Source organism: Phaseolus vulgaris, chromosome 2, assembly GCF_051622355.1.
Source record: "Phaseolus vulgaris cultivar YP4 chromosome 2, ASM5162235v1, whole genome shotgun sequence".
Classification (NCBI taxonomy): Eukaryota; Viridiplantae; Streptophyta; class Magnoliopsida; order Fabales; family Fabaceae; genus Phaseolus; species Phaseolus vulgaris.
Window position 1 is genome coordinate 11,350,584 of NC_143499.1, and position 72,089 is coordinate 11,422,672.

The following is a 72,089-nucleotide window of genomic DNA, read 5'->3' on the forward strand; positions in this document are numbered from 1 at the left end:
CAAATAATAATGTGTTATTTTTATTAAATGCTTTAAGCCTTTACCATATATGAATGATTTTTTATGCTCTAAATTTTTTATTTTAATTCGGAAAAGTTGAACTCTTATTTTTGTTGGAAAAAGATCAAAGGTGAGAGACACAAAAATGCATCACAAAATAAAAAATAACGAAATATGTAGATTTACTTTATACTAAAAAAATTTACCAACGAATTTCCTTAATACAAAATTCCATGAGTAATGCATAAAAACCACGGTATTAACATTACCAAAGAATTTCCAATGGTACAAAACTTGTAGGTAATATAAATGTAACTACTTTCTAGACATATTTTTTGTTCCTAGGAAAATTGATTTGTGGGTAATTATTTATTGTTAGAAAATTGTGATAATTTTATCTATTGGTATGATTTTATGGGTAATGGATACCTTCTATATTAATAGTGTGGTGGAAGGATAAAAATTTATAGATGTGTTACATGTTGTAATAAAATCCATGAATAATAATTATTCTAATATGTGCGAAAAACTTATAATAGTTTTTCTAATGTGTGCGAAAAACTTGTAGCATCATGGACTACAAAAAATACACGCAGTATATTTAATCAATGTTGTATTTATATTTATATATAATATGTATTCAATGTAATCTCACAATATTCAATATAATCCAATGCAATATAATATACAATCATATATCATAATATTTAAATATAATCTACATCAATTTCAAACATAATCTAAAATTCAAATCTAATTCTAGTAAGATCTAACTTAACACCTTATTCAAAACTTAAAAGATAAATAATCCAAAATATTAAAATAAAATTTAAATATAATATTACAAGTTATCTTCTTTCAAATAAACACTACAATTTTATTTTTTTTATATTGTGGCGGTTATTTTCGTATAAATTGGCGTCTATAACCGCCACAATATACGCATGTGGCGGTTTTCCAAACTGTTATAGAACTGGCCGCCACAAAGTTTGATGTGGCAGTTTTACGCTACCTGTCGCAACACCCGCCACTTTAACACTATGTTTAAAGTGGCGGTTTTTATATGTTAGTGTCAGTTATAACTGTAGCAATTTAATTCATTGAAGAAGATTATGGCGCCATTATATAAAATATAATGTGGCGTTTTTAACTGACATAATTTTATTTATGAATAAATTAAATTTAACCACCATTTTTTTATAATTTGGTTTGTACAATTAACCTAAACATAATATATTTTCATAATAAAATAAAATAATGTATAAAGTTATAATCATCCATTCATTTCATTGAAAATCAAAGCACACATAATATTATTCAAAAGTTGATACGTAACTAAAAATTAAAACATATAAAAAGTTCATACATCCCTAATCAAGTTTAAAATTAAAACACATAATTGTTCAAAAGTTCATACATCCCTAATCAAGTTTAAAATTAAAACACACATCACTAATCAGTTTTGCTTCCAGCACTTGATCATATTATTTGATTAGGTGATGGAGCACCACTTCCATTACCTGATGCCTGAAATAAATAATTTGAAGTTAATGAATATGAATATTTATAATTATAAAATAAAAGACGTCAATAAATATATAAATATATTAATACATCATTGATGAATGCATGAACCAAATTAGCTGCCATTGCAACAAAATGTTCTATCAAATGGTTGAACTCTCAACTACAACTACCACATAAATTCCAAACAGCATGAGCATTTGCATGTAATTAGGATGCTTACTCAAGAGGAAGATTTGATGTATGTCGTGTTATGATCAAGATATGTATGCAAAAAGTCCAACATATCATCATGATCAATACATCATCATCAAAGCAGTCCAAACACTTACCCCAATTTCCAGCGCCTCATCATTCACATATGTGCCATTTTTCCTCTTATGTGTGATCTTCCACATTTCAGCTCGTCCAATATTCTCACCAGTCTCAATTTTCTATATATTCAACAATAATAATATAAGTATAATGTGGTGAAAATTATAATATATTAAAATAGAGAGTACAATATAAGTAAACAAATACCAAATTATTTCTTCTTCTTGATAAAGACATAACACCACCAGTGTGCGAAATACTTTGTCTCGTCCTTATATCTCTATTTCTATTACACATGTTCTACAAAGTGAAAATGAAATCAGTTTTGTGTATACTTAAAGTAAGCTTATTAACAATAAAAAAACAGAGTTTATCATACCACTATAGAAGGCCTTAAACAATAATCAACAAAAACAACTCATTGTTCCATGTTTAATCCAGCTGGAACATTTTTAATGAGGTCACTTTTGCTCATAAGTGAGTCATAAAATTCATTCCAAAGCTTGCATTTGTATTCCCTCCACAGTTTCCCAATTTTAAACATAACATTTCTTTTAGCCAAATCTTCATTTACTTTGAAACAAAATCGAGACATAAAAAAAAAGTTAGTCCAAATGTATTGAATAAATTAAAGTTATTTCAATGTAAGTTATATTACCTTTAGTGCACTCTCCCACACTATATCCTTGTAAGTATCTGGAAAAGTTGACCACTTTTCAAAACTAATAGGGAACAATACATGATTTGTTGCTAGTTGTCCACAAACTCCAACAAGTAGACCAGATGCTTTTCCAATTGGTTGAAAATTGTCATCATAGTTCACCACCACATGTAATCCGTTAGGTAAGCTATGAGCATCCCTAACCTTCACCTTTAGTTTTTGACTAAATCCTTCCCCAACTATAAAAACCAAATACATTATTTCATGTGCAGATTACATGTAAAGAAAAAAACAACAAAAGATTTTACCTATAACATCAACAAGCGGATAGTGGTTTGATTGTCTTGATTTTCTTGGCTGCACTTTTTCAAGTTTAAACTCAGAAGGTGGTTGTGCTAGTGCAGATTTAGAAGTTGCTGGAAGTATAGATTCAGATGATTCAAGATTTTCATATTCAGTTTTTGGTTATGGAACTTGTGATTGTGGAACTTGTGAAGTTTGTGGTTGTGTAGGTTGTGAGGTTTTTTGATGAATAGATTGAGAAGCTTGTGGTAGTGGAGATCCAAATGGACTTGTGGAAGTAGTTCTTGTCTGGTCCTGTGTAGCAGAAGGCGTAACATTAATGTTTACATAGTTGGCCACAAATTTGTCTGAACCAGCAACTGACTTAAGCAAGTTCTTGATCCTTTTAGGTTTAGGCATATTTGCACATGAAAATGAAGTAATCAACAACATCATTTTAATTTGAAGATATATTAAAAGTGAAGATATATTAAAAGCTTCATACATGTACATAGTAGATGAATGAACATATTAATAGTGCTGCTGAACCAAGGTTATTATTACTCTGACATTGAGTCATTTTCATGAAGTTCATCATCATTGTTGTCCTTATTTAGTAATTCATCATATTCATCCTCCCTAAATAATGCCAATTGGTCAGAGTTGTTGAAAAAATCATTTAAGTCTTGTTGTGGACACGGTTCTACTTCACAAACTTCACCATCTCCTTCTCCCATATCATACAAGTCTCGTGGTTTCAAATGGACAACAATTGACCATTCCTTATTCACCTCATCATCTATATAATATACCATTTCCGCTTGTGAAGTTTCAATGTATGGATCATGCTCATCACGATCTCTCATGTGAATTAACCTTGGAAAATTAATACAAGTGAAACCCCAAGGATCCTTCCTCAACCCCAGTCCCTTGTGGTGTCAGCCCATTTACATTTGAACAAGGTCACCTTAAAATGACTATAGTAATTAAGCTCAATTATATTTTCTAATTTGCCATAATATGCTTGTTTAATGTTTTGATCCACACCACTTGCAACACATGATGTTGAAGAAGTTGAGAACACTCCACATTTTTGGGTTTTTAAGTCATGTTCTTGACTTTCAGTTCTAAAATTTGAAACCATTTACATTAAAGGCATAAATTCTTCTAGCATGTGTTGTTGGACTTAGAGCTAGATACTTAAGATCATTTGCAACTGTACTCGAAATGTTTGGGTTATTAATCTACAAAAATAATGATTGTTGTCAATATATCTTTGAAATTGAAATTTCTAACTTGTAAAAACATATTGTACCTACCCTTTAAGGAAACCAATTCATGAAATCCTTATTGATAATCTTTTCTAGCTCCGTATTTGGAATTCTTCTCCCTCTAAACCTTCTTCGTAAATGTTGTCTAAATTCCCTAAGAAAAAAATTGAAACCAATATATTATTAATAATTTCATAAATGACAACTTTTAAATATAATTAGATTTATATTGAGTGTTAATACTCACTCACTGTAAGGTTGAACTTGAAGGCAATTAAATAATACATAGTGATGTGTTTGCGTTCTCTCAATAGTTGACATCTCAAAAGTTGAAGCAACACTTACAACTCTACCAATTTGTGGAAATAGAGTATTCAATTATGAAATATTTGTTAGAAGAGTCATCCACACGTGAAGGTCTATTAGTTCTTGTCTCCATCCTTTTCATATATTGAGAGCAAAAGGTCAGAATCTCTTCAGCTAGGTATCCTTCAGCAATAGAACCTTCAGGTTGTGCCTGTTAAATAAGATGCTTTGATGTCTCCAAATCCAAGAGGAAAGCTTGAAGACCTTGCTGCTGGGTGTGTGTGTGTTGTCTAGTTGTCTGAAACTTGTTAATTCACTCCTTAAGATGATCCAAGTTCATTTGAATCTTTAACCTTTTGAAAAGATGAGTTTCTAAAATGTTGTTAAAATTTCAACAGGTTGTTTCTTGAAACAACAGGTTGTTTTACCTTAGCAGTTTTTGAAAAGGTTTTGAAAAGCTTGACTTTGCTGTCAAGTCAATTCAACCGATTGTTTCGACAAAACAATCGATTGTTTTCCTGTAAACCTTAACAAAATTATGTTAAAGCGGTTTTAATATGTTTTAAATGATGCTAACTAACTTGACTCCTTTATTAAATGCTTTTGACCACTTTGTGGGTCTATATAAAGGTGATTTTACGCTTCTAATCTTGGAGTAAGAGAAAAAATTTATCAAAACAGTTTTTCCAATATTTGAAAGAGCTTTGGATCATTCTTAAGTGTGTGGAATAAGATTGGGTTGTAATTCTGTACTTTAAGCTTTGTAATACCCAGGTGTATTATATTCCCTTCTTCCTTGGTTATTGTATTTCTGTAGTTGTGTTGCCAAGGAGTGTTGTGTGTTCTTGAGGTGTTTAAGATCAACATTCTTGGTGTGGTTTGTCAAAGGTAGTGTGTTTCTTGAGGGGTTCAAGGTCACTACTTTGGTGTGTGATGTTTGTAATCTGGTTTTGATTACATAGTGGATTACCCAGTGGTTTTTGAGGACTGGATGTAGCTCTTGGTGTAAGAGTGAACCAGTATAAATTTGTTTGTGTGATTCTCTCTTTCCCTGATCTCACGTATATCTGTTTTAAGTTGTTTTTATTAACTACTGATAAAAACAACTGATTGTTTTGACAAAACAACCGATTATTTTTCTTATAACATCTTAAAACAGTTTTGGGTATTTGTTTCCTTGATTCTTTTCTTTGTAATTCGGCATTGAATTTCATTATACCTTCAAAGTTTGCGAAAATCTCTTATAAACAATTCAACCCCCCTCTTGTTTAAGGTCATATATTCTAACAGTGCCTTGTTTCAAACATACGATTTTAAGTGCTCCCAAATACCTATAAAATGCTTTCTCAATTAGAATAATCAAGCTTTAAACTTAAAAAAAGTACAAAGGTCCACAAGAAATTTACCTTTTTATGGGATATATCCAACGGTAATGTACTGGTCCTCCAAGCTTTGCCTCATCAGCTAGGTGACATGTTAAATGAACCATGATTGTAAAAAAGGTAGGAGGAAATAACATTTCCAAGTGGCAAAGAGTTTGAATCATGCGAGACTCAAGTTTATTAAGATCAAATTGACTTAAACTTTTCCCACATAATTGTCGAAAAAATGAACACATTTCTACTACCACTGTAGTCACATTGTTTGGTAGAACATTACGTACGACAATAGGTAGTAATTGTTCCATAATAATATTACAATCATGACTCTTGAGTCCAAAAATCTTTCCACCTTTCAAATCTACACACCTTGCAATATTACTTGAGTATCCATCTGACATTTTAGCATTTTTCAACGTCTGCAAAAACGTTTTTTTCTTTAATTTTGACAATGAAAATACACTTGGTCGAATTTTTCCTTTATCATCTGGCCAAAGCTCTTTCCTTATACCCATTTCTTTAAGAACCTTTTGGGCTTTGAGATTATCCTTGAACTTCTTAGGATCATTAAGTAATGTAGACAAAACATTGTCACAAACATTTTTCTCAATATGCATCACATCTAGACAATGATGTAACAAGTTGGTCCGTCAATAAGGAAGTTTAAAAAATATACTTCTCTTTCTCCATTGCTCTACTCCAACTTGAACAACATTCTTTCCACGAGCCCTCTTACTTGTATATATGGGGTTTAATGGTTTTCCAAATGTAACATTCACACCCTCAACTTGATTCCATATGTCTGACCCTGACAAAGGTTCTGGTGCATCCCTTAGATAATTTGTTCCATTAAAAAGATGACGATTCAATCTGAATTTGTGCTCTTTATTTAAAAATCTATGATGTCGCATAAAGCAGAATTTGCCCCTGTACAACTAAGAAGAGTCGGTTTCAAAGTTACAGGTAGGGCAAGCAAGACCAGTGTGCGTGTTCCATTCAGACAAATTACCTAGCCCAGGGAAGTCACTAATTGTCCACAACAAAGCCGCTCGCAATGTAAACATTTCTTTTTTTGAATAGTCAAATGTTTGCACTTCACCAAACCATAACTCCTTCAATTATCTTTTGAGTGGTTCTAAGTAAACATCAATGTCATTTCCTACCATTTGTTTTCCAGAAATTATCATGGAGAGGATAAAAGATGTTTGCTCCATACACTGCCAAGGGGGCAATTGTATGGGATGAGAACCATTGGCCATATATTATGGTTTGTACTCATGTTTCCATAAGGATTGAAGCCATCAACAACTAAGCCTAATCGTACATTTCGAGGATCATTTGCAAATTCTGGATGCAATAAATAAAATGATTTCCAAGCCTCAGAATCTCTAGGATGCCTCATCAACCCATCTTGATCATCCTTTGATGCATGTCTTGTCATAGACTCAATCGTCTTAGAACTCATAAACAATCTTTGCAAACGCAGTTTTAATGGAAAGTAACGCAAGATTTTTGTGTATTGCTTCTTATCTTTATTTTTCCACTTAGACGGTTTACACCATTTACATTCTTCTAAACCTTCATTGTACTTAACAAAGTGTCTAAACAGATTATCGAGATCTCAACACTAGAAACTTATACATAAATTCCTATTAATTTTTTTGACGCACTAATGAAATAGAAGAAAAGGTAAGTAAATAAAAAAAATCAAAAAAGAGAGATAAAAATATAATTAAAATAAATGTGATTAGTGGGACGAAAATGAAAGGTGAATTCAATAAATTAGTTACGTGATTTATTTTACTTAAATTAGCTTCTTTTGATTTATGTGAAGAAAATCTAAGAAGTGGTAGGTAAAATTAGTTATTAACATTTTATTTTTGTTTCCTTCGGTCATTTGAAAAACAAAAATAAGAGATTTGAGGATGATGATTACCCTATAATCTCAACACCTAAAAGTCGAGTAACACCTAAAAGTCGAGTAACTAACTAGTATGTACTATTGCTATATAAATGGAATTAAGTAACATTAAACAAATTTTGAAATATTATTAATCATATTATTAAGGAATATATCAGTTATCATATATATATATATGACTTAAATAGTTATTATTATATATCAATTATCATATGATATAGTTAGTTATTATATGACATAATTAGTTGATTGAATAAATATAATGAGGTTTTATATTCCTTTTCAGTATTACAATTTTGTATGTATATATATATATATATATGTATATATACTACACTCTTTCAATGAGAATTTATCTCATCTGAAACCAATCTATTTATTCTTGACATGGTATCAAAGCACGATCTTGGTGCTCTTGATTATCAAAATTTTCATACTTTCTAAAAACACCCATATCGCCATGGCAAATGATTCGAAGGGTTCTGAATCAGATATTAAAACCACTGATCCCTCACACTCGTTCTATATTCATCATTCAGATCAACCAAGCCATGTCTTGGTTCCTATCAACTATCAACCCACAACAAACATAAAAAAATCTCAGGAAGTATCAAATTCAACTTCTTCTAGTGCAGTACAAGGATTCATCGTGGAGCAGATTCAAAAATTGGCTCAAGCAATCAAATGCCACATGTTTGATTCCATCAACTCTTGTGTCTGTTAATTCTAGTAGCGCAAGTTCTTGGATTTTGGATACCGGCGCCATGGATCACATTATTTCCCACAAGTCTCTTTTAATTGAACCCAAATCTTCCAATATTACAAGTGTCAATTTACTGAATGGTGCTACGACACAAGTCAGACACACTAGCACCGTTATTTTTAATCCCAAACTCACACTTAAAAATGTTCCATGTGTCCCATCTTTTAACTTGAACTTGGTTTCAGCCAACAAACTCACAAAGGACCTAAATTGTTGTATTCTATTATTTTCTAAATTTTCTATTTTGCAGGATTTGGTTTCGGGGAAGATGATTGGCTTGTGTAGACAGTGTGGTGGTCTTTACTACATGCATCCATCAAAGAATAAATCGACTATTTTCCATGTCACTTAGCCATCCGACTTATGGCATTTACGTTTGGGTCATCCCTCTTTTTCTCATTTTAAAATAATGTCACATTCACTCCTTTATCATTCTAAATAACTAGGAAATAATTGTACAATTTGTCCAAAGGCTAAGCAGACACGCCTGCCTTTTCCCAGAAGCTCAATAACCACAAAGTTTCCTTTTTCACTTTTATATTGTGATGTCTGGGGTCCTCATAAAATTCATACGCACACTTGTTTGCGTTACTTTCTTACAATTGTTGACGATTTTTCTCGTTGCACATGGATTTTTCTCATGCATCATAAATCAGAGACACAATTTTTATTAACTAATTTCATACAATTAGTCAAAACTCAATTTCAAACAAATGTTCAAATGATAAGAGTGGATAACGACACACAATTTATTCCTCTTCCCAGTTTTTTTTCAAAATAAAGGAATCGAGCTCCAAAGTTCTTGCATTCACACTCAACAACAAAATGGAGTTGTTGAACGAAAACATCGACACATTTTGAATGTTGCTCGTTCTCTCATGTTTCAATCAAATGTCCCACTTGAATTCTTGGGGAAATGTGTCTTAACTGCAGTGTACCTTATAAATCGAATTCCAACACCTTTGTTATCAAACAAATCTCCATTTGAGGTCTTATATAACTGCCCTCCTTCTCTTGCATATTTACGGGTCTTTGGTTGTGAATGTTACGCGACCAATGTTCACCCAAAACAAAAATTTGACCCTCATCCATCTATTTGTGTCTTCATGGGGTATCCAAATGGCATAAATGGGTATAATTTTTTTTGATTTACAAACCAAAAAAATATCCATCAGTCGTGACGTATATTTTCAAGAAAATATTTTCCCTTTTCTTTCCAAATCTTTTCAGTTCCCTTAAAATTCATCACCATATTTTTCTCTACCTCCCAACAGTTCCTTCGATACACCGATTCAACCGATATCCTCTCCTGATTTTTCTCCCAATTCAATGTTTCCCTTACTTGATCAAAATTCGGAATCACCTACACCTTCCTCTGACGTCGCTATTCCAGAATCCTCATCCTCAAAAACAGCCATACCATCCTCATTTCATTCTCGATTGCCTACTCCGTCTTCTTCCTCACCTTCTGCGACGTCGGAACCCTCCAATCTGTCACCAATTTTGACCCTCGATGAACCTCCTCTCCGCTGTTCCACTCGTCATATTCAACCTCCTGCATGGAAAAAAGATTATGACATGTCTTCCCACATTAATCATTCTTCGATGCAATCAAGTTCTCGTAAAGGTACAAGGTATCCCCTTTCTTCTCATTTATCTATTTTTTGTTTTTCTCCTTATCACTGTGCCTTTTTAGCCCTCTTAACAGCATAAAAAGAACCATCTTCCTTCGAGCAAGCTAACCGTGATCTACTTTGGCGTCAAGCCATGTTTGCTAAACTTCAAGCTCTAGAACGCAACAACACCTGGCAGATGGTTCCTTTTCCACCGGGGCACAAACCAATCGGCTATCGTTGGGTATATAAAATCATGTATAATTCTGATGGGGCCACTGAACGGTATAAAGCTCGTTTGGTTGCCAAGGGCTTCACCCAGGTTGAAGGTATAAAGTATAAGAAAACTTTTTCTCCTATTACCAAGGTCACCACTCTTCGTTGTTTATTAAATGTTGCAACTTCCTACAATTGGTATACCCATCAATTTGATGTGCACGATGCATTTCTTCATGGGACATTACAAGAAGAGGTGTATATGACTCCACCTCCTGATCTTCATCGTCTGGGGGAGAATCTAGTATGTCGACTTCACAAATCTATTTATGGTTTAAAACAAACATCACGAAATTGGTTCTTAACTTTTGCAACTAATGTTAAATATGCTAATTACATACAATTAAATGCGGATTATTCACTTTTTACTAAATCTCAAGGTAAAAGTTTACTACGTTGACTGGTAATGATTTACATGAAATCAAGTTGCTCAAAAGTCATATGCTCAAACATTTTCTTATTTAAGATCTCGGTGAATTGAAATATTTTCTGGGGATAGAATTCTCTCGTTTCAAAAGAGGGATCTTTATGTCTCAAAGAAAATATTCATTGGATATTTTATAAGACATAAGATTATCAGGTGTGAAGCCAACAAAATTTCCAATGGAGCAAAACTTGAAACTGATAGATGAAGATGACAAAATACTTCATTATCCGAGCAAGTATGAGAGACTGGTTGGAAGATTAATATACTTGACAGTTACCAAACCTGACATAGTATATTTAATACGTACCCTTAGTCAATTCATGAACACACCCCGAAAGCCACATTGGGAAGCAACGTTGTGGGTTCTTAGATATACTAAAGGGACGCTAGGTCAAGGTCTTTTTCTACCATATGAAAATAATTTAACTCTTAATGCATATTGTGATTCAAATTGGGGAGAATGTCGTGCTACAAGGCGTTCTATTTCTGGTTACTGTGTTTTTCTCGGATCATCACTCATCTCTTGGAAATCGAAGAAACAAACGAATGTATCACGTTCGTCGGTAGAAGAAGAATACAAAGCAATGACAAATACTTGTCTGTAATTGGCTTGGTTGAGATATATAGTTTGGGATTTGAAGGTTGAATTGCACAAATCGACTTCATTATTTTGTGATAATCAAGCAACTTTACATATTGCAACTGATCTAGTTTTTCACGTACAAAACACATTGAGATTGATTGTCACATAGCTCGGGAAAAACTTCAAGCAGGTGAAATTCATCCATGTTATGTTTCTACAAAAATGCAGTTGCCAGACATTTTTACAAAAGCACTTGATAAAGATCAATTTGAATTTTCATGCAGCAAGTTGAGAGTTCTTGATTTGCACTCTCCAATTTGGGAGTATTAAGCAATACATCAGTTATCATATGATATTATTAGATATTATATGACTTTAGTTATCAAAGAAATTATATATCAATTATCATATGATATAATTAGTTATTATGTGACATAATTAGTTGATTGAATAAATATAATTAGGTTTTATATTGTAGTTATAATTTTGTTTATATATATATATATATACTACACTCTTTCAATGAGAATTTATTTCATTTGAAACCAATCTCTTTATTCTTGACACATATTAATAATATTTTATGGTATATCTTATATTATCAATAATTTTTAATAACATTTTTACATATTAATAATTTGTTTAAATAATGTTATTAAGAAAATTTAATAATATTTTTAATAGAAAGATAATATTCCAAATATGTTGTTAAAAATATTTAGTAATATTTAAAAAAAAAGAGTATAATATTATAAAAATATTATTATCACATAATTATCTTACACCTTAATATAAACGAATATGGTGAGAGAAAAAGTTAGAACAAAAGGACATGTATGAATAAAAAAGATTTCAAAGACATAGTAATTAATACATGTATTAAAAATTTGCTTTGAAAAGTTATACTGTTAATTTTTAAAACATAATAAAATTAAACACTAACTTAATTAGAAATTAATTTTAATTTATATAAGTAATTTTCTTAGTAGCCAATGTAAGAAGATCCATTTATATTTTAATTTAGAAACTAATTTAGTTACACCAATTTGTAAACCTTATTTTAAAAAAAATCATATCATATACATACTTATAAAAATTAAAAGAAATTTAAAGTAATATTATAAAAACTAAAATAAATTTAAAGTAATATTATAAAAACTAAAATAAATTTAAAGTAATATTATAAAAACTAAAATAATTTTGTTTAGTTAACAAGACTCATCATAAATTCAAATGCACCAATAGTTTTAAGGCAAATACTCCGTACACCCGATCACTTTTAACCTGTCCAACATATTGTTTTAATTTCAAAATTGCCCTTAATTCCGGAAATAAAAATCTGGAATTGAAAATAATATATTCTGGAGGTTATTAAGTTTCGGAAATAAAAATCTGAAAAAAAAATTAAAGTTCTATTTCGGACAAAAAAATTCCAAAATTGAAAATAATACATTTCGGAAAAAAATATGAAAAAGAGATTATTCTGTTTTGAAAATGAAAATCCAGAAACAAAAATGAAAAACCCATTCCAGATAAAAAATCCGTAATATAAATTTTCGTTATGGAAAAAAAAATCCAGAACACATTTTAGAATTTTTTTTAAGAACAATTTCGACTTTTCTACTTGAATCGGGGAGTGATATGGTGCAAGAAGCAATTGCCTAGTTTTAATTACATTGAGTTTTTCGGAGTGAGTTAGTTGATTCGGCAATGGCACAACAATTTCTACTTCCAACGCTGTCAAATTACTCTTTCTAAAATATTATTTTATAATGATAATTTGTTATAAAACATTTCAAAGTAGTTAAAATTCATTAAATTATGTATTTTAAATTTTTCATCTTAAAATAACTTTTTTTCAGAATATTTCTAAAATGTTCGATGGATGATTGATATTTTTAAAAGTATAAAGATTTAAAAATATATTTTATCATTTTACAGTGATAAAAAGAAAATGTATTTTTTTTTATGAAGGTGCATAAAACGATGGTCTCTCCACCTAACCATAAACCCTAGAAACTCACTGAACCCACTCACTCAACGAGAGCATACAGTTTTTGTTTTAATTTTTTATTTTCATTTCTCTAATAAAGAAAAACGAAAATTGGAAGCCAAAATCCACAGATAACACACTATGCTATGCTATACTCTCTAATCCGTTTGCGCCGTTACGCTTCTCCTCACTCTCCCCTTCTTCGTCTTCCTATAAACCGTTTCTCCTCCGCCGTTGCCGCCATGGTTGCTCACGCCAAGGACGACGCCTACCTTCAGGCGGCGATTCCTAAGCGCATCCAGCTGTTCCAGACTATCCAGGCGGAGCAGCAAACGCAGCGCCTCTCGCTTTCGCCGGATCCTATCAAAGTTAATCTCCCTGACGGCGGCGTGAGGGAGGCGAAGAAATGGCTCACGACTCCGCTCGACGTGGCGCGCGAAATCTCCAAAAATTTGGCCAACAACGCGCTCATCGCCAAAGTCAATGGCGTGCTCTGGGATATGACGCGCCCGCTCGAGGAGGATTGCCAGCTCCAGATCTTCAAGTTCGACGACGACGAAGGACGAGACACGTTCTGGCACTCTAGCGCGCACATTCTTGGCCAGGTCTAGCTCTGTTCAATTTTTTAAATATTTTTTATGTCAATTTGTATTATGATGAATAATGATATTGTTGTTGTTATTGTTTTTTGTTTTGTTTATTTTCAGTCTCTCGAGACGGAGTATGGATGCAAGCTCTGCATTGGGCCCTGCACTACAAGAGGGGAGGTTCGTGTGTGCTTTTTGTTGGTTGTAATGTGTTTCTGCAGTGTTGACTTTGTTGTGATGTTTTTGTGAGGTGTGCATTGAATGAGACAGTGAATGTTCTATGTTAGGGATTCTATTATGATGCGTTTTACGGTGACTTGGGTCTCAATGACGATCACTTTAAGCAAATTGAAGCTGGAGCATTGAAGGCTGTTGCGGTATTCTTCTTCTTTATTACCTTATTTATGTCCTTTTAACGTTTAGTGCTGCTTTAGATGCTACCGTGGCTCTTGGGATTATTTCCGGTTACCATGATGAACAATAGTAACGGTACTAAATGTTTTTCTGTTTACGTTCATTTCTCCTTGTAATCTTGTGTTTTGTAGACTTTCAGATAACATTTAAACTTTATAGTTGCACAGCTGTGGAGTGTAATATCAAAGATTGTTCCAAATTTCTGACCCCATATATTTCTATATCTGGATCTAATGTTCATCAACAGTATATTTGGAATGTTAAAATTGAATTTGGTTTATTTTGTTGACCAAATCTTGAGTTTGGAATGTTAAAAAAATAGTAAGTGATTTTATTTTTAAGGAAAATGCTATTCTAAAATGATATCTTCCCCAATATGAGTGCAAGGATGTACCCTTCCTTCAACTTTTGTTTAAGATCTCATTGCACTTTCAATTAAATAAGGTAGATGCATCACACCCTAACTCATTTTAGAGATAACCTCACTTTAGAGGAGCCAACCTTATTCAATTTTTCAATTCCATGGATTTCATTGCTTTTGTTATAGAAGTTGTCTCTAATCTGGTAAAAATTGATTTTGATTTTTAAGCTTTTTTGATTGGCCATATCGCCCTTAGTAAAAAGCTAATTTTAATAAAGAAAGATAGGAAGCCTCTCCCGTTTTTAATTAGCTCCAAACGTAAGTTTGATTTCTAAATAAATCCAAATCCCATTTTTATAATGCATGTTTGGAAGCAACACTTGACGCTGTTTTTATTGTAGAATGCATGTAGTGGTGGATGGGTGTCCACTCACTGATAAAGAGTTTCAAACATAGAATTTAATGTCTAAATCATAACATATCATTTCATACTTTCAAATGTTCCTAATACAGCGAAAGATGTTTCAGATTTTCCTTCTTAATCCAGATGTTTTGATCTGGTTGATTTTTTGCTTTCTTTTACCTCTCATTTCCAAGAATTTTCCTAGCATGTTTCTATGGTAATAAATGTTGGCTTTAAATGGAGAACAAGAGAAAAACGTTGCAGTAACAAAGACAAGTATGCTAAGATGGTTATGTGGCAGGATAAGAAAGGATGGGATACAAAATGATTGTAAATGAGGAGATTTTGATGTGACAGCTACTTAGAAAATGATGATGAAAAATCAGTTGGGATGAATTGGAAACATGTAAAGATGGCACTGGAGGCACCGATGAGGAGAGTAACTAATTATTTTAATGCCTTATAAAAAGGGGTGGAGGAAGATCAAGAACAACAGTGGAAGAAATTATAGAAAGGAAAGGTTCACAGTGAATAATATTTCTGAAAATTTAGTTTTTAATTAAACCTGTTAATCTGTGATATATTTAGCTGGCCCCATTTAGTGGAACAAGTTTATTGTTGTTGTTGTTGTATGTGCTGTTCATCATTGTGATAAACATTGCTTTTGTGTTAATTTTGGAGATTATATTTACAGGAAAAACAGCCCTTTGAGCGCATTGAAGTTACACGTGATCAGGCACTAGAGATGTTTTCAGATAATAAGTTTAAGGCAAGCGTAACATTAATTTTTGGAGAGGGTGGGCTGGGGTTAGCTTCTTGTTTTAATGATATTATCTATTACCTTCTTAATTACTCAATCATACTGATCTGAACTATATTTCCAGTTTCCTTTCGCCTATAATATTTTATATCTCAAATTCACAATTTAGCGCTTTGGCTTTGTGTTTATTGTGATCAGATTGAGATTATCAATGATTTGCCTGCCGACAAAACTATCACGGTATACAGATGTGGTCCGCTGGTTGATTTGTGTCGTGGACCCCATATACCTAATACATCATTTGTCAAAGCAATTGCATGTTTAAAGGTATGTGTAAGCTTCCTTTTCACGCAACCACTTCTTAGTTTTTGATTTATCCTTTAATTTGTATCAATGACAAGTGCTTTGGTTTAATTGGGTTGGAATTCCAGGCTTCATCAGCATATTGGAGGGGGAACAAAGAACGTGAAAGTTTACAAAGAGTTTATGGCATATCTTATCCTGATCAGAAGAGTTTAAAGGTGTATTGAATGATCAATTGCAGTTCCTTGTGGGATAAGTAAATAACTAGCTAGTAGTCGTAAATAGTGTCCTATAGCATTTATCAGTGCCCTAGCTCGTCTGTACTATGCTAGATGCACACTGTAGTGTTTTTGAATTAAGGCTTACTGTGTTATTATCATTTGTTAATTGATTCTTTTCCCCATCTTTTTGTTTTTGAATTTTTTAGGAATACTTACATCGGCTGGAGGAGGCTAAAAAGTATGACCACAGGATTTTGGGTGTGAAACAAGAGCTTATTCTTCATCATGAATGGAGGTATGTTGGGACCATTATTGTCTGAGATTGCAACATTTAGTAAGCTTCTCTGACTGATATGTCTTCATCTGTCTTTGTTTATGTCAGTCCAGGAAGCTGGTTTTTTCTTCCACATGGCACTCACGTTTACAACAAACTCATGGACTTCATTCGAAATCAGTATAGAGACAGGGGCTATCAGGAGGTTGAGTGTTAGGCTACATCTGGCTCATTGTGTTGAGTTTAAAAGTCACTCTGATGTTAAACTTATCAAACAATCTTTAAAAGCAATGTGGAACTTGTTTGTCTGTTTTAGCTTAAAAACTTCTTTTAAACTAGAAGCTCTATTTCGTCGTTCCACATTGAACTGTGTAGGATGATTGGGAGAGGGAGGCTACAGTATAATCTTTTATTTTTTTGAGAAAAGCTACTTCAGTTAATTATTTTAAAAGCTTTTTTTCCTTTTCTTTTATAAACTTTAAGCTCCTTCATTTTTTAAAGACTTTTTCTCCAAATATCTTTGACTTAGCTTCTCATTTTAAGGAGAAGAAAAGCAAAAAAAGATAGGCCCAATACTACCGTATTGTAGGAGTTTCTTAAAGTGACAAAGCAATCTTTTTCCATGTACTTAGTACTTATTTACAAATGGAATCAACAGGTCATATCTCCAAATGTATTTAACATGGATCTGTGGGTGCAATCTGGTCATGCTGCAAATTATAGAGAGGATATGTTTATCTTAGAGGTATGCTTTTCCCAATATCTATAAATACTAGTTTCTTTAAGAATGTGGGTTAGAGAGTTGGAGGAAAATTCTTTTTCTCACGGGAATCTAGATGAATCATATTTGTCTTGATGTATGTACTCATGTAATTATTACCTTTATGAATGATCTGTGTGCGAGGACCATGTATGAGGATGTAGGTAAAGAAACTAATAGAGTTGTTGGGATTTCTATAGGATATCTAGTCCATATTTTAAGTTGCACAACCTGAAAAGTATAAAACCCTTCCAAGAAGGTATTTTATTTAAAAGAAATCAAGTTATTGACCAAAGTGTATTTTTTTTTATGTGAACTAGATTGAGAAACAAGAGTTTGGGTTGAAACCAATGAATTGCCCAGGACACTGTCTGATGTTTAAACACAGGGTTCGATCATATAGAGGTAATTTTCAGTTAGATGGAGATTTATCTTTTCAAATGGTATCAATCTTTTATGTTTGTATGTTCAGTGGATGAGCTAGTCCAATCTGTCTGAATTCAGGAAATGCACATGTTTGAGCTCCTAGATAAGTGTATTACAGTTTGCCTATGTAGAAAAATAAGTATTCACTGTTGTTATTTTATGGCTTCAGTTTTTCCTCTTCCTATGATAAGACCGATTCCTTTTGTGTACAGGACGACCAGGGTGGGAAGTGTGACTGTGGTTCATCTAGAATTTGTAATTTTCCACATAACATATTGTTGTTTGGCATAAGCAAAAGTTTTTCAATCTGTCAACTTAATAAAATTGAACTTGACTATGAATTTATGCCTTTGTGGTGGTGATAGGTGGCCAGTCTGTATTTATTTTACAAGTGAGCTCAAATACCAAGGGCTTGTTTGAAACTGATTTTAATATTTTATTTAAAAGCTATTTTGTAAATAGTTTTGGAAAACTATTTTCGAGAACATAAAACTAGAACACAATATGTTTGATAACACAATCTTTCTCTGTTACTGCTCCACCATGCCACGGACCATCATCAATGCTGAACTTGTAGGCCCTTATCACCATCAATATCACACCTTTCTCTCCCTGTATTGTTGACTTGTCCTCTCACCACCATCCTAGATGTACCACCACACTCTTCCACTGCTGGAACGCCTTGCACTGTCAACCAGCTGCCATCACTACTTGCTGCCAGAATGGCTTAGCATTGTCAATGCAAACCCTTTCCTTAGGTTAGGGAAAAATGATGAAAATAAGAGAGGTTAAAGGGTTGACTATGGGTTTCTACAAGGCATCACTTTCTCTTTTCTTGAGAGACATTAATGAGAAAAAAAAAAAAACAGATTCAGAAAACATCTTGAACCTGTTCTGATTTTTTTGTTTTAAAAAACTAATTTTGAAAACATTTTCCCCAAAATTTAAATGAGAACTAATGACATCAAGCAAGTTTATTGTTTTTAAAATTAAAGAATTGTTTTTAAAAACAATATTGAAATAGAGGCTCATCTGTAGTTTGTTTTTAAGTTGATATGCTTCATGGGTTTGAGTGTATATATTGAAGAATGGAATTTGATTGAGCTGATATTTTATATGAAATATTGTCTCAACTTTTCAATGGTTCAGAACTTCCTCTCCGTTTTGCTGATTTTGGGGTTTTGCATCGGAATGAGGCTAGTGGTGCCCTGAGTGGATTAACACGCGTTAGGCGATTTCAGCAGGTAAATATTTCTTCTTTACCAGGATTAACATAATTTTTGGGGTCTACTTTTTATTGGGTTTATCTAATAAAATTAATTTGCTGCTTAGTATATTAAACCAGGAAATACATTCTTTTTCCTGTCAAGGTACAGAGGCAGGAAGGCATACATTTTTGTGCATTATTATGGCTATATTCTTTGATTTTCTTTTTGTAGGTATACATAGTGAATTGAATACTAAGCATAACAAAAATCCCATTGGGGTGTTTGAAATTTTTAATGCATGTTTTGGGTCTCGTTAATTATGAATACTGGAGTAGAAAATGCTATTTTTTCAAAAAAGTTGGGGATTACTGTTTGTGGGCTTAACAATTTTATAGACAGAAACAGTGGATTGGTCTGCTCATATTAAAATTATACCACCTGGGATTGTGTTTATATGCTGTTATAATAGTGTAGTTAAAATGTATTTTTTCCTGGTGATGTTTTTTTTTTCCATTTTTTAAAAATATGATGCGATTACAACTCAAAGAACTTCCCTTATCTTTACTTTCTATTTTCTGTACTGTTTCTGTTAATGACATTGAATTTAAATGTTGCTCAGGATGATGCACATATTTTCTGTAGGGAGTCCCAGGTGAGTTTATCTTTAAATTTATGCATCATAAATCTTTGTAAGTCTCTTTTGAGCTGCAGTTTGAGTTACTGATTTTATTTATTTTACAGATAAAGGATGAAGTGAGGAACGCATTGAGTTTCATCAATTATGTCTATAACATATTTGGTTTCTCATATGAGCTGAAGCTTTCAACGGTATGCTTTCAATCTTAATTGTTCTTAATGGCTTTCAACGGTATGCTTTCTAAATGTCTTTAAAATCAGAAAATCCAGAGTTTGAAAGCTTAGTCCCAACTTAAGGTGCTCTCAATAGTATCTTAATTGTTCTTGCCTGTGGACTGTTTTTAGATTTTATTATGAAATCCGATTTATCTGGCAGTTTCCTCCAGTAGATTAAATTATAATTATGGCTATACTAATTGCTTATTTAAATTTACAAAGAAATGTAGTATTTTTTTTATTGTGGGTTCTGTCATGTATTAGTGTTTAAAACTGGATGAAATTTTGCAAAATCAATGTATTCACCATATATTATTATTTATCTGGCATGGTAACTTTATGGGGGGACTTACATTATAATTCCGTTTCTTCCATGTAGCACTGAATCATTGATGCTCATTTTAACTTCACAGCAAATTTGTTGTCTTTCTATCCTGGTTCCCAGTTAAGGAGAAACACAGAGAAAGTTTTTGCACACCAATACTTGTTTTTATATAGAAAGTTTTTATTTTTTCTTTCTGTTAAAGATCACTGTTTGATAGCGTTTTGTTATTTGTTTTTTCATGTACATGATTAGAGACCAGAGAAATACCTAGGAGATATTGCAACTTGGGATAAAGCAGAAAGTGCTCTTAAAGAAGCTTTAGATGATTTTGGCAAGCCTTGGCAGGTAATTATGTCTTCCTCTATATATCTTATAGAATACTTCATGCCAATGACATATAGTTAGCGATCTTGTTTTGAACATATGGTTATAATTCTGCTTTGATTAGAACTAATTCAAAATGGATATCCAAAAGTGGAGTTTTCTCATCTCACCTTCAATTCAATTATAGGTTTACTTCATTTCATTATTATTTTCTGATAGAACACAGTGCAGTAGTATTATTGAAAGGGAAATATTAGCCTTGTCAGATAGTCCTCTGTAATAGTAAGAAAACACCAAGAACCTCTAAACAGACACTGAAGGGTGTCAAATACCAAGGGAATTCCCAGATTTCTCTCAATTCACTCAACAATTGCCTACACCTGTTTTCTCCCTTCCCTTCACATTTATCCCACCATTCTCTCATCATTTGGTGATAGTTGCACAGAATCACTCTTCTCTCCAATCTGCCTATGAAAGATGAACTTTCTGTTAACAACCTCAAAATCCCCTTGTCCTTTTCTCTACTACAGGCCCATTCCTCAAGTCCACCCTTGACTTCTCTATGCATCATATCACCCAATTTGCTTCTGTTGCCAATTTCGTTCTGTGGAGGACATCACCCATTTCTTCTCTTTCTCTTAATGTTGATATGGGCAAAGGGTTTTCCACTCGCACCTACGCACACTCTTCATTTTTTATTTTCTCAATTATTATTTTCTGTGGAAGGAATGTGACATTTGTTAGCTTTTTAATATCTTTGTGTTTATATTCTGTGTAAAACCTTGCAGTTGAATGAAGGGGATGGGGCATTCTATGGACCAAAGATAGACATCAGTGTATCTGATGCATTAAGTAGGAAATTCCAGTGTGCAACTTTGCAGGTTTGCCTTGTTCAGATGGATTTGTGTTCACATGATTTAGTTTTCGATAACTTTTCATCTGATAGCTGGACGGATGTGATTTCTTGCAGCTTGACTTCCAGCTTCCTGATCGTTTTAAGTTGGAATTCTCTGCCGAGGATGAAGCCAAAATTGAGAGACCTGTAATGATACACAGAGCAATTCTAGGGTCTGTTGAACGCATGTTTGCCATACTTTTAGAGCACTACAAGGGTAAATGGCCCTTCTGGCTCAGTCCTCGTCAAGCAATTGTATGTCCCGTGTCTGAAAAATCACAAGCTTACGCACTACAGGTACACAGCTCTGATTTTTATGCTTTATTCTTTAGTATATTTGCTTATAACTATTAAATGATACAAATGTTGTACTGCATATCTCGACACAGCACCTGTAATTTCATGTCTGTAAATTAACTGTCTATTACTCTCATAGGAGCTTATGTACTTTTCCTTGTGTATTCCTGAGCTTTTCTGTATCATGTTCATACAATTGAGTCAGTTTGGTTTCGTGTTATTAAATTATGTTCAGTCCATCACATGCACTTTGAAGTAAACTTCCAGCTGTAACCTGATCACAAAGCTCGAGCAATCTCCTTCAACAGTTCACCAGCTTAGAGTGTGTTTCATTAATAATCACTAAAGTTCCACCTTGTACAATTCTTTGAAATAGGAAACAAGGACGGACATGTATCATTTTTGTAATTATTAGCAAACGCAGGAAACATTTCTTAAATCAAACTGGCCATTGACTTTTCATTGTTTTATTTGTAATTTGTTTGGATACTTGTACTACTATATTTTGATATGTGAAAAGCAAGGGCTTGTTGTTCCTGTAACATTCTTGGAGTGCAATTTTCTAGGTGCGAGATCAGATCCACCAAGCAGGGTATCAGGTTGATGCTGATACAACTGATAGGAAGATTCAAAAGAAGGTAACGTAAACCTTTAGGCCCAAAAGTTTGATTTCATCACATATCATTCATTCAGAGGACAATAATGCCCACAATTTTTTCTATACTGCCAATGAAATATTGGTTATATGATTGGTATTATATTTGAAATATTTTTATGGTTCATATTATGCAAGTGTTTAGACAGAACACTGGTCTGTTGCCAAAGAGAATTTTATATTACTGGTTGTATCTTTTCTGCCCCAAGCTGTTGGCACTAGTCAGCTACTGATGAGTTAATGTGTTATGTTACTAGATTTTGTACCTTGCACGTTGCCAAAGTGTATGTATTCTTCTATTTTAATATTTTAAAATGTTACTTGTAATGAATTTGATTTTATTCAAGTTATATATTTGGAACCTTAATTAGAGTATTGTAATTTCATTTAATGCAACTAAACTAGTTTGGTCTCCCAGACAATGACTTGGTATCAGTTTCATAACCTGTTATATCAAACAAAGTTAATGGTCGTTTTGTGTCTTTTAATATCTGGGTTTTTATTTTTTATAAAAAGATTATTGTACTAAATGTTTAGTAAATCTGTAATTGATTTTTTTTTAAAATACTGTATACTTGTATTATTTATCCAGTTTCTCGATTGAAGAGAATTGTCTTTAAATAGAAGTTGTGACATTCTGCAGGTGCGAGAAGCACAGTTAGCACAATTCAACTACATCTTGGTTGTCGGTGAGGAGGAAGCTAATACTGGACAGGTTCTTTCTTTTTCCCCTTCATCATAAATAAACCTGTCCTTTTCTCTCTAGACTTATACTCATGCATTTCATATTTGATTGACCTAGGGTTGTTGTCAACTGCAAACAGTTTTTAATGATTTTTTCACACTTGGATAATTAAGTTTGGATTAATTAGAAGTGTCTAAAGGAGAAAGCAAGCTTGCTTATTTGAGCTGTGCACAAATAGTTTCATCACAATATTTCATTTACACATGGCATGTGCATTGTGCATAACATATAACATCATTCAAATTCAGAAACTGAAAGGGTTTGAGATTGAAGGTAAGATATATACCCTTGGCCTACATAACAAGCGAAGCTTGGGCTAAGGATTCTAGCATGGTCAAGTCTGTTCAGGCGTTGTCTTGATTGATTTTAGTTAAAAGAGCTTAAGCATGCTAGTATATCTCATTTTGGAGAAATTATCAAGTAGAACGCTAAGTATCCATATTCCCAATCCAAGCAATATCTTTATAATACATTCAAATTTTACAATTTATGGTACAAAAATATAATACTTAATCATGTGTTATTTAAAGATTAATGTAGATCATGATGGTCTTGAAGCACCTTATAATTTTTCCTTTTAGCTCAAGTATGCCTTAAATTTGAAGGGAGTTTCAAGTTAGATGTAATGTAAGCCTGAGCTACATCCTAAGAATTCTGATTAAGGTTGCATCATCTACTAATCTTGGAGGCTTTCTCCCGCAGTATCTCTTAAGAGGTGGCAATGGTCTGTGATCTGTCTGGAGAAGTATAACACCATTATTGTGCCTGGTTCCTAGGCTCTCTAGACCAAATATAATTTGTTTTTCATTTCTGCACCAGTAAAATATATTATCATCAGGGTTTACACCCACTTGTTGAGCCATTAGTTATGGATCATGTATCTTTTGATGGTTCTCTTTACTACCTGTGGAAAACTGAGTTGATTTGTTATTCCAGGTGAGTGTGCGAGTTAGAGACAAGGGAGATCATAAAGTTATGAGCATAGAGGACCTGCTTAAACATTTCAGAGACGAAGCTGCAGCTTTCCATTGATACTTTGCTTGTGACAACTGTTGAAGAAAATTTTCAGCCTCAAATACCTTAGTTTTAACACATTTGTGTGTGCATTATTTATATTTTTAACCTAGTTATTTATCCTGGTTTTATATATGATTTGAATGATCACTGTATTGCATTGCCATCATACTACTAAGATAATGGTACTTTTGGTTATACCTGGAGCGTAGTCAAGTAGATCTTGTATTGTTTTTTTTTACGTTCCTACCTTATATAAGCAGTCGAGTTTACAGGCCTCTTGAATTTTCTATTTTCTTTTGAAGTTGGTGACTGACATTTGAAGAAAATATACCTTTTGGAGTTGGTCCTCAAATGATGATTGTTTGCAACTTGCCTAGGTTTTTATTAGGATCCAGGATTTTGTCATCTTTGGTGGATTATTAAGCACGTTAAGTTGAACATTCATGTCCATTTTGGATGTAATAACGTATCAAATGTTTGTACGCAGTTAGCTTAACTGAACTGATAAATACATGGCATGACCAACATAGAATTTGCTTCATCTGGAAGATAGTTACGGGTTTAGAGTCTTCGTCAAATTACTTCTCACTCAAATGAACTGATTTTTGCATAAACGTTGAATCTGCAACTTCGAGAGGATAATCTTGGATGCAGTTGTCCCAACTGTGACGTCAACTTCACAAGTGTAGTAGGTAGCTTTAGAAGTTATCCTTTTTTTTTCATTAATCAAATGAACTTGAGCATAAGTAGTTTACTCACTTCACAACATAAATGAAAGGGTTCGTGCTGTATGATTTATTCTCTTCAATATATCTTTTTACTTATTTATTTTCTTTTTAAATAAAATTTTAATAAATATACTTAATTAATATCGGTAAATTTGACAAACCAGATACATTCATGAATAATGTTTTTTTTTTTGCTTTTATTTGATGTATTCCTGACTTTTTATCAATAAATATAATAATATCTGTTCTTCATAAGTTAACAAATAGACCAAATTATCAAGATTGTCATTTATAGATTGACAATATATCTACATCATCTCTTAAAAATTGTTTGATAATAACTTCATTCTAAAAATAGAGATATATTTTAAAACTATTTTAATAATTTGTCTATTCTAAAATAAGCTGTTCCAAACTTAATCTGCATGCAAATAGAAAATTATGGAGTTTTCGGGCAAAATGATGTATTCTCATCAGCATTTGAAAATAAAGAATGAAATGTTGTCGTGAAAATTTATAATTATTATGTCTGACTGATTTTATAAAAAAATTCTATTAAATTTTGAATTATTTAATTGAGATTAAGTTTGATGAATTTTAAATTAATTCATCATACATCAATTATTATAATAATAAAACTTTCTTTGATTTTTTTCTTATTAAATTGTAATATATTTTTGAGTTTCCTGTTTTGTTCTCAAATTTCGACCGGTACAGTGTTATATTATTTTGAATGTTTTCTTAGATATTATTTACTATTTATTTTAAGACTTAACTTTGAAATAATATTGTTAAGTTAATATAACAATTTCTTCATGCACTTCCATAGTTACTGTGAAAAGATAATTTTATCCTTAATAAAAATAATAAATAATTCTAAATTTGTATATCTTCATCTTCTTTATCTTTTAGCAGCAACAACACCTTAGGCACCAAATTTAAAAATACCTATTTCGATGGTTGTTGGTATATGATTGTTTCACCAACTCAAACATTACTCAGATAATAAGAAGTCGTACGAGAAAATCTTTGCAAAAATATTTGAAAATCTAAAGATTGGTTTTAAAACTCAAAAATCTTTGAAGAAAAGGGTTGCAACCATGGTCAAATGATAAACTATTTTAATTGATGGAGGATGTAGAAGAAAATGAACATGAAAGGGATGATAGCATTATTGTACACGATGGAGAAGGAATTGTGGAGGAAGAATTTGAGGAAGTAGGAGACCTTATTGACAAACAAGACAAATAGAAGAATGAGCAAAATGAAGATGGTAAAGACACGAGAAACAAATGAAAGATATAAGTACGTGGATCATAACGAATATGAAAAAGATATACAATCAAAAATTGAGAAATATAACAAAGAAACTGGCAAATACAAGGTTATCATAACTATGACAAAAAAAAGCTTAGATATGGGAGTGTAGGAAAAAATATGGAAGCCAATAAAAGAAAAAAATATGGAGCTAAGATATTAGATATAAGTAAAACTTGAATAGTATCATCCTAAAACTATTTAATATTGGATTCAAAATTATAGTCACTTGAAACTTCTTAATTATATTTTTTTTTACATTAAATTGAAGAAATAATTATGAAATTATTTATTTTGTAAAAATTATTTATCTCAAAAAAATATTTCAAAAGGCGCTAATTTATAAATACCACGGAAATTTTATTTTCTATTTCCTGTGTTTTAAAATTTATTACAATTATTTTCATAAAAAAAATGAGAGAAGAAATTTTGAGTATATGTATATGATGATAGTATGTTAGATGAAACCTATCTTGAGTCCCTTCATTGAATAAGTTATGTTGATACTTTTTTTAGTACAAAATAAATTAAGTTTTAGGTGGTACAAGCTATTGTAAATATTATTATTATTATTATTATTATTATTATTATTATTATTATTATTATTATTAATTTATATATTTCATAGAATTATTACTTATTTTATATTAAACTTAAAAAAATAAATTTATTAATTAATTTGAAACTAATCTATTACTAATTTTATCATAACATTACAAGAAAGTTATGAAATAAAAATCAATTTTAAAGACAAAAATAATTAGTTGCTACATACAGTGACTAAATTGGTGACCATTTTAAAGACTACACAAATTTTTGGTTTCTAAATTAGTTTCTATTATTGTTAAATAGTTTCTAAATTGGTATCTAATTAGCTATTAAAGTCTTAACTACTAATTATTTAAATTTTAAATTTGGTAGCTAATTAGTTACCGATTTAGAAACATTTAACAATAATAGAAACTAATTTAGAAAACAAAAGTTTTTTTAGTTTCTAAAATAGTCTCTAATTTAGTCACTATAACAATTAATTATTTTTTATATTTAAAATTAGTTTCTATTTATGATTTTCTTGTAATATAAAATAATTTTTAGAAAATTTATATAGAATAAACCGGATGATTATGAGGTAGTCTTATTGTTTACAAGCGACCTAAAATCAAAATTTAATTCAAGTAAGAAGGATTGACATATATGACACATTTTTATCTATGTGAAATACTTTTTAGTATTTCATTCATATTGTCCTCAAAATTCAAAATGATAGTTTATAATTCCAAAGGAACTAGTTACTCTACCCACTAATATAACACATTGTTATTAAGAAAATTAAGATTTTTTTTAATATATATTTATTAAGAAAAGAAGTAAAATAATTAAATTTTCAATTTTATAGAAAAAAAGTCAAAGTCATGTTTTTTTTTATAAAAAAAATTAAATAAAGATCACACACTAACAACTTGATGCGTAGTGTTTGATAAATAATTATTTACACATTGTTTGGTTATTTTTTATCAACAATAAATTAATAAAATTAAATGAAACATTTTAGAGATATTCCAAATTAAGAATCCATCAAATACAGTATAAAACTTTTTGAGGAGTCACCTCTTCCCTTACTACTCCAAAAACTGATTACCAGCTAATACCAACTAGTTTCCAGCACCCTAAAACCCCCCCTACAAAACCATTAGAATTCTGCACCACCACATCACCTTCCTTTGAGAACATCTTCAAAATAAAATAAAATTATGTCCTTTCTACATCACTCTCCATTATTATTTTCAACCATACAATGTTCAGGGTGTTGTATATTGGTTTCTATCAAGGTGTCTAACTTTTTTTTTTATGATTTATTATATGATATATATTTTTTTTCATTTAGATATTGTTTGTTTCTTACTATTATTTATGTTTATCAGATACACTAGTTTTAGATTATTTTTTTTGTATAATAATTGAAATATTTCCCAAATATTCTAATATATTTATTTTTTAATTACCAACAAAACAAAATTCATAGTTTATATAACAATTTCTGAGTGTAATACACATGATATAGTCAGAAAATGTATATATATGTAGCAATTAAATTAGCAGATTTGTTGGTGTGAGCACTAAAAGATAAATATTTGTCAATACTTCTTATGCATTGCACATTGGTGAACATAATTTTGAGTTTATTTTGATGAACTTATGCATAAATACTTTTAAAAAAAGAAAAATATGAAAATAAAGAGTAAAATAAACTTATTTATAGACTAAACTTAATTTATATTTAAATTAAAAAATTAGAGAAATTATTAGAAATGACCCCAAATTACTTTTAGGTAGACTAATTTGAATTCACATATAAGTTTTATTTATTTATTTTGCCTTTCAAAATTCTTTATTGAAAACTTCACAAAAAAAACAATATATGTTGTCTTTCAGTTTATTAGAAAATATAAGAGAATATTCAATGATTAGCCCACTTAGTTGTGGAGAGATGAGTTACTTATTTACTCATAATTGTATCTTATCATTATTAATCTATTTTAAAATTTCAATAAATATAAATATGTAACCAATTCTATGAATAAAAGAGAGACTATTTAGTCTGAACTCATAATAATTCTAACATATGTTGCTTTTACTTTTTTTTATTGTCATTCCAACAAAAATCAAATCAGTAAAAGATAAGAGACTATTTTGATGTTAATTTATTATTATTATTATTATTTTTCTTATATTAATTACATTTGACTATTTATTAAGATAATTACTCACGTAGCCTTAATCTTTTCCCTAGAAGTAAAAAATAATATCTGTGAATCACCTATATATAAACAGAACCTGCTGAGTGAATACTCTTAATATATAAAGTATATATATTTTCTTTGTTCTGATAGAACATGTTTGGCTTATTCATGAGATTTTATTAAAGTTATTATATTATTAGTTTCAACACTTAACATCCTTAAACCAGCTGTAACAGTTGATTTGTAAGTACATTGTGCTAGATTCGCTGTGTGTGACTACGTGCTACGAACCCATACACACGCACACCCACTGACAGACACATCATGATCAGTAGCTGCAGATATGCACACGCATGCATGAAATACAACTTCCTTTCTCACAACTACAACATATATCAAGAATTAGAAGTATCTAGAATAAATAACAAAGCTAAATTTCAATGGTTGTTAATTATGTTATTATTATGTTATCATTATTATAATAATTATTATTATTATAGTAATAATGAAGCTAACTGGGTAGAATGTTAGGACTTAATAATTAGGACTAAATTTTCATTAATGCGAGTGATTGTTTCCATGTGTTTTGGGAAAAGTGTAGTGATACTCAAAATCCATCGTTGGCTCCACTCCTAGTTACATTATTCTGATCTTGATGGAAGTGATGTTGATGGTGGTGGTACCCTGGCATGGAACTGCTACTCTCACCTATGTCAAGTTCTGGCCTGTATACCTCTTCTTCTAACTCTTCTTTTGCCACTTTTTGCATTGATCCCATGAACTCCAGTGGCCTTTGCTGGGGTGATGCCAGGAGTTGATGATGAGACTGTGGCTGTATTGGATGTGGTGGTGGCACCACTGAGGGGAGTTTAGAGAGAAGTGCCTCCAGGCTGCTCATTGAGGGAGTTATCTTGAGTGGCAAGTTGAAGTGGTTCTCATATAACTCAGCTTGAGGTGCAAGATGGTTGCCTTGAAAATGCCATTGTTCTGGGACTCCATACCCTCCTTCTACTTTACAAGGATATGCAGAAGATGATGGATGTGGCAACAGCACACCAGGGATACTCTCAATGTAGCTGAACTTTTTTCTTAAAAGAACCACATAGCTCAGGTCTTCAATCACCTTCAGTTCCATCCAGAGAGACATAAAAGTGGACATGGTACCATGAGTCATGAGTAAAGTTGTAAAATAGATTTTTCCAAATGTGAGAGAAAGAGAGAGGAGAAGAGGGAAAACCTTGTGAACAGCTCCTAATTGAACCACACCTTCTCTCACAGCAATAAGAGCTATGGTCTGAAAGAATGATACAATTGAATTCAATAGAGAAAGGAGATCCTGCAGTCTCAAATCAAAGATAGTGGCTTCATATTTGAGACTCATACCTTTATACCAGACAGGAACTGGGCTTCCCAAGTCCTAGGGTGCTGTAAAAGAGCATATATATTCTATAAGGATATACCTACAGTTTTTCTTTTTGAAAGCATACAAACATACATAAACATGAAATCATGACTATTAATTTGTAACACGCGAAATTAATAGCTAAACTTAGATGATTCTGTTAGCAATTAAATTTGACATTTAATGCTGTTCACTTCGCAAGCGTAGGAAAGATATAGGTGGGGTTTTAATTTCTTTCTCACCGAATCTGCTGAATTGTGCCATGCTGACAAGAAGTTGATTTCTTGATCATTAGGCTCTTTGTATATCCACTTGTGGCTGTGATCTGCAGCAACTTTTCCTATTAACCTGCTCCATTGAAGATAATTACTTTGCTTTAAAATCTTACAAGAGAAAAACAAGACAAGTGTGACACAAAAGGATAAAATATTATCGATTAAAATATACAGATATTGCATACCCTTCTCCGTAGTTATAGATCTCATGGGACATCTTGAAGAAGAGTTCCGGTTGCAGTCCTTGGTAGGGCTGAAATTCACAGTTCCCATAAACCGATGAGGTAGGACAATCTCCAGAATTGATTTCAGGAGCTGCCGATGCAGCAAAATTGCAGAAACCATCTTCCCAGACCAATATCCTGCATGCATATAAACACATTTGTTAACCCAAAACACAATAATTCTGCACCAGTGTTGAAGCTAACCTCAACACTGGAAACATACCAATTCCTTCTGTTTCCTCTTGATCTATCATAAGCCCCTTGTCCTTCCCACCTATATGATTACGAAGAAACAAGATTCAAGAATCAGCACATGTATTATGGAAATGTTTTCATAAAGTTGTAGTCAAGTAGTCCATTTATAGATACTATATATATATATATATGTATGTGTGTGATCTTTGTGCCTAGTCAATGCACAAAATCTGTCTTTACAAGAGATATAGAATTGATTGATCTCTAATTCCCCTCTCCTTACTTGGGTGGAGGGTAGTTTCTAGGCAAGATCCTCCAGAAGACTGCATAGACCCATTGGGAATTTTCATGGATGCACAAACTTCTGAGAGTGTGTTGAAGGAGATGGGTAACAGCCAGTGGAGTGAGATGTTCTTCCATCAAATCCTCAGAAAGCAAAACAATTATAGGCTCTATGTATATATTCGATCTCTTTCCCTTGCACCCCCTCACCTAGCTATCTTTAAGAGTGGGGAACTGCAACATCCTATCCTCCTTTATATAAGCCCACCAACAAGGAAATCTCACATTTATACCCCCCCTTTCTCTCTCTATATCTTTCTCTCTCTCCTACACATACTATACATTTAGGTGGGGGAAAGTTGGGGTGAAATAAATGAACCATATACTTTTCATTGTACACTAAATATTTTAATATTTTCTTCAGACCCCACCTCCCGTTTTCCTTCTCCCTTCCCCAAATCCTCATCTTTCAATATCCTCCAAACTTCAAAACATTCAAACTCAACCAAATTCATGAACCGTCCATCACCACCACCATAGGCCGTATATAATGTTATTATATCTATATATGTGGTTCAAAAACAGCATTATATGAGTCACGTAGCTCCATGTCTTTGTGACTCTTATCTAATTTCTATAGCCTTGATCCTGAACAACAATGCTCCTGCAGCAGCATCCATCTTTTCATACATATTTTATATTTTAATTCATGTTCCATCGCTTACCGTTCTGTTCCCTGACACTCTTAGGTATCAGCATGTACTCATGATTCCAGTCCCAGGCTAACTTCCTAAACCACAACCATTTATTCTACTCAACCGGCCACAACACCGCACCTAATAAATGTTACCACCTTTTTAATTAACTTTAATATGTATGAGACACTACTCTTTTATTTTTCCATTAACTTGGATTTGTAGTTTTGTTCGATCGGTTGTCTGCTACGTGAGGAACAAGATAATGGTGCCAGGATATCCCTTAGAGGAAGCGAAATATCAACATCAAATTACTGTTTGAATACTATTCCATCAGACTCTCGTAGCAACTAGTAGCAAATAACTAGTTTGAGTAATAATGCGTAAATTGGATAACTAATTACTTCATAAGCAGAAAAATCATGTTTCTTTATATATATGAGTGGTGTCAGATATTAGTATTCTTATAATTTTCTTTTACTCCAAAAGGAAGAGCTGAGTTATTATTTTTTGAACCCAAATGAGAAAATGGATCAGTCTAATTAATTTCAACTTATAATCTCTTCAAGGTAAAATTGTGGAACACTTCTTGTTCATAAGATCCATTAGGTTGCAAGAGGCTAAAACACTATGAACACAACCCTTGTTGCAGTTCTAGGGAAGACATGGTATTTCCCCATGTTTTCTTCTTTATTATTCCCATTTTGTCACCCTCTTTTCACATTCTCCATATGATAAGCAAATTAAAACGTTGATAGAAAAAGTTTCTCAGTTTTCTCGAGTAGTTTGAAACTGGAAGTTGAAAGCAACGTATGATACATAATTAGTAACAACCAAAGAGAAAGCGCAGCACACATAAAATGACACCAGCTAATTCAACCGCTTGTAACCATAACCTGGTAGTAGTGGAAAATTTTCCCAACCAAAATCATGCTGAACAAGCTTCAGAAAACAAAGTTTCAACGACACCATCTATACACTTGAAATTTAAGAACTCCACCATCTCTCTCTCTCTCTCTTGGTATAGTCGGTATCTCCTTTCTTTGCACCTGCTACCCTCCCATCTCTGATGAATCTGTAAGTTACATAATGACTAAATGGAGAAGAACTCATTACTTTCATTTCCCCACTCTGACACACCAGAAAAAGCTTGACAGGCAGGCCATTATACTCCTATCCCTTTGACCATACATTATTATACATAATAACTAAGAAATACCTAATAAAAACACTTTTCAAAAGAATATATATATATATATATACACAATATATATGTATATGAAAGCTAGGCAAGCATTAATGTTATAGATTACCTAATAACCCAACCATTTATTTATTGCCTTCATTTCATGACAGTGACACACATTGCTGTCTCCATGATTTCCCAAACGGATTCTTCCTGTGTAATGTACCAACAACAATGCTTTCATGTCTATGTGAGTGTGTCCCGCGTGTGAGTGAGAAAACGGGGGGGTTGGTGTGATTAAGGTGCTAAAATAAACTGTACTATGCATGTATAATTCATGATGTGTACGATGGTAAGGCAGAGAAAGTTACTTAGCAGTGGTAGAGAGTTGGGGACAGCCTCTGAAATGGCTGATGTAAGCCAAGGGAAAGTGCTGGGGGCTACAAAACAATTCAATGAGTTTTGGATTTTATTGGAGGTGGGTGATGCCCTCTAGTGGACATAATATATTGCTATCTTGTTTCTTTTCACAATATAATAAAACACCATAACTCTACACAAAACAACTTTAATTAATCATCAACAACTCATTAGTAACTGTGAAACCAAACTCATCAACTTTGAGTATATATAATTAGAAAAACCTAACTAAAATAAAAAGATTTGATCCCTGGTGAAGGGAATGGGATGGAAGGAAGTTTGGTATGGGAGCAAAGAATGGCACAATAGTCTTGGTCAAGGAACAGGTGTTGAATCTGGAAGGATGCCCCATCCCTTTCTTCAATTAAAGGAAGTGGAATCTCTGCTCTCCCATCCTTCCCAACGTCTATGTCTCATTTCATCATATTAAATAAATAAACAAATACAAGAACAATGCAGCAGATAGAGATAGAAGGACAAATTAATCAAACTAACCATTTAATTATTTGGAAAGTGCATCACTGTGATTTCCATAATGTGTCCTTAGAATCAGATAAATTATTAATTAGGAGACAACGAAACATAGGATCTAGTAATGCATACTTCTAAGCAGGCAAAGATATTTGTTAGCTCCACCTCAAACTTATTGCACAATATATATTATAAAATAAAATAAAAAAATACTAGATGGTAGGGGATAAAAGAGTGTAATTAGATATTGTTTTGGAATGTTTGGTGGCATGTTACAGGTTATAGTTAATGGCTAGGGTTAGATTCCCTCTGGCCCCCCCTTTTTGTCTTAAAAGAAGCAGACACATAACCCTCACACTTCACTTACTTAGGCTTCGTAAATAAAGGATACCCTAATTGGTTATCCGTGATGTCTATCTATCTATATCTAAATTTCAGTGTTTCTTGAAGTCATGGAATTTCTTATCTTAACTAACTCATTTGTTTCTACCCTTAAAGTCTATCAAAACAATCAACTTTCTTCACATTTCCCAACATCAAAAATTATTTTTCTGCCTGTTCATTCATTTTAATTATTTACCTTGCTCCTCGAATACACCATTCTTGCACACCTCTTTTTTTAACTACAAATTTACTTTACATTTGGTTTTGTTTTAATACATAGTGATTCTTGACATGACTCACCTTTTGTGTTGAACATCAATTGTATTGAAAATTGAAAATGATTTTAAATTAGATTTCAACTCTATAGCAACAAAAAAATGTGAAATAGCAACTACAATTTGTTGCTAAACAAACAATTATAGAACTGCAAAATTATTTTGTGACCAAATTGACAACCAATGAGAGGCTGTTGCCAAAATCCCATCGCAACGAGTTCATGAAATTACAAGTCTCGAAATTCATAACTTAGCAATGAACAATATTCGAACATTATAATAATTTAAAATTGGTATAACTTGATCTAATCATATGTAGTTCTTGGTGATCTTGATCAGTAATTTAGTTGGTCACTAAACTTGTTACCAATCAGATGCAAACTTCAATACATCTATATCACTTCATACATACTAACTTTAATCCCTCGTTATATATAGTGAAACATATTTGAGGACATAGAGAGTTGATAGAAAAATTCAGTATGATAGGATTCTCAATCTTTTTGAGCTTTTAGTACAAATATTTGTCGTGCCAATTTGATTGTACAAGACTTATTAAGTCTCTTTTATAATAGGATTGAAACATTTTTAAAATATTCTATTTAATTTTATTTATTTTTTGTGATCAATAAAAGTATACAATATAGTTAGTAATTATCAATTGGTTGCTACTCGGATGGGAGCTTTCTCATTGTGCATTGCAGCAAAGCTAATAACAAAAACATTTAATACTAAAACAATGTTCAAAATTAGTTGTTGGAGGCTTTGAAAAATTGTAAAATAAAGGACAAGATATCATTGGGAAGCACGTTTACAATTGTTTAGTATAGTGTTAAGAGGTTTTCTTAAATCGAAAAAGACTAAAATATAAAGTATATTCATTTCTTATGAAAGGAGAATACAATTTTTTTAAGAAAATAAAAGGAGAAAATTATAATAAGTATCTCTTAAGATGGAGTAATTTACTGAAAAATTGCGTATATGTTAAGAGGATATGCAAGTAAGATATGACATGTTCATATCTATATATATATTCCAATTGTGTGTTTTTTTCTTATTGACATTAAGTTCAGTTCATATTTGTCTTTATTTATTTATTTGGAGTGTAATGTTTGTTGTGGGATTAAGGTCAAATACAGCTTAAATTCAATTTTTTGTTGTGAAAAAGTCTTCAAAGACATTTCTGCTCGGCTTTCTAAAGAATATGGAGATGATTTTGGGATAAAAAGAACGAGAAAAAAAGTAAAATACTTAGTTAAAAAAGAGTCTTAATAATGTTATTCTTAATTAGTTTTTATTATAGTTATAAATTAAATTCAGTAAATATAAAATAAAACTCATATATTTATTTCAACCAAATTTAGAGAATATGTTCTCAACATTTTTTCTGAGTTAAATTAGTTGCCACTATATTAGTTTCTATATTCCACTAATAGCCTTCAGTTTCTTTAGAATCCCTAAACTCAAAAACCTCTTTTATTGCCAACTTTGAAAATGAGAGTGATTTGGGACAAAAGCTAATGTCAATGAGGTCACAGTTGATTCCCACTTTCCAACACCGACATCACCCTTCTTCTTTAAGGAAGCCATTTACAATTTAATCTCTTTTCAACCTTATTTTGTTTTCCACTTTAAATAAATAGTAGATAAAAAAAATCATGTTCGTAAACTATTTATGTAGAAAAAAAAACATATGACTTTATTTTTTTTTATGAAAAATAGAAAAAAAGTTAAATAAATAACGTAAGAGGTTGAACATATATCATCATAGGAGTGTGATGAATAATATTTTTAATAAAGGTGTTGGGTGAAAGCATTAAGAATAGTTCACACACTGTAGCAACTATCAAGTCCCATGATCAAGTGACTTAAAGTTCAATCATATTGTTTCCATTATAAATAAAAGATTTTAATTAAAGCACAAAGTTGATACGCATGTGAATTATCTATTTCCAAATTAAGCACCATGGACTCTTGAAATGAGACATGTTAAGGAGATAATGAACCATTTATATGCTTCTCTATCCGACAACTTCAATTTTACTTTTAATAATTGATTCTTGATAAGGAGCATATGCCAAGGTGTAAAGTTGATCACAAGATATCTTTCATAAATTTCAGAACAATTCTATAAATTCCATCTTTCTCATAATTTGTTGTTTCTTGTTCTTATACTTCACTCTTCCCCTTTAAAAATGCAAGAAAATAATTTGAGAAAAAAAATAATCAATTGAAAAAACCATGCAAGGGGAAGATGGATAAAATGAATTTATATAGCATAAAACAACTTGCTGTACACAAAGAAATTTATTGGAAAAAATATTTGAAAAAAAAAGAGATACTAATTAGGTTTTTGGTTCATGCATCAGTGATGACTTTGCCATTGTTGTGTGAGATAGATAGAGAAGCACATTGATGACAGAGGAAGCAAAAGCATTATCATGACTAATAATTATCAAGATGTTGAAACTGTAGTTATTAGATGAGTTGTTTCTCAGGGTAGATGAATTGTACTAGTTTGGTGTATAGTGTTATACAATAGCTAAAGTACACCAAAAATACGAATTATTTATTTAATTTTTTGATTTTTTCAACTAGAAACAATAAATAATGAAAGAAAAAGGGTATAAGAGAGAGAAAGAAAGAGGCAAGGAAAGAATAAAAAAAAAGGAAACTGAAAACTTTGCTCTTTTTCAAATTTGAATCCTTTAGTTGTTGATTTTTGTGGTTGAAGTGTTGTCTCCCTTGAATCGTATAAATTGACCTTTCTTACTATTTATTTGAAAACCATGAGTTCCTTTCTGTACTGCACACCCAAAAACAGCCCCAGAACCACTCTCTTTACTATAAAGAAAGAAGCTATACCATGGAAAGACTTCAAAACTAACCCTCAAAATAAAATATATTCAGGACCACTTTCTACTAACTAGTACACAATTATTCTAGTTTAACCAAAATTAAGTTAACTATCTGAAACAACACTTTTTTTCACAATAATTATCTTCGACTTAGTTTATATTAAAACACATATAAAAAGATTCAGATGCCTTCATCATCCATGAAAATGTTTCAAATAAATAAATATTGTAGAAGAGTTTGGCCATATATGTACTATATGCATGAACTTGTTAGGTGCACGTATTAATAATATAGTTTTAGGGAGGTTAATGTTACGTCTCTACATTAAAAACCAATGCAGTTTTCTTTACAAAAAAAATGTAGTTTCTACCATTTTTGTTTTCCTTTTCTGTAGCAGATTTTGTTAAATAGGGTTACAAAAGATACTTAACCTGCCTTGAATAAATTTAATCTTTATATATATATATATATATATATATATATATAACCGTATAGGATACTTAAATCAATATAACAGAGAAAGGCAAAATCTACCTTAGAATTAATTCATAATCATCAAGGATTAGAGTTTCATAAAACCCGCAACACTATAAATTATCAGTCTCTTGAATGAAATTAATTTTATTTTTCATGTCAAACCACCAAATAATAATAATACTAATAAAAAAAAACCACCATCTATACTTTTATTAATCTTTTTTCTTGATACCATAGCAGAAAAAGACTTCGTAATATTTTGGTGGTGAAGATTTTTATTTGCATGTGACTAAAGTATATATTTTGCTGTTTAAGTAGTTATATATTATTGAAATTTGAAAGCCTTTTGAAACGTAGTAATAAAATTGTATCTAGAAAAATATATTCTAAGACTAAGAATATATTATATCGACACCTTTATTTAAATAATTAATACAATAATTTAAATTTTGAGATGGACTACTTAGTTTATAAATTTAAAATATGCATAATATTATAGTCCATGACAAACGCGGAGTAAAATATATAAGAGTATGAGTGTGCATATTTAATCACGTAATCACATTTGTTTTAAGGTATATTAACATTGCATTCTTAGGGATATGATGCCTAAGGATATTATTGACTTAATAATCTCAAATCAAAAAATCAAAATTCACTAATTAAAAATTGATAAAATAAGATTAAAAGTAAAATCATAGAAAAATGAAGTGAGATCAATGGATAGTTTATCTTTGAAAAGTGACTTCTATTTTTATGAAAATATGGGGGTAAAAAGAATATATAAATATAAATATTTTAAAATTCTGAAAACGAATGGTACTTAAAAATATTTTTCTCGAAAGTTGTACCAAACGAGAGTATAATATTCTCAGGTTAACTTTTCATAAAACAGTTTGATTTTTATGTATAAGTTTTTCATTTTTGTAGATAGAAATTATATTATATAAAATAGAGTTGCTAGTTTTATCTTGTTATTAATTATGTATGAGTTCTACTCTTGTAGAATTAATGTATATGAAACTCTATATGCATTACAAAAAAAGAAAGACAGAAAGTAGAAAGATATTGTCAAATAAAAACCAATACTAATGTTATTGTTAGGATTAGCATAATTAAAATTCCTAAAAGTTAATATAAAATTAAAAGAAAAATGTGAAAAAATAAAAATACAATTAACATAGAATATATGCATTTTGTGTGATGATACATGTCAATAATTATGAAGTTAGGTGGATGTGAATGGTAGAGAACACATACTTTATTTTGGATTTAGGTTTTGAGTTACAGCCAACAAATATTGGTGGAAAGCTGTAAACATGAAGTGGAAAGCACCACACTGTGAAGGCTCAAGCTGGATGCCACGACTTACAACTTTTAATGGATCATAATCCACAAAGATGTAGGGTACCTTACAAATAAAGCACGTAATTTTAATTTTCTTTTGTTTTTGGGTGGAGGGTGGGGCACATTAATAAACATGATTAATATATAGGTTAACATTTACACAGGGTTACATATCATACTTGCATATATGGACAACATGTTTTGCAGTTTTCTTTTGGTGCTAAAAGGTTTTAAGGTAGGAGAACCTCTTGTTTCAAATGATAAATTACAAAAGATAGTTCTTCCTTTATTTTTTCTATTTATAAAATTAATATTTTAATTGTTATCAATAACTTTTACAAAAAATCATTATATCCTTTATATTTATATTTTTTTTTATAAAATGCATTAATTATTAAATGTGGAGTTAGAAAAAATATTCATTTGATTTGTGACAACGATTAACAAAAAAATATCACTGAGTAAAAAAGTAAATAAAAGGGCAGTATTATAATTTGCAATATGACATAAAAATAATAATATAAAAATATAAAAATTTAAGCACAAATTATATAAATATATCAATTATGGGTAAAGAATAATTTAAGTGATTAGTTAATTATATTAAGCATTTCTTCCAATAGTTTATATTACTTCCTTTTTCTCACTATTGAATATAATTTAAGATTCTCTTATATATATATATATATATATATTAAGAACGATAGTACATACGTCCCTTTTTGAAATAATTATTAAAGTAATTTCATTTTTTCCAGAGTTTTTTTTTTATCATCAATAAAAATAAATAAACATGAAACATTTTAGGGAGTGGATTTGGCGGCTGGGCACAGAGGAAAACGGTCTTTGGAAGGAGGTCGTGGTCTCAAACTATGGTGGGGAGAAATATTAGGGCTCAAGAGACTACGAGATCCGTCTCTTTGTGGTGGAAGGATTTGAAAGAGGTTTGGAGGTTTCAGGGATGGAAGAGAAATTTTGAGGACAACATTGTCTGGGATATTGAGAACAGAAGAGAGATTAGTTTGTGGGAAGATGGATGGTTGGGAGATGGATCTTTGAAAGGAAAATTCCCAAGGCTTTTCTCAATCTCTTCTTGCAGAGAAGCTAAATTGAGACAAGCAGGAGAATGGAATAATAATGTTGAGTGGTCTTACTTGGTCTTAAGTTTAGATATTTTGAAGAAGGATGTAAGACCGTTGATTTTAAGCTAGAAAATAGAGTTAAATTAAATGAAAATAAAAAAGATTTTTAGAAAAAGTTGTAAATAAGTTCAAAATAATTTATTTAATTTATTTTAATTTTTTAAATTTTAACTCTCTTTATATTATCTAAAACTTTTAGATTGATTTTCATCATTTCTACTATCAAATCATACTTTCACTTGTTCCCTTACAATTGATTCTATCTTTTTTTATATATATTGGAAGTTTTATACTCCATCTAACAAAATTAACGGAGAAATATAAATTTTGGTGATCCAAATAAGAATAAGTGTGAAGGTGTTGGTTTGATAGTTTGGAGTTTTGAAACTTTCTTTTATTTTAGAAATGAAAGTTTTTAAGTGTTGGAATTGTTTTCCTTACAAAGTAAGTCACCAATGGCGAATTCGTAGGTTCAATTCCTACTGGATGCACGCCAATGGGACCCTTCGTCCAAAAAGTCTATTGGATTTTTGTTCAAGAATGAAATCTTATTGGAACTGTCCAATTCACCCTTTGGAACCATATCAAATCCTCGATAGAATGAAATAGGATGAATTGAGACTAATAAGAGGATTAATAACTTACATTTTTTTATCAACAAGAAAAAATAAACAATATATATTAAAAATAATAACTTACATGTGTTCAACAATTATTTTTGTTCATATAAATTGGAAATATGTTGAATGGTGTGAATTTGAAGTAAATGTTGAAATATTGAAAATGTCAATTATATAAATTTATTTTATTTATGTCATTTTTAATTTAAATTAAGGTTTGTTAGTCATTTTTAGCTTGAATTATTCCATAAATAAGTTTGGGTAAAAACATGTTCATTGTGATGATTGAAACACTAGGTTGTTGTTTATGTTTCTTTTTTGACATATTTAGCTTATGTTAGTTATCGTCCGAGCAACACTTTACATGGTCATCATTATTATTTATAGAGCTCTATCGTTTAAGTGTCATATTAGTCACTCAAGTAACATGGCTTCTCGCTTAAATTGTGGTTAGTTTGAGCAAGAGGGGTGTCAAAACAATTCTCTCTTATAGATATCTCATTGCTCAAGTCATGTGTGGTTGCTGAAATGATGTTGGCAAAAAGTACGATCGATAGGATCATGGTATTCATTGAATGATTAGAAAATTGACCAAATTGTAACTAGTATGTGCTTGGAAGAACTGTATGAGAGCATTGTGTTTTGGTTTTAAAGTCTATGATAAAGGGTTGGAGTTCCAAACCGTTTAGAGTTTTAGACGTATGAAAAAATAATGAAAATTTCCAGAGTTTTGTCCAAACTAAGTGATTTTTTTTTTATGTTAGGGGGTTTTAGAATGTTTATTCTAAAAAAAGTTCAAAAATCTAAAAAAGGAGCTAAAGATTTGGAACAATAACGTATTTCAGAATGTAAATAAGAAAGTTGAGGAAATTAGGAGGAAAATACAATCATTAGATGAGTTGGATGATGAAAGCCAACTTGACAAGGAGGGTAAGTAGGAAAGACAAACTTTGTTGGCTGATTTGAATAAAGCTAAATTTAATCAAGAAACACTATTGAGACAAAAAGCTAGAACCAAATGGATAATGCAAGAGGACCTTAACTCAAAGTACTTTACTAAGATAATAAATTGGAGAAGAACTTTAAACAAGATTAATGGTTTAATGGATAATGGTGAATGGTGTGATAACCCACAAAGAACAAAGGACAAAGTGAAGAAGTTTTTTACAAATAGATTCAGTCAAAGGGAGGGGTTGAAGGTTAGACTAGAAAATATTCAATTTACAAAGATAAGCCCTAAGGACAATGTCATGCTCATGGATGCAATCTCTGAAAAGAAAATTCGAGAGGCCATCTAAAAATGTGATAATAAAAATCCTGATCCAAATGGATATAATTTTGGTTTCATTAAACTTTTATGGGAAGATAAAGGATGCGGTTAATCCAGTACAGTTCTTTTTCACCCACAGGAAATGGACAAGGGAAGTAAAAGTCTATTTCATAACTCTCATACCCAAGGCAAAAAGCCCCCCAATAACTTTTCAAATATAGACCCATCTCCCTTGTTAGATGTTTGTATAAGGTAGTGGCCAAAATTTTGTCACTAAGATTAAAAAAGGTACTAAATAAAATTATTGACTATAGGCAGTTAGTTTTTACTGAGGGGAGGAGACTTATGGATAGTGTCATGGTAGCAAATGAGGCCATATATGAGTTAACGAGGAAGAAGAAAAAAAGTTTATTTCTTAAAGTAGATTATGAAAAGGCATATGATTCCATAAGGAAGGGACTTTATTAACTCCATGTTGGGGAGATTAGGATTCAACACAAAATGGATTGGATGAATAAAAGAATGTCTGGAATCCTCAAACTTGTCTATTCTTGTCAATGAGAGTCCCACAATGGAGTTCAAACCTGAAAAGGAACTAAGACAGGGCGATCCTTTAGCCTTGTTCTTATATCTTATAGCCACAAAAGGATTGGCCGGGGGTGATGAGATAGGAAATGGATAAAAATTTATTAGAGAGTGTTCACATTGTCAATAAAAATACTAAAATAAACATGTTGCAATACACCAATGATACTATATTTTTTTGCAAAGTCTCTGTCCAAAATATACTAGTGTTGAAATCTATTTAACATGTTTTGAACTTGCATCGAGGTTGAAAGTGAACTACACTAAAACTACAATTGGGGGATTATTGTAGATGATATTTCAATGCAAAGGTTTGTTGCAATTATGAATTATAAAGTCATTAGTACCCTTTTCAACTATCTGTATGTGAATGTGCATGGGAAGCATAAAATAATACATTTTTGGAATGGAATAGTACAAAAAATTAGGAATAGGTTGGCTGGCTGGAAAAGGGAGATATTTGTCCGGCATTGATAAAATTTGTTTATTGAAATAATTTATTACACCATTCCCTTTGTTCTACATGTCATTTTTTAAGATGCCAGCAACGGTGATAAATATAATTAAGAAAATACAGAGACAATTTCTCTGGGGCTGGGAAAGTCTTGGCAAAAAAATAACAAGGTTAGCTTGGGATAAGGTATGCAAACCAAGGAGTCAGGGCAGTTTGGGTGTGATAGATATAAGAACATTTAACCTTTAAGTAAATGGATATGGAGGCTAGGGATGGAGAATGAGGAATTATGGAAAGAAATTCTAAAATCTAAGTATGGGGATGGAGAAAGTTAAGGAATTTAGAATTCAATTTAACAAAATTGGTTTGGTGGAGAGATCTAAAAATTATTGCTGCCATGGAGGAATGAGGGAAATGTTTTGAGGGATAGTAGGGAGAGAGGAAAAAGATAAAAGTGTGAGAAGATAAGTGGATGGGAAATAACACTTTAAAAGAAACATTCCCTAGACTATATACACTATCAATCGTAAGGAGGCAATGATATATGGTGCAAGAAGTTGGCAGAACAAAGACTTAAGATGGAGAAGAATTTCATTCTAATGAGAAACATATTAGATAAATGTTTTGATGCGTCAACTAAATAATACAATTCTTAGAATGGGAAAGGAAGATGAATGGAGCTGGAAATATGAGGTAATTCAAACATTTACAATCAAACCTACATACAATGTGCTAGAGAAGGAGGAAAATGCGGAAAATAATAACATTCTAAGGCAATTCTGGAATATAAAGGCACTATCCTCATCACAGGTAGTTGGCGATGACTCTTTTTTTTTTTTTTTTTTTTTTTTTTTACAGAAAGTGTATCATGTCAAAAGTAATAAATTGTTCCTAAGGATGAATATCGAACCCAAAATTAACAGTTCAATTCTCAAGTATAATATTCACTAAATATAAGACAATATGTAAAATTTTGTTAAAAAGTTGTATGTATTGTGAATTTGCAAGAAATTAAATAAGGCAAAGTAAAAGATTTGTATGAGTCAATTGGAAAAATTGGGATTGTGGTTCATCATTCTCACTCATTTGTATTTTTCAAAAGCATATAATAATCAATCTTGATTGATACTGATGCACATATGAAAATCATTCATATCGATTCCTCGCATATAAAATTATTAAGAGAGTCTCCTAAATATCAATTCCTCCCATATTTATAAAAGCTTCTTATAATTATGAAGAAAATGTTATAAAACAATTAACATTTCAAATTTATTCCTAACATTCAAATATGTTAAGCATCATCATTTAGGTAAAGATGCTTGGAAGTACTTTCCAGTCAAATCTAAGGATCAAAATCATGAATAGTTCAAGCTTTGGAAAATAAAATGATAATACCAACTATCAATCAAGAAATAGTTATTATAGATAAATACCACCTTAATACATAAGAGTTTGAACAAATTACTCCCAATCCCAAAGGGAAGAATTAGCCACTCATGTTGGCCATTACAAGCATGAAAAGCAAGAAAAGAAGATCCAAGATGTTTCTCCTTGACGACTATCTCTTCTAGGGTTTTCTATCACTCTCTATTCTCCCAATGATGTCTAGAGTTATGCCTCACACCTTCTATTTATCCTAATTAAGCTTGAGATAAGTGACATCTCGCTTAAGCGAGTTTGACGAGAAAAATCTCATCTTCACTGGAGTGAACTCGCTTGGGCGAGCCTTAGGCGAGTCTTGGGCGAGTTCCTCTAGAGTGATATTGCTTGGGCAAGGTTGACTATTTGGTGTTGGGTTCCTAATTAACACAAATGCCTTAATCATTTTCATGCTTTTTTATGATGTAACATAAAATAAAAATTAAGCAACCACAACTGTCAATTCATCAGTGAAACTCTCAAATTGTTTAAGATTCACACACTCACTTGGCTTAATTAGTTTAATTCCTTATTGTTTGTCATTCTCTATTCCAATTAATCATCCCGTTTAATTTTCACGTATCACAATCTCAATCACATTTGAATATGGATTCAACACAAAGTCTAATTCAACCTGTGTCTAATTCATTTCACTGTTCTAATCTTTAAACACAAAGTATGATTAATATTTTTGCACAATTCAAATTAATATTCCAGTTCTAACAATATTATTTAAGAAAAAGATAAAACTAGAAAAATAACTCAATAATTAAATTAAAATTGAAAACAACTTAACAATAAAAAATATAGCCAAATTGAAAAACTGAAAGGAAATAACTAGAAAGATAAAACCATATTTTTGTTATGCTTTATGATCAATAATCTCTTCTTAGTAACTCATCCATCTCTCTGTTAAACTCCTCATCTACAGTTGTAGATGGTTCTGCTTCATCTGCTAGACTTGCCCCCCAAAAAAATAATAACTGTCCCCAGATCATGCTACATAAGCTCCAAATTGATATGAAGGCATACAGAAGTTGGGTTGCCCTTGATTACATAATTTTGAAATGCTCAACTCACTTAAGCGAGTTGTATCTTACACAAGCGAGGTTGACATGGCATGTCTATAAGTGAAATGCTCAACTCGCTCGAGTAATTTGTATCTCGAGGCGAGGCTAACATGACACGTGTCTAAGTGAAATCTCGTCTAAGCAAGATTAATCTCGTCTAAGCAAGATTAATCTCGTCTAAGCAAGATTAATCTCGCTTGAGCGAGATTGCTCCAGTGAGCATCCCATTATTATTAAACACTTAACTTGCCTAGGTAAGCTATATCCTGTCCAGGTGAATTTCCCTGCACAATTTTGTTTTTATAAATTTATGCAAAATCATGGATTTTATCAACTAATCTCAAAACAAAAATTAAAATAAACAAATCAACAATAAATGAATAAAATTTATATTGGGTTGCCTCCCAGTAAGCGTTTTTTTAACATCATATAACTTGACACATGTTTCTCTAAGGTTCATTTAAAAGAATCAAGGTGGTGAGTTATTCCTTCTCATTGCCCAAATATGGCTTCACCATTTGACCATTTACTACCTGACTTTTATGTGATATTGGGTCTTCTAACTCTAATGCTCCATAAGGCTTAACTTCCTTAACTATAAGGGCCTGCCCACTTAGATTTTAGCTTTCCAAGAAAAAGTCTCAATAACAACACAAATTGGCCAATATGAACATTTCTTTCCAAAATCTTCTTGTCATGATATTTCTTTGTGCGTTCCTTATAAAGCTTTGAGGAACTATATGCATTTAATCTCATCTCTTCTTGTTCTTGATTGGAGTTTTCTCTTTTCCTCAGCAGCTTTAGCATATAAATTTAACATCTCCAATGCCCACTATGCCTTATGTTCCAATTCCACTAAAAGATGACATGTTTTCCCGTAGATCAATTGAAATGGAGAAAGAGCATAGGGGTTTTATATGCATTCCAATAAGCCCACAGTGCTTCATCAAACTTGATTGACCAATCTTTTCTAGATGAAGTCACTGTTTTCTCTAAAATTTTCTTAATTTCTCTATTAGAAACTTTTGCTTGCCTATTTGTTTGTGATAGGTTGAAGCTACTTTATGATAACCCCATAATGTTCTAAAATTTTCTTCACCTGGTATTACAAAAATGAGAGCCACCACCACAAATCAATACTCTGGAAGTACCAAACCTGCAAAAAATTTCCTTTTAAGGAATTTAATGACTGTCTTAGGATCTGCTTTCTGTGATGGAATTTCTTCTACCCATCTAGAGATATACTCAACTACCAACAATATATACTCATTTTAAAAAGAAGATGGCATTGATCTTATGAAATCAATTCCCCAAGAATAAAAAACTTCAATCTCTTGAATGTTTTGTAATGGCATCTCACGTCTTCTAGAGATGCTTCTTGTTCTTTGACATCTATCACATCTATGTACCCATTCATGCGTGTCTTGGAATAATGAAGGCTAAAAGAAACCTAATTGGAGAATGATAAATGCTATATTTCAATAATATTTTATATTCAGATACAAACACTTATGAATATTAATTGATAAAATAACTATAATATAACCCCTAATTTATGAATTTAAACCCTTTTACATAGTTTGTGATTATAATTTGAATAAGAACAATCTATTCCCAAAGGGAAAAAGGAGAATGGAGAGGAAAGGGCAAAAAAAGAATATATAAAGCTAAAAAGGGAAAGCTGGAACACATCAGTACTCATCCAAGCTCGTCCAAGCTCGCCCAAGCTAGAAGCTCCCAGAGGATCTCGCCTGAACGAGATCACTCCAATGACGTTGGGCGTGTTTTCATCCAACTTGGCCAGGCAAGCCTAATCACGCCCAGGCGAGCCTAATCACGCCCAAGCGAGCCTGATCACGCCCAGGCGAGAAGTTACTTAGCGTAAGCTCAACTAGGTTAAATATGAGGCGTGAGACACAACCATAAAAATTCATTAGGAGAATAAGAGGTGATAGAAAATCCTAGAGGAGACATCCGTTAAGGAGAAACATCCTGGATCATCTTTTCTTGCTCTCCATGCTTGTAATAACCAACACGAGTGACTAATTCTACCGTTTGGGATTGAGAGTAATATGTTCAAACTCTTATGTATTGAGGTGATATTTAAATATAATATTTTGTTCTTGATTGATGATTGATATTGTCATTTTATTTGTAATGCTTGTTTTTATGATCTAGATCTTTAAATTTGACTGGAAAGTACTTCTATGTTTCTAACCCAAATGATAATGTTTAACATATTTGAATGCTAGGAATAGATTTGAAATATTAATTGCTATCAACTTTCAATCATAATGATAAGAAGTTTTTATGAATATGCGAGAAATCAATATTAAGAGACTCTCTTAATAATTTTGTATGTAACAAATCAATATAAATGACTTTTATACGGGCATCAACATCAATCAAAGGATAGAATATTACTATGCTTTTCAAAATACAAAAGAGTAAGAGGGATGAACCTCAATCCCAATTTTCTCAATTGAATCAACAATTCTTTACTTTGTTTTTATTTAATTTTCATGCAACCTATTGTCAATATCAACTAAAATCAAATTATTGTACATATTCTTATACTTAGTGAATGCTACTATTGAGATTTTAAATAATTGTTCCTTGTGGGTTCTATATTTGTCATTAGGGATAAATTATTACTCCTGACTCGGTACACTTGCCGTAAAAGAAGTCATCGGAGAATTTTTGCAACTGTCTTTTCTCCATTAAAATATTCTCCGTATGATGAATTATGGCATTTCCATATAATTTTCTTGGCTTCATCTTTTGCAAAAGATCTTCACATCAAATTATCTGCACCAATCTTGAACAAATGAGGATCACCCCATACATAATGATTAGCATCTTTAAAAAATCGTCTTCTTTGGTGCCAATCAAAATTCTCTGAAATCGCTCTAGAGGCTTTAAAATTGGCGATATCTACAAACCATGAACTCTCTTCATTTACTAACAACTTTTCATTTGAAATAATTCATGTAAGTTAGAAAAATTAAATTAATATATATTATAGAGACTAAAAATATGAGAAATTTAAAATATTATACTCCTTTTATGCTTTGTTTGGAAAAAGGTGGGGGTAGAAAGGGAAGAGACTGATGGAAAAGAGAGTGAAAAATTATGTTGTTTCGATGTTGGAAAATTAAGTTAAAAGTGATTGAATTTAAGTGGAAAGATGATATACGATCTGAATCATGTGATTGAAATGTATATTTTTTAATTGTATCATTTATTAATTTACTAAAATACACATGTCTTAAAATTGTGAAGGAGTTAAATAAAAATAAAAATGAATATTTATATATTAAGATTAAAACATATATTTATATATTTGTGTTTGAAAATTGTAATTAATGAAAAATAATATTTTTTTAGAATCAATATTATGATATGAATGATATAATTGTATTGTTAATTAATTTACGAAAATAGCCATGATTAAATTTTTTGTTAATTCATTTTCCAAATTCAACTTCATAAATTATTCAATTATTTCACATAGTTTAACCATGAAATCTTCAACCAACACAACTTAACATATCATGTTGTTGATCTATATCATGTTGTTGATCTATGGCATGTGGATTCCTTTATCTCGTCTTGATTATCAAATTAATTTCAAAGGAGTATATGGGGATATGAAAAAGGCTATAACCGATCATGTAAGGTGGTATAACTGATATTGTCACTACAAAAAAATCATTAAATAATAATTAAATTTAGAGATAAAAAATAACTAATCACTACATTGACTAAATTAGATACTCTTTTGGAGATTGAAAATTTATTGGTCTAAAGTGATTTTTTATTAATAAAAATTTATAAAATAGTTTCTAAATTGGTATCTAAATTAGCTACTAAGGTTTTAGCTCCTAATTTTTTAGTTTTTAAAAGACTAATAAAGACTAACTTAGAATATAAAATAATTAGTAGCTAAAACCTTGATAGCTAATGCTTAGATACCAATTTAGAAACTACTTTAATTTTTTTTTATTAATAATAGAAATTACTTTAAATACCAATATTTGTTTAGTTTATGAAATGGTCTTTAATTCAGTCAATATAGTAACTAATTATTTTGGTCTTTAAAATTAATTTTTATTTAATAATTTTCTTGTAGTGTGTCCTACAATCTTTTTAAAAATTAATTTTTATTTAATAATTTTCTTGTAGTGTGTCCTACAATCTTTTTAAAAATTAATTTGTAAAATAAATTTTAAAATAATTTAATATAAAAAATTTAAAAACATAAATCCAATTTAAAATAAAACATTATTCTAAAATTTTAATAAATAAGAAATTATATTTCATAATAAAAATATATTAAAATAAATTAATTTATAAAATCAAAATTTAAGTTAATAAATTTTATTTTATTTATTATTTTAACATTTTTATTTGAATTATTTTATTTAGTTATTGTAAAATTTTAAATATAACTATATTAAAAAATAATATATTGCATTAAAATATAATCAATTAAGTTAAAAAAACTTAAATAATTATATTTCCTTTCTCAATCAATAATATAAATATATTATAAAAAGTTGGGTTGAATCATACTTTTTCTTCAAATCTCTTTTCGTTAGCGAAAAAAGTTTTTCACCAATAACGGTTTTCGAGTTTTAAATTTTTTCTTACTTTATTGTTACGATTTTATAAATTTATCTTAGCATAGTAAATTATTGCATTTCTCCTCTTTAAAACAAACATGGTATTAAAGTTGTTGATTTCAAACTTGTTCACAACTCTATTCAAATAAAAATTTATGTTGATGTTGCTAACATAATCCAAATTTGATCTAAGGTAAGAAATTTAAAACTTTATGTTTTTTTTTCTAAAAAGACATGGGAAAAAAATTAAATTATTTGCTCATACAAAAGATTTATCGGGGCATTATTGTCAAAGACATGTTTCATGACTTGAATAACTCCTAGTTTTAGAGATCCAATATTAACTAGAGATAAAATCAAATTATAATATATAAGTGTGAAAAAACTTCATTGTACTACTTTAAGATGGTGTGAGAGCCATTAAGAGTCTATCTAAGTTGAAATTTGGGCATATCATGCCACCAACTATTAGACCTCCTTGATTATCACACACAATTTTATTGACATGAACACTCGATTTCTTGAGTGTGGAAGGTGTGTTAGAGATTCCACTTCAACTAGCAATAAGATCAAAATATATTATATAACTATGTTAGAGAAAAATTTAACAACTGATATTTTGATTAAGTATTGTTAAACAACAAAGTATAAAGCATGATCATACTTTATCCGTAGAGAATGCATTGCATTCTTGTTTTTGTCTAATAAGAAATGTTTTGGTCAGACCGTAAGCACATAGATTAAGTTAACATTGTACTAACAAAAACACTCTTTATGATTGTTCTATGTTGTAGAGAATGTTTGCTTCCTCCTTTTGCCAAGATGATTTGTTAAAACATATATCAACATGAAAGATCTCTTTGGAAATGAGTTAAATCTACCATGCTTTAAGAATTGTCTACTTTGGACTATCTTACTTATACGATTTTGTGCATTACATAATTTCAAGTAAAAACACTCTGACCAAGGACGAATAAACACTACTAGCTATCAAGATGTTGCTTCAAGAAGAGAAGAATGGTTAATGCATGCATGGAGCACACTTAATGCATCTTATATGTTCAAGATGATTAAACAAAAGGAAGACTTTCAAATGAGCTAAAAGCTGCTCAACAAACAGAAAAGGATTTGCAACGGTTCTTTTCTTCAACATGTATATAAAGATATCCTTAATAAATAAAAACAACATTACTAAAGAGAGTTACGATTTGCAAAGTGCTGAAACACTGTCGAAGTTTTTTCTGAACCCTATAAAGCTTTGTAAAAACACTGTTTATGTTCATTAGTGAATTAGTATAACACTTAAATATTGTATGTGTCGTAAGACCCTACCTTCGCAAACCCTTGTGATCTTTTAGATCACATTTTAGCCAAATCATTACTTATTTTCAAATAATACTTAGTGTGTTAGTCAAGAGTGACTATATTCTAAAAGAAAACTCGAGTTTTAGCCAAGAGTGACTAACTATTAAAGAATACTTTATGAGTTAGTCAAGAGTGCTACGTTCCAAAATAATACTTGATGAGTTAATCAAGAGTGACTAAGTTCCAAAACAATACTTGACAAGGTTAGTCAAGAGTGACTACGTTTTGAAAGAATACTTGGTTTGTAACTTGCATGGTAAAACTCAATTAGTTAACTAAGAACTTGACATAGTCTTTGGTATAAGACGAATCAGTATAAAAATTTGAGAGTAAATTCTTTTTTTTTTTTCCTTATCTGGTTAAAATTGCATGTAAATAAATTTGTACTAACTTAAGAATGATAGTTTTTTAAACTAAGTTTTTGAAAGTCTTTGAAAGATCATCTTCCAAGTTAAAAAATATAGTTTGATTGTGCATCATCAGATGATAACTGTGATTCAGATGATAATTGCGAAATTTTGCAAAAAGTTTTAATACACAATTCAACCTTATTTTCTTGTATTTGTCTTGTTTTCGTGGTTTGTATTAGAGATCAACATCTAATGGGTTGAGTGTCTAACAACTAATAAAGGAAAAGATCAAACAACAATGATAGGAATGGACTCAAAACTAATAACCAAAGACTTCCTTATTAGAAAGATCGCATGGAGTTGTATGTTAAGTTCACACACTTCTCACTTCTGATATTGAGATTACATCCCTATAAGAAGATTTGAGAAAAAGAAGAGTTTAATCAAATAGAGTTAAACAATAAAGGAATGTATATTTTTGTGTGTGTGTTTTATCTAAAAATGAACATGAAATTACAAATTATAATATTAAATTAAATTGTTGCTTTATTTTTATTTGTTTAATCTCTAAATGTTAGTATAATTAATTATTTTAAAAATTATATAAGAATGATTTTTTGTAAGAAAAAAATTTATAAACTTGAAATACTTTAATAATGACTTTACTAATTTAAATACAATATTAAATTTATTATTATTAAATTATCCTATCATTGGTCAAATTTTACCAAAATTTTCTATATATCCTTTAATCTTATTTTACATGTGTTATCCTTTGCGCAAACCTTTATACCTTTTTTTTTTGTCTATTTGATTAAATCATACATTTCTTATAGGTATGGACTGCATGTTTGATTGATATAGTTTGAGTTAAGTCTTTTTGTTGGTTATTTTCTTTAGTTTTCTTTGTAATTAAAGTGTTAAAATTTCTTAAGAAAATTGTCTTAAAACTAGCTTGTTTTTTAATAGATTTGAGTACAACTATAAAATTTAAATGTTGTTAATCTTTATTTTGGAAACAAAATTTGTATTTGAGTTCAAGAAAGAAAAATCAATATTTTTCCGAGTAACAATTTACATTTCTTGAAGATAATTAAATAGAAACTAATTTTAGAGACAAAAAATAATTAATCACTATATTGAAAAAATTAAAAAAAATTATTGATATCTAAAGTAATTTATAAATATATAAAATAGTTTATAAATTTATATCTAATTAGTTAATTGGTATCTAATTACTTACCAAAGTTTTAGCTACTAATTTTAAAATTGAAATTAATTGGTAGCTAAAACTCTGGTAGCTAATTAGATACCAATTTAGAAACTACTTTATAATTAAATTTAGAAACTACTTTATATATCAATTTTTTTATTAGTTTCTAAACTAGTGTTTAATTTAGTCAATATACTGATTAATTATTTTTTATCTCTAAAATTAGTTTGTATTTAATGATTTTCTTGTAGTGTTAATTAGACAAATCATTGAAATAAGCCCAATCAATTTGGCAAAGAAAATAAGTTCTTAAAAGTGTTAAAAACAAAGTTTCAACTTACCTTAATCTTAAAATTTTGGACATAATTTCTTGTTGTTTTCTTTGGGATTAGATGAACTAACCGATTTCATTGGTATGGTTTTTTTCTTTAATAACTTACTTCTTTTGGTTCAATTTCTTGAGTTAATTTTAACACGCTTCTTATGGTGATTCTACTTGTGTAGTTTTGCCCTCATTTTTGGGATTTTTTTTTCAAACTTTTCTTATTTTAGTTTTATTCTTTCTCAACATCTTAAATCTTTGTAGTTAAATTGTCTTGTAGTTTTATCTCTTTATAATTTTTTATAAATGTTTTGAAGATTTGATCATATTTCTTTTAAATATATGTTTTCTTGATTTGACATCTTATAAAAGTGTGTCTTTTTCTTCTAAAATCTTTGAGACAACCAAATAACTTTTTTGACATCATTAAGTGAAAAGGTTAAACACTTTAGAATTTAAATTAATTGGTAATTAAAATCTTGGTAACTAATTAGATGCCAACTTAGAAAATGATTTATAAATTTTTATAAATAATATAAACTACTTTAGATACCAATAAATTTTTTAGTCTATAAATAATATCTAATTTAGTCAATATCGTAACTAATTATATTTTGTCTTTAAAATTAGTTTTTATTTAATTATTTTTTTAATGTAAATAAAGGTATCCCCTTCTTGTAATCTTTACCCTTGAAATAGAATTTTATGAGATTTTTTAGTGTCTTTATAGCATGACACTCTTTTCTTTGTTTTGTTTTTAATCTTGAAGAGCTTATTCAGATGATGAATATTCCTTTGCACTTATTTTTAGGTAATTACAAGTGGCGTATTCCAACTCATCTTATTTCATATTTAAGTTTAAATTTTTTCAATTTGTTTGTTTTGTTGTTCAATCTACTACATTGAAGTTTTGATGGTAGAGCCCCTAAAAAAGGACCAACCACTAGGACAATGACAAGGAGAATACAAGAAGAGTGAGACTCTGCTACCCTAAGCAGAGACATACTCTTATACATATTTGAAGAGCCATGACCTAGTTGCAAAAATTAGAATATGATTTTCATTCCTTGCAAAATAACTTTGTTCAAGTAGTATACATTTTCGACTTGTATTTTGCCTTAAGTAGACTAGGGTTAGGGTTAAGATTTCTAAACACACATAGGGTTTAATTCTCAATTAGGCCCACATTAAACCCTAGGTTGTTACATAACCATAATTAATCACACAAATCACACATACTCATACTTGTCATGTGACTAGCTTTGACACCTAGTTTCAAATTCAAATTTCCCACCATTTGGATTGTAATTTGGCCAAACCTGGAGGTATTTGGCTCATCAATATTAAGATCAAATATACTTGAGTTATGCTGTTGATATTGCTAGCCAAACTCTTCTTGTCTCCTCTCTCTAGGCTAGACACTTGTTTGATCTCTCTCATTTTCTCCTAATGATTATTCCTAACCTATGACTCTCCATACACCTCACGATACTCCAAGGCTCCAAGAGTTCTTGGTAGCTCCTCCTTGACCTTCATACTTCAATGCTTCCGCCAATCCATTCTACAATTGTTGAACCAAACCAATTGATGGAGTTTTCAAGCTATCAAGCTTGTTCTTGGTTCAAAACCTTCTTTGAGTTGATAGATCCAACCAATGCCTAAAAAAGGACTATAGAAGGTAATGATTCTTTCAAAAAAAAATATGTTCTTACTTTGAAAAGACATTTTGACTTACTTGTGTTTTAAACATTCTTAACAAAATGATTTTCTTTAAATGACATCATGTGTAAATTATTGTTTTTTTATAAATAATAATATATTATAATTATTATCAAGTAATCCAAAACAATATTTATAAAAAATATAATCGATTATTATTAATCATAATCAATTATTTGAGAAGTGCAATTTACCTAATATAATAATATTGTATGAAAAAATTGATTATGAAAACCATTTTTAACGTAATTGATTAGTATATCAAAAGGATAAAAAAATCAATTTTCAATACAAATTTGATTAAGATTATTTTAAATATTGATTAATGGTTTACATTTTTATTATACGATAATGAGTAACGAAGAGATGAATCTTCTTTGTGTATACATCATTAAAATTATCATTAAATTAATATATTTAAAACAATCTTAAACAAATTTGTAATGAAAATGGATTTTTTATCCTTTTTAAATTAATATTATTCCTACTAGGGAGATGGGACCTAGAGAATTGTTGAAATCTTCTTCTCCTTCTTTCGGTCGGTTAGGTTGCTGGGTGATGAACTGAGATTCTTCTCGTTCTCCTGATTCTCCTTCGGCACTCGGTCTCGGTGAACACCGGATGGTGGGGGTACCTGCGAAGGCACTCCGACGCTCAAGTCAGTAAAGCGGGTGATGGTGTTCTGGTAGGTGAACAGTAATAAATGACATACCCTACTCCTTGGAATGCGTGCTATTTATATTATTCTAATGGGCCTACCTTGTTGGGCCCGCTTATCGGAGTGGATACCGCTTAGGGTTGTATTACCTAATTCTTAATGATGGATTAACTTCACTGACCTTGGTTTGAGCGTTAACGGTAATAGGGGTCGGCCGCCGGCCAAGTTCCCCTTGTATGGGTCGGCCATTGGCCAGGTTTCCCTGGTCTCGGCTGTCTCGGCCAAGTCTCTCAGGTCTCAGCCAGGTAGGCCGTCGGCCTCGTCAGCTCGCCTGGGTCCATGCTGACGCCCCCTCCTCGTCGAGAGGTGGTCGTGGCGGGCGGTTCTTCCCCTAGGCACGCAGAGGGCGCGTCTGGGTCTGTTGAGGTCGGGGGTAGGCCGTCGGCCCTCGATCTCTTGGGGGGTGGCTTACAATTCACGCGAAGGGTTCGTGTAGCACTCCCCGATGAGACTCGAGAGTCAATCCGGGCGGTCTCCCCCACAAATTTGTTAAGGAGTGGCTTCGAGAAAGGCATGCACGGCCGGGACCGCCGCACCGAGGAGGTGTCCCTGCTAGAGCATCGGCTGACCGAGGCCTCTGACAACCTGAAGCAGTCGTTGGATGCAAACAATGAGCTTTTGGCCAAGATTGCTCGGGAGGGGACCGAGAGGGAGATCGCCTAAAGGGAGGTTGCTGAGGCAAAGCGACTCCTGGAGGAGGAAAAGGCTGAAAAGCTGAGGGTGGCGGCTGAGAATGTCTCTCTGAAGAAATTGGTCGAGGAGAGGGATGAAACACTCTTGTGCTCGGCCACAGAGCTGGCCACCCTATAAGCTGCCAAAGATGAGGTCGAGGCGGAGCTTGAAAAAAATTATGAAGACTCGGAGGAGCTCCTGAAGCAATGCTTTGACTGAGCCGTGCAGCAGGCCCACGTTCTTTATGGGGGGCCGACGGCCTCTGGTGACTTCGACATGGATTACGAGGTTTACCAGGGTCAGTTGGTCCCGAACGCCGAGGTGGGGGCATTGGTGGCACAAGAGGCTCAAGCGGTCGGGACCCAGGAGGGGGAGGCCGAGGCCGAGGAGGGAGAATGCGTAGAGATTCAGGATTAGGTTAGCCTTCGGCCAGGTTGTGGCCTTTTCCTGCTTTTACTTTCCTCTGAGGCCAGGATGTGACCTCCTCCTTTTGCCCTTGTTATTTTAAGGATTTTCACAAGTAAAGGTGTCGATTTATTTAGCCGTTCGACCATTAATTACAATGTTAACCGAGTAAATATAATTTGAATCTGGCGATCGGCCATTAATTGAGAATGTTTAATCGAGTAAGTTAAATTAGGCGATCGACAATTAATTGTGATTGTTAAATCGAGCAAGTTCATTTGGGCGATCGACCATTTATTGCGATTGTTAAATCAAGCAAGTTCATTTGGGCGATCGGCCATTAATTACGATTGTTAAATCGAGCAAGTTCATTTGGGCGATCGACCATTAATTGCGATTGTTAAGTCGAGCAAGATGAGTTGGGCGGTCGGCCACTTACCACGAGAGGTGTTGGCAGAGTATGCCGGTTAAGGCTACATCCAGACCAAACCTAGAGGTCGGTCTCGACAGGGTATGTCGGTTAAGGCTCCATCCAGACCAAACCTAGGGGTCGGTCTCGGCAGGGTATGTCGGTTAAGGCTCCATCCAGACCAAACCTAGGGGTCGGTCTCGGCAGGGTATGCCGATATTTTGATGAAAACGCCTCGTTAAAACCTCCTTGGTTGGGTGAGGAAAGAGTGTGTGACTTTATTAATTTTAGCTGTAGTAGAACTTGAGGTGCGTGACATTCCACGTCCTCTGTAAAATTTTGCCTGAAAGCCACTCTAAATGATAAGCTCCCCCCTTTGCGACTTCTCGGACTCGGAAAGGCCCCTCCCAGTTGGACGAGAATTTCCCTTCATTTTTTCTCGCATCGCTGCGCATTCTCCAGACGAGGTCGCCCTTCTGGAAACTCCTCGGCCGGACCTATGTGTTGTACCATCTGGACGGCCGGATTTTGCAGGCGGCCTTTCGAATCCTGCTTTTGTCACGAAACTCACTTACCAAGTCGAGGTTGATCGCTAGGTTTTCCTCGTTTAGGGTGAGGTCGAACATCTGCCGTCGTATGGTGGACTCGACCACCTCAACCGGGATCATGGCCTCGGTCCCGTATGTCAGGCTGTAGGGTGTCTCGTGCATGGTAGTCTAGGGGGTGCACTTGTACGCCCAAAGTATCTCGATCAGCTCCTCGGTCCATCGGCCCTGTGCCTTGCCCAGCCGATTTTTCAGCTCGTTGAGTATGACTTTGTTGGCGGCCTCGGCCTACCCGTTGGTGATGGTGTTCTGGTAGGTGAATAGTAATAAATGACATACCTTACTCCTTGGGATGCATGCTATTTATATTATTCTAATGGGCCTACCTCGTTGGGCCCGCTTATCTCAGTGGATACCGCTTAGGGTTGTATTACCTAATTCTTAATGATGGATTAACTTCACTAACATTGGTTTGAGCGTTAACGGTAATAGGGGTCGGCCGCCGGCCAAGGTCCCCTGGTATGGGTCGGCCATCGGCTAGGTTTCCCTGGTCTCGGTCGTCTTGGCTAAGTCTCTCCGGTCTTGGCTAGGTAGGCCGTCAACATCGTCGTCTCGGCCAAGTTCCCCTGGTATCGGTCAGGTAGACCAGGTCTCGGGCAGCCAGGTGGGTCTCGGTCAGGGAGATAAGGAGTCGGCCTCGCCCATACCGGTACAAATACTAACAATACTATCTCCTTATTAAATTTATTTCAAATATATTTCAATTTTACATTTATCTTTTCATTCTAATATTGCCATAAATATTAGTTTTGGGAATCCTATAGTTGTATAACAAAAATAAGAAAGAAATAGCTAATACTATGTGATTATAACCTCAAATACGAATTTTTCTCACTCTATCCTATAATCACTGAATATTAATACAATGTTAAATACATTTTAACGAGAATATTCAAGAAGAAAAGTACTTTAACTAATAACTAATCCCTCTCTTTTAATGGTCAATGTTTAATTAAATTATTATTTTTTATGTTATTTTTAAAATTCGAAGACAATATAATTTTTTTAATTATATTCTTAATTTAACTAATAAGAAAAAAACAATTATAATGAAAATAAAATATAATAACATATAAATGTATATTGAAATATAAGATTATAATAAATAACTTAAAATTATATTAAAAATAAAAAATAATTTTTTTTCTTAGTTTAAACCTTAAACTTCTATTATAAAAAAACCAAAGAAGTGTTTGCTAACAACTTCTATAAAAGTTTTGGAGTTCAGAATTATAAAAGTTGACTAATTGAATTGTGCTTATCATGGTTAATTCTTCTATATAAATCTCTTCTATAAAGTTATTTGGAAAAAATGAATAAAGTTTTTTATGGCAAAATGATTTAGTTAGTCTATTAAATGACAATGACCATAACGACATGTTTATTATAATAATGTTGCAGTTTAATGTTATTATTATGTTTTGTGGCATTTATTTTGATTTTGTACAAATTGATATCCTTTCTATAAACTTATGGTTATTTTTGGGTGAAGTAAATCTTTCATTATGTGTTTCTTTGAAATTTTTAGGGAAATTTTATATTTTTATGTGTTATTCACAAAATATTTGATTTTGTATAAATTGAAATTATTTTATGGACTATACACATTCAGCATCAAATAGCTGTCTAGATAGGTTCATTTTCAAAAGTTTGACCAAGGATGGGAGGAACATCCACAATGAAGACAAACTTTTGTATTTAATTTAAATTGTTTTGATTTAAATTTTTAATCTTTCAAGAGTTTGTATGTATCATTCAATTCAAGATTCAAGTTAGAAAAAAAACATAGATATACGAAAGGATAAAATTAAAAATTTAAATTCTTATTTTTTGTAAAAAATTAAATTCTATAATTTTAAGTAGAATTTCTATACTTTTAATTTTAACTTCTTCTAAAATTATTTATCCAAATATTATATTCTATTATAGAAAATTTTAAATTAACTAAGAAAATAAATTACTCTTTAGAGTATATTCTACAAGTGTTAAAGGTAACTAGTGAGACTATTATATGTAATGACTATTGTATTGAATAGGTCGAAAGATCGTTAACATATTAAAAGATGAATAAGGTTAATATGATATAAATAAATAATAAAATAAGATAACATTGTATGAAGACCCAACAAATAAGCTCAAAACACTAAAAATACATTTAGTAACTGTAGGGCGTGAAAATTAAAAGTCCAATCAAGGTAAAGCCCAACAATGAGCACTATAAATAGGTGACCCGTTTAATAGGTAAGTAGAGTGTTTTTTTCTGATAAATTAAGCAAACTGATTTGAATTTAATCATCGGAGCACCTTGCAGGTACACACATCCAACCAAGAGTGAGCCTGAACCCAGTAACCGAGAGTTGACCCCGATCCAACAACCGAGAGATAGCTCAAATCCAGTAGTTGAGAACAAGCCCAAGCCCACATAACAAAGAAAGTTTAAGTCAATTGATCCAGTAATCAAAAGCTCAAGTTAATAGTCAAAGACCGAAAGGTTGTGTGGAGGAGAAGAAGAAAAGTTAATTGTTTAAAAGGCCCTGTAAGAACATTTAGGTGTGCACCGTGAGGCCCGGAAGCAAGTTAACTGAAGAAGTAAAGGGGGGCAAGTCGAAGAGGAGACCAAGCGGGAGGACAAGAAGACAACCCGAATGCCATGTCAATGGCTATGTTGATGAGATTGCAAGAGGAGTTTGAAACTTTAAAAAGAAACAACAAAGAAGAGTTGAACATGCTGAGAGATGAAAATGCATATATGAAACAAAAGTTGAATGAAGAAACAATTCTAAATACAACTTCATTAGATATTGTTGACTTGAGAAGGCGTATTCATCAGAGTACATAGAATGAGGCAAGTTTTGAAGTGATGTAAAGGAGGCGACCAAAAACATCGAGTACTTTTTTTGGAACATTTGTGGGAAGAAATTCTTTTTTCTGAAGGAATCATAGAGACTTCACTACCTGAGAACTGGAAAATCCAACTATGGATAAGTATGATGGAACCATGAATCCTGAAGAACATATATCAATTTATACAACACAAATAAGCTTGTATACCTGGAACGATGCCATTTTATGTCGAGTATTTCCCACCACTTTAAAGGGAGCAGCGTTAAGTTGGTTTACCACTTTTTCACCGTTATCTATTGATTATTTTAATACACTCATTGAGAAGTTTGGAGCGTAATTTGCTACAAGTCGACCACATCATCTGACTTCAATCGCTTTAGTGAATATAAGGCAAGAGAAAGGAGAATCACTTAGGTTGTTTGTGCAACGTTTTGGAAAGGTGGCATTGAGTATACACAATCTAAGTCCATAAGTAATAATACATCATATGATCACAACATTACAGCCATGACCTTTTGTCAATAGCCTTTGTAAAAAACCGACAACTAATCTTGACTAGTTGAGGAGCGTGTAATGAAGTTTATGCAAATGGAAGAGTTGAGGGATTTTCAGAATCAAGTAAGAGTTGATGGTGTAGTTGAAAAGAAACATAATGAAAGAGAAGGAGGTCGGCAATACAGAAGAGATAGAGAAGGACCTCGTGGACAGGAATTTCCGTATTATACACCTTTAAGTACTAATCAAGCTTGGATATTACAAGAGGCAATGGCTACAGAGATAATACCAACATCGAGAAAAGCACGAACACGGGAACGAGCTGATAAAAGCAAACACCGTCAATATCACCGAAATCCAGTCATCACATAGAAGAATGCATAACATTGAAAGATCAAATAGAAAAGTTAGTTCAAGTTGGACAATTGAAGCGTTTTGTAAGAGATTGGGGAGTAGCGAAAAGGGGAAGAAGTCCAGAACATCGAGAAAAGAGGTATGGGAATAAAAGAGAAGAACGATTTCGTAAGAGGGACGAGAGAAGGGTAGAAAGGATAGAAGAGAGAAATAATCAAAGTTCTCAAAGTAGGAGAAGTCGAGAACGAAGTTTAGGAAGACCTGTCAGAGGCTTTATTAATACAATTTATAGAGGATTTGCTGGAGGGGAATATCATCATCTACTAGGAAGAAACATTTGAGAAATGCTCGAACAATAAATTCTATCTTTAAAAAGAGAAGCATGGCAACAATTATGTTTACAGATGAAGATTTTCAAGCGATTGATCTGGAACAAGATGATCCAATGGTGATTACATTGGAGATAATAGAGTATGCAGTCATAAAGACTTTGGTGGATCAAGGAAGTTTTGTTGATACTTTATTTTGGGTGACTTTTCAAAAGGTAAATTTGAGGGAAAAAGATATCATACCATGCCGAGAAGAAATAATTGGGTTCTTGGGTGAAAGGGTAGATACAAAGGGATTTATATTTTTGAGAACAACGTTTGGAATGGGAAATGTGACGAAAACAATTAAAATTAGATACTTAGTTGTTGATGCATGCACTTCGTACAATGCTCTGTTAGGGAGGTCTCATTGAACAAGCTAGGAGCCATAGTGTCAACACCACACTTGGCTCTGAAGTTTCCAACTAAAAAAAAAGGAGAAATTGCAACTATTTATATTGATTAAAGACCAACAAGAGAATGTTATATGGCAAGCCTCAAAATAGTTCAAGAACCGAGAATATCGAGAAGAAAGGAGGATGAAAGAAATTTGATTACAATGGTTGATTTAGATTCGAGAATGCATGATGAAGAAAGGATGGAGCCAAAAGAGGAAACACTTATTCATTTAGGAGAGATTGAAAAGCAGTGCACGTATGTTGGAGGGAGTATGCCTGAAAATTGATGAATGAGTTGGTTAAAACTTTGAGGAAAAATAAGGATTTGTCTGCATTGAAGGTTACAAATATACCTGGGATTAATCCTAGCGTCATTTCCCATAATTTGTCTTTATGCCGAGAGGCCGAGTCGATATCACATAAGAGAAGGAGGATACGCGAAGAGAAAAGAAAGGCAGCTTTTGAAGAAACCAAGAAATTTTTGCAAGCCGGATTTATCTGAGAAATTCAGTATACAACTTGGTTGGCGAATGTAGTGTTGGTAAAAAAGTCAAGTAAAATGTGGAGAATGTGCACTGATTACATAAATTTAGACAAGGCATGTTTGAAAGATTCATATTCGTTGCCTAGTTGATAGGTTGGTGGATGGAGCTTTTGGTCAAGTAATGATGAGTTTTTTTATGCTTATTCAGGGTATAATCAAATACAAATGTATGTGCCTGATGTATTGAAGATGCCTTTTACTACTGAGGTGGCTAACTATTGGTATAAAGTCATGCCTTTCAGATTGAAAAATGCGGGGGCAACATACTAGAGGTTGATGGATAAGGTGTTTAAAGAACAAATTGGGAGGAATATGGAGGTGTATGTAAACGACATGATTGTTAAGTCATGTGAAGTGGAAAGTCATGTTAAAGATCTATTGAAGTTTTTGCAAGAGTGAGAAAGTATGACATAAGGTTGAACCTTGAGAAATGTGTTTTTGGGGTGAGAGGTGGAAAATTCTTAGGGTTTATGATGACCAACAGATGGATTGAAACAAATCTTGATAAGTGTAAAGCAAACTTGAAAATGAGAAGTCCGACTAACCTAAAAGAAGTTCAAAGGTTAGTTGGAAGGTTGACTGCCTTGGCAAGATTCTTACTAGTGTTGCTGAAAATACAAACCCTATAATCAAATTGTTGAGAAAAGCAGAAGCTTTCAAGTGGAATGAGCAATGTGAGCTAACATTTTCAATGATAAAAAATGTGTTAGTTGAACCACCAATTTTTAGTAAAACGAGTGTCATCCCAACCTATCATTGTGTATTTAGCAACTTCACATGAAGCCCTAGGAGTAGCCTTAATCCATGAGTTTCCGGAACAAAATCCAATCTACTTTGTGAGTTGAGCCTTACAAAATGCCGAAACTAGGTACCAACTTGTAGAGAAAATAGCCCTTACCTTAGTGTATGCAGCAAGAAGTCTCCGGCCATACTTTCAGAATCATTAGATAATAGTGAGAATCGACTGTTCGATAGCAAAAGTTTTAAGAAAACCAGAACTTGCAGGAAGAGTGATAGCGTGATAAATTGAACTTTTAGAGTTTGGAATAAAATATGAACAGAGAGGAACAATCAAAGCACAATCTCTTGTAGATTTCATCATCGAGTTGTCGACAACACCATTTGAAGAAGAAATGTGGACTTTATATGTAGATGGATCATCAAACAAGAAAGAATAATATGAAGCTCCAATTGGAAGGACCATTTCCTCTTCATAACAAAAATAATATTGGAAGGACCATTTTCAACTTGAAGTATCTTTAAGATTCAAGTTCAAAACTTTTAATAATCAAGCAGAATATGAAGCTCCAATTGCATGTTTAATTCTTGCGAGAGACATGGGAGCTATGAAGTTCGTTTGCAGAGTATCAGGTAAAAGATCCTTTGTTGTTACAATATTATCATAAAGTCTTAAATATCATGCAAAAGTTCAACAAGGCCGAAATTGAGCATATTTCGAGATAGCGGAATTCAAGAGCAAATTCATTGTCCAAGTTAGCTAGTCATAGATGGCAGACTCAACACAATTCAATCTTACAACAAACAATGAAAAGTATGACAATTGGAGTATAAAAATGTTTAACAACCACAACAACTAAAGATGATTGGATTATTATGTATACATAAGTGATCAAGAGTGAAAAGCAAGGTGCCGAGAACGACGTCAATATTGCAAGAAAAACAACTAAATTTCTTATGATAGGAAATGACTTATATAAAAGAGGGCATTCAAGTTAAGTACATTCTCTGAGAGTTGCATGAAGGACTTTGTGGATTACATTGTGGTGCTCGAACAATGGCAACAAAGGTTTTGCGTGCCAAGTATTATTGGTCGACAGTACGAGAAGATTGTAATACATTTGTTAGATCTTGCAAAAATGTTAGGAGTTTGGAAATCTTAAGCATATCCCATCTCAAGAGTTACAAGAAATTTTTTTGCCATGGCCATTTGTAAAATAGGGAATGGATATTTTAGGTCCATTTCCTCTAGGACGATGGCAAACAAAGTTTTTAATGGTGACAATAGACTATTTCACAAAATGGATAGAAGCGAAAGCTCTTACAAGAGTAACGAATCAACTAGTTCAAATATTTTTTTGAAAAAATATTTTTTTGTAGATTTGGTATCCCACATACATAATAACTGACAATACCCGACAATTTATTGATAAAAAGCCTTATGGAATTCTATGCAGATCTAGGGATCAAGCCAATAACAACTGCAATTGAACATCCACAAATGAATGGACAAGTAGAGTTTGCCAACAAAATCATTCTTGTTTAACTTAAAAGAAGACTTGGAAATGCTAAGGGACTGTGGGACGAGAAATTGTCTGAAATATTATGGGCATATAGGTGCATGCCACAAACATCAACTGGAGAAACTCCATTTAATCTTGCTTATGGTACTAATGCATGACACTAGTGGAGGTGGGCGAGCCGACATTTTGAAGGCAAATAGAAGACATGAGAATAAACAATGAATGTCTTAGAACAAATTTAGACTTGATAGAAGATTTTCGAGAGAAAGCAAAGATTAGAGAAGAAGTAGTAAAGTGAAGAGTGTGTAAAAGTTTTAATGCAAAAGTCAAGCCAAAACTTTCAGTGAAGGAGATTTAGTATGGTGAATGAGGACATAAGCAAGCAACGATCCAACTCAGGGAAAGCTAGCACCAAATTGGGAAGAACCATTTAAAATAACTAAAAATTTACAAAATGGAGCCTACAAATTGGAAAGTCTGGATGGAAAAGCAATTCCGAGACCATGAAATACAAGTTATTTGAAGTTTTATTTCAGTTAAATAGTTGTATGTATGGTGTCAAGACTCAATTAATGTACATAATATCTCTCGGTCAAGGATGTTTTTCTCAGTCCAAAAGAGATTCACTCCCGAGATGGAGCTGTTAAATGAAGAAATCATTTTTAAAAAAATGTGTTCTCATTCTTCTATTCAGGAAAGAAAAATAAAAATTCTTGGCCGAGGAAGTTTTCATTCAAGTTAATCCCTCCCGAGAGAAATATATATTGTCAAAATTAATAGCTCTCGGCCAAGGACGTTTTCACTCCAAGTGAATCCATCCCGAGAGAAATCTATATAATCTAATGCTTTCGATTAAGGATGTTTTCACTCCAAGTGAATCCCTCTTGAGAGAAATCTATTTCATTTAATTTGAAACTCTTGGTTAAGGACGTTTTCACTCCAAGTGATTTCCTCTCGAGAGAAATCTATTTCATTTAATCTAAGTTAAGGACGTTTTCACCATAAGTGAATCCCTCCCGAGAGAAATCTATTTCATTTAGTCTAAAACTCTCGGTTAACGACATTTTCACTCCAAGTGAATCCCTCTCGAGAAGAATCTATTTCATTCAATATAAAACTCTTGGATAAGGAAGTTTTCACCATAAGTGAATCCCTCTGGAGAGAAATCTATTTTTCCAAAAGCAAAATCTCCAAGCTAAAAGAAAGAAGACAAAACTCTAGGAAAAAAATGTTTTCAATTCAAGTGAATACTGTTGGGTTCAATAGTGTCAAAGTTCAAGAGGGAGGGGGGGGGGGTGAATTGATCTTTTAAAAGTTTTGCACATAATCAGATATTGTCACAGTACAAGGTGTTTATCTACCAATGAACAGATTTATTTATCTACCAATGAACAGATTTATTTTTATACTGTTTATGTATTTTAAGGTGTTTATCTCAGTTGAATAATCTTTGATTTTAAGATTGAATTAGATGATTTGCAGGCAAAGTCCAAATTGATTTTTGTGGAATTAAAACAGTGAGCTACAGTAAATTTAATCACAACCTTTGAATGCAAAGCTAATGTTTGAGTTTTCCAAAACACTTAACAAATTGTATTAGCCTTCTCAGAGTACAAAATTCACTGATGTTTCAACACATATGAATTTATGCAGAAGTTCTTTAGAAAAACAAGAACAGTATATCCGTGCCCAGAAAGAACATATTCAATTACGATTTGATCTCGCAGGGGATTCGAACGTCGAAGGATTCGCCACGTCAAACTCTGTCTTCCGCAAGAACGCTCCAAGCACTCCACAAGAACTCCAAGCAAACCTGTGAAACACAACAAACAGCGCCTCTAGCGGCCGATTGCACTCCGACGCTCAAGTCAGCCTCGCAAAACCACCAAAGAACTAAGGACTAAGAATCTCAGCGAGACTCGTGTGCACTTTGTGATTCTCTGTGTGTGTGTAAACTAGTAACTTGCAAGAATGAATCCTACCTCCTTCTGCATGAGCGCGGAATGCCTTTATATACTCTGTTGCGCGCCTAAGTTATCCGTGTACGAAGTAACTTAGCGCGTTTCAGCCACTAGGCGTCTCGTGCAACCTCAGCGTGAATACCAAGTGTGGCTTGGCTAAGCGCACACACCAGTCATCACCTACTGTGTGAACGATCACCTCTGCTTTGCACCATGCACGTTTTGGGTTAAGAGAACACCGATCACCGATTGACTTACTAGCTCTCTTAGGCCATTCTCGTGCACGGCACTACAAAGCACATAACTTCTCCTTTCTTTGATATTCTGCCACACAAGGCTCGAATGCAACGCTCTCGCTGGGAAACATCCTTCGTTTCCAGCTTAACTGCGTGCAACACGAAAACCCGATGACCATCGCTCACACCGGATGACCGATCGGTGCACCATAGCGCCACGCCCTCTTCTTCCAGGCTCTTATCTAGGCGCTGATCGCGCATCCTCTCTGACCGCCATCCCTTGATGACCGATCATCCCCTTGGGTGACTTTCTCAATGACTCATCTGCTTCCCTGGCCCAGGTGTTCCACTAAGAACGGTCCACGTGGCTATCCTTTGTTGACGTCACCGACTAACGATGACCGACCGGATCACGATTGAACAGATTTATTTCTTGACAGTTTAGTTTATTCAGTAGTTATTGAGTGCAAGGATTATGAGAGAATGAACACAAAGCAATTACACTGGTTCACTCCAATGAGCTACATCCAGTCTTCACCTAATCCAAGGTGGAATTCACTAAAGCACAATTCAAACAATTACAAAACACCACTGTTCTCGAACCCTACAAGAACATGGTAAACCTTGCTGAAAAACACTATTCCAGCACACACAACTCTTCAAGAAACCCTATCAAGAAGAGTTTACAACCACACTTTTACAAGATATGAAATATGAAACGAATACACCCGATAGAGGATGCAGAAATCTGCCTTAGACTAGTAGAACAGATTGCTCAAACAGTAGCAGCACCTCTCACCAAGCCTTAGAGCCAACCAAGAACAAGCACACTTTTGATTTGTAAAATCTTTCAAGAACACATGCTAATTCTTTGTAAATCCTTAATTCTCTGTTGTAAAACTTGATTTCTCAATTGTATGATTCAACTTTAAACGTAGGAACAAGTTTTCTTTTTATAGAGAAACAACTTATAACAGATTTAAAAAAAAACAGTTAAAGTTGTTATAAAAAGAGCTTATTAAAAATAAAATGAACATATTTATTTTCATAAGCAGTTAGAGAATCTGTTATGTGAAGGAGACTTAGTCAACTACTCTGGTGCAAGGACAAAACGAAAAAAACCTTTTAAGATAAACACTGCACCAGACTAAAAAGAATCTATTCATTTATAGATGAACAAATTTATTTTTCAAAACGATAACATAAAAGACTACCTATTGAAACATAGTCGTTTTGAAAGAGTGTAGACTTAGTCAAAATACTTTATGCACAAAACCTGATTTTCGAAAGACTTAGTCAATGCATCAGTTTAAAAAAGAACCCATTCATTTAGAAAAGAACATATTTATTTTTATGCAGTAAGGGTGTTTTTGAAAAACATGTGAAAAACAGTTTCAGAAAATTTGTGTTTGCTCTTATCACATGGTCAGGGGTTGAGAGGTGAGTTACCCAGCAAAAAGCCTACTCTTAAACAACCTCTAACTTATACCTAAGACATTCTTAAAGCAAATACAACTATACATGAAATGTACACTAATGACTTCATCAAACACATGTCTTGAAGGGGCAACAACCATCTTCAACAAATACGTTTCAAAAGAAATTTATCTCGTTAAACTTAATGTTCTTAGCCAAAGAAATAATCATGCCAAATAGATTTCTCATGAAAGAAAGTACTTTTCATAAAGTAAAAACTCTCAATTAATTTCATTTAAATAATGTTGGCTTAAAAACACTTAACTGAAAATGCATTTGATTCAAAGTAAAACCTGATTTATCATATATAAAATATTCGGCAAAAAAACTTTCAAAAAAATCACTAGTATTCGGCATAAAAACTTTCAAAAGAATCACAAACTTTGGTTCAAGGAAATTTTTATTCTTTCATTTTCCATGAATTGTTTTATACCAAGTTGATTAGTTGAAAACTCATATAAATCGATAATAAAATTTATAAAAAAAAGGCAAGATAATAATAATGAAATTGTGTTATGTTAAAACCGATAGGTTCAATTTGGTTGGCAAAGGTCAAATCAAAGTACACAAAACTGGTAACTAATGACCGAGAAGTACATAAAAAAAACTAAGATAACTAAACATCTACAATGACATCTTTAGTGTTAACGACTTTTTCTTCACCTTCTTCTTAAGGAATTTCTTTAATGGGAATGAGATTCCTGTTGTGAAAGTCTTTTCGAACATTAAATTTACCTTCTTTCAAAGGAATCTCGTGAAAGTATTCAACTTATTGGAGAGCTTTTGAAAATCCCAACTAGTGTTGTTCTATTACAAAAATTTTGGGCTTCTTCTAAATCTTTCTCCAATTGAATTATCTTCTCAAAATTAACATGTTTAGAAGAAGATAAACCATTCAAGCCCCCTTTTAATTTTTCTTTCTAGAATTGTAAAGAAAGTCTTTCGGTGACCAGGACAACTATTTCATGTTTTAAAGACTCTTTCTCAGCATCACAACAAGAACGAACATCTGAAATCTCTTTAACTTGAGCAGTTAATGCAACATTAGCATCATGAGCAAATGGAAGACTCTTTCCATATTCAACAAGCTCTTTCTTTAAATTTTCATGTTCAGTGGTGGAAACACCATTTACAACTTATTCTGTAAACCTTTTAGAAATCAGCAAACATTGAGTAGAAAGCTTAATAGCTGATTTGCCAATCAAGGAATTTTTGCTGACCGAAAGACTTTCATTTCTCGTCCATTCAAGTTAAACCCAACGGATTGTGAAAACCGCATGGAAGCACCAAAAAGACTCTCCGAAAGAGGTTTAGAAGAACAACTAGCACCATGACAATGATGCCTTGGTGATGAAGGAGACCGTATGCTACCTCTATCTCTTTTCTTACTTTTCTTTTGAGGTCAGTACGAGTGCTTTCAGGAATAGGATCAACCCAGTAATAGGCTCTACAACCTCGACTTCTCTTCTCGGCTTAGGGGTAGTGCCACCAAGTTTCTTCATAAGATTTTGAAAGTAAGCTTGGCCTTTCGGATGAATAGAAGCAATTAAACATGCAATTCAAGAGAAAAATTAGCAAAGTTAAACTCTCTTATAAAGACAAAAAAATTAGAATAAAAGCATACTGATAAAGTCTCTTTCCGATTTGGGGGAGAGGTAAATTCGTAGCGAACCATGAGTGGGAAGCTTTCAGGATAAGTGATCTAGAACCGAAAGGACTTGAAGATCTTCTGACTTCATTGAATGACGTGACCAAGAGTTGAAATTTAAAAGAGTATTAGTCCAGTAGAAAGGAAATTTTTGAACATTTCCATCATAAAAATATTTCTTTTCGGCTTCCTCTATAAGAAGTTAAAAAAATCCTCTTTTGAAATTTTTATAAGAGGAAGTAAAAGGTGAAAGCAAACAAGCCTTAGACCGACTAATTAAAGGTGCAACTGGACTTGCCAGGTTGAGAACTATAAAAATGAAGAAAAACTTCAGAGGTAAGAGTTAAAGAAAGAAATTTACAAACAATGCGAAAAGCTTACTCTCACCAAGAGGAAACCGAACATGAATATTAGTAAAAAGAATTCATAAACATAAAAAATTCACAAGCCTCACTCTCACGACCATGACAATCATTATCAATAGCCCTACAACACCGAAAAAAGATAACCTCTTCAGGAGCATCAAGAGAATAAATAGAAATATTTGACAAAAAAAATATGAAGGGATAAAGAGCAATGATACTGGGAGAAATAATCTCGGACACTATTGTCAACCCATTCATAACCTCGTCTCAGACTGCAATTTTCTTCTGCCCTTTCAACTTGTTCTTCAGCTTCAATATCCAGAGATTCATCACTTGAAGGTAAACCAATGGAAGCTTTATTCTTGGAAATCGATATAGTTGTTGATGAAGCAGCAAAATGAATGCTCCTATTAATGTCTTCAACCACTCTCCCAGCAGCTTGATCACTTGTGCTCGAAAACCCTGAATCCACACCAAAATTAGAAATAGAGCTTGAGGAAGACATAATACCTTCTAAAATTTGCAGAAATACTTCTCGGCCACAATGAGACAAATGCAACAGAAGTAGTGGGCCATCGTTATTGAAGAACAACTATTTAAAGAAATAAAAAACCTCTTCCAAATGAAACAATGCAATATCTTGACCGTTAGATTCTGATGAATCCTATGGCCAAGGATTATAGACATTTCAAATCAATGTCACGGTAATCATCATGCACACAAAACGATGTGATCTTCTGTACAAAGGGAATTT

General features: G+C 32.2%; 2 protein-coding genes across 3 annotated transcripts; one reads left to right on the forward strand and one right to left on the reverse strand.

The window, feature by feature from the left end:
- Positions 1 to 13,291: 13,291 nt before the first annotated feature.
- Positions 13,292 to 24,416, forward strand: LOC137810640 (Threonyl-tRNA synthetase). Its single transcript, XM_068612023.1, has 19 exons — positions 13,292 to 13,919; positions 14,022 to 14,081; positions 14,189 to 14,278; positions 15,774 to 15,848; positions 16,038 to 16,166; positions 16,271 to 16,360; positions 16,570 to 16,658; positions 16,746 to 16,842; positions 17,296 to 17,382; positions 17,718 to 17,802; positions 18,973 to 19,067; positions 19,651 to 19,683; positions 19,773 to 19,859; positions 20,461 to 20,553; positions 21,321 to 21,413; positions 21,503 to 21,724; positions 22,291 to 22,362; positions 23,023 to 23,094; positions 24,061 to 24,416. The coding sequence occupies exons 1-19, from the start codon at positions 13,461 to 13,463 to the stop codon at positions 24,154 to 24,156; spliced, it is 2,124 nt and encodes a 707-aa protein (XP_068468124.1). The 5' UTR covers positions 13,292 to 13,460; the 3' UTR covers positions 24,157 to 24,416.
- A 5,038-nt stretch (positions 24,417 to 29,454) lies between these two features.
- Positions 29,455 to 31,570, reverse strand: LOC137810641 (Serine/threonine-protein kinase WNK (With No Lysine)-like protein). 2 transcript variants are annotated; one of them, XM_068612024.2, is made up of 7 exons: positions 31,307 to 31,569; positions 31,052 to 31,102; positions 30,790 to 30,966; positions 30,572 to 30,677; positions 30,311 to 30,352; positions 30,165 to 30,221; positions 29,455 to 30,050 (listed from the first exon to the last, which is right to left on the reverse strand). In XM_068612024.2, exons 1-7 carry the CDS (start codon positions 31,441 to 31,443, stop codon positions 29,535 to 29,537), a joined length of 1,086 nt encoding a protein of 361 aa, XP_068468125.1. In that variant the 5' UTR covers positions 31,444 to 31,569; the 3' UTR covers positions 29,455 to 29,534. The 2 variants fall into 2 exon arrangements, with proteins under 2 accessions (XP_068468125.1, XP_090154392.1); XM_090298266.1 differs by having other exon boundaries at positions 29,455 to 30,221; positions 31,307 to 31,570.
- Between the last annotated feature and the right edge of the window lie 40,519 nt (positions 31,571 to 72,089).

What these genes read in the sequence shown, in the direction of transcription:
- LOC137810640 (XM_068612023.1), top strand. Translation starts at nt 13,461, where the DNA reads ATGCTATACTCTCTAATCCGTTTGCGCCGTTACGCTTCTCCTCACTCT. An exon ending in ATTCTTCATCATGAATGGAG is followed by an intron (nt 16,659 to 16,745) that starts GTATGTTGGGAC and finishes TGTTTATGTCAG; the next exon opens with TCCAGGAAGCTGGTTTTTTC. An exon ending in ATAGGAAGATTCAAAAGAAG is followed by an intron (nt 22,363 to 23,022) that starts GTAACGTAAACC and finishes GACATTCTGCAG; the next exon opens with GTGCGAGAAGCACAGTTAGC.
- LOC137810641 (XM_090298266.1), bottom strand. Translation starts at nt 31,443, where the DNA reads ATGGAAGAACATCTCACTCCACTGGCTGTTACCCATCTCCTTCAACAC. An exon ending in AGAGGAAACAGAAGGAATTG is followed by an intron (nt 30,967 to 31,051) that starts GTATGTTTCCAG and finishes ATATGCATGCAG; the next exon opens with GATATTGGTCTGGGAAGATG. An exon ending in ATCTATAACTACGGAGAAGG is followed by an intron (nt 30,678 to 30,789) that starts GTATGCAATATC and finishes TCAATGGAGCAG; the next exon opens with GTTAATAGGAAAAGTTGCTG.